Here is a 71,158-nt window from a genome sequence, read left to right as displayed (position 1 = left end):
CACCAAACTGTGGTGATTGGGTTGGTTTTGTGTTTACCTCTCTATGATCATATTATTGTGACTACTGTACTTCGTAGAAATCATTTGGCTGATCAGGGCTCGGCTTTGACCTGTTGCATTTCTCTTCAGTAGGTCAGTGTCCCCTCACTACCTAACTTCAGTCCTTCAGCAGAATCACGGCCGATCTCTCAAAGGTAAACATTTCATTTTCATTTGCTTTGCTCCCCTGGCTTTAGTCACAAGTGTGTGCTGAAGCCCAGCTCATGTTGTGTATGGACCTGCTCTGAAGGGTCTGCTAGATTCTAATGTAGTAGAATGCATGCTTCTTATATTAGCCACCTGTGTGTTAAGTTTAAACCCCTAAGATGAATTTCAACATGTAGTAGGAGCTGTCTTATTCTGCCAACAAGGTATTTAGCAGGCCCATCGCTCCCAAATACAACCTGCTTAAAGAATGAATATTTCAGTGGAAAACAAGTCTGAAAGCTACACATCTCTACCTAGTTCTATTGGTTACCAAGAACAAAAAGCAGCAACTTTTAATGTATGAAACTGGTGGGATGTGGCCACAGGAAAGTCCCTTAAAATTGTTTCTTTGATACAACTGGGTGGGAGAGCATGATGGGAATAATGAGTATAGTTCAGATGGGTATTTCACAGCTGTGTGGTCCTTTTCACTCCCTTGCCAAGAAGATGGGCACAAGCTGGTGTCATTGCCAGTGTAACTAAGTAGGAAGACCTGAGTTCTGGATATTAACCCAGATAGCAGAATAGGCTCATGTTGTCTGTTTAGTTGAAGGTGTCACCTTAAAAATTGTAAAATGTTCATTTTAACTCTTGGGAGAGAAGAATAGGATGGGTTTAATATATATATATTCCAAATACAGGTCTTGATACTGTAGGCTGCATGCAGTACTGCCCCTCAACTGAGTTTGTAACGCTCTGTGTTTCCTGTTTTAGTAATGAAGTAGGTGCAGGAGAAACCAAGTCATGTCCACATCCAAAAGCTTTTATGTTATATATATGTTAGTTTAACCGTAGTCACCAAAAATTGGTGGAGAAAGATTGAATCTGACCAAGTCATGCTCAGTATATTACTATGGATGAGTAATCTCTTCTAGCCATGGCAGGAACTCTGTCAGGTTTTAATGAGCATTAGAGTCAAGAACTTGGCCATAGTTTTGGCCTAGGGGTTTCTACTTTTGCTTTTCATGAGGAAAAACAGCCAGCCAGATTCAGATTTAAAAACCAGAAAGTGAATTTAAGATGGAAATCTGTTTTTCATTGGCAGTCAAACGCAAATGGAAGCAGCAACAGCTCTTGGACAGGAAATGGTTACTTCATTTTCCCATATGTACCTTTAAGAAAGCTTTATCTTAGGACGTTTTAGTGGGCTTTGGTACCAGGTACCTATGCTAGTCAGCATGCTGGGAATCACAGCTTTTCTTTTGAAGAAGCCTATTCAGCCCAGGTCTTGTGCCTCGCTAGTAAAGCTTAATACATTGAAAGCTTGTCCTTGTCTAAAATAATACTAAGGTTTTTTTAAAGTGCTGTGAATTGTGCTCAGTTTTTAAAGGGCTGATTCCAAGAAAAAGTGAGCATAAGTTAATTTGTCATAGAGGAGTGTTGTTAAAGCTCTTTCAAAGGGTTAATGAAAGGCCCCTGATGAAGAAGGACTTGGGCAGCATAGCAGACATCCAGCGCTCTGCTTTTGCTAGCACAGTAGGCTAGCAAGGTTGTTTTTAGTTTTTGGCCTCAATCCAGAACCATTGGTTAGGCAGCAAAGCCAAGTATTTTTAGAGACCAAGCAGCTGCCTGGTCCACAGATGATAATTACCATGCATCCAGACAGAGGTTTTATGGTGGTACCCAGGTGGCAAGGAAGCATCCTTGGCTGGCTGGCTTCTGTAGAGCTGCTAGGTCTGGGATTCCCAGGGATTAGAATCACAGAATCATACAATTCCAGGTTGGAAAGAACTTCAAGGAACATCTGGTCCAACCTTTCCAGGCAAAGCATGACCTAGATCAGATGTTCTAGCGCCCTATCCAGCCAAATCTGAGAAGTGTCCAGCGTTGGGAAATTCACCACTTCCCTGGGGAGACCATTGCAATGGCTGATTGGCCATGCACTTCCCTGGGGAGACCATTCCAATGGCTGTGAAAAATTTTCCTGTTGTATTCAATTGGAATCTCCCCAGGAGTAACTTGTGCCCATCCCCTCTGGTTTTTTCTATGTAACTCCTTGCAAAAAGGGAGTCTCCATCTTCTTCGTAGCCAGCCTTTAAATACTGGCACATGGTGATGAGGATTGCCCTGAGCCTTCTCTTGTACAGGCTGAACAAACCCAGCTCTCTCAGCCTGTCCTCACGTGGCTTTCCAGTCCTCTCGTCATCCTTGTGGCCTTTCTCTGGACCCTCTCCAGTCTGTCCACATCTTTTTATATGGTATAGCAGGGACCAAAACTCAACAGTATTCCAGGTGTGGCCTGACAAGCCTGGAGCAGAATGGGATAATGACTTATTAGGGAATACAAGAAATCCCCCTCCTCTTAATGATTTTGCTGGTGTGTCCTCTGACAGGTTTGGAGATTGCCAGTCTGATGCTAACCATTCCAATTTGCTACACTGCAGGTGCCAAAATCATGACATATATCTGCTCTCATTTAACTTCTTCAGCTGGGTGAACCTGTTCAGCATCTCCCTGGCTTTGGAGGCAAGCCATTAATGTTCCTGGGGTCCCATAGGGCTGCTGCTGTGCAAATGAAAGAATTCCTTGGAATAAGGTGGTTCCTCAGCCATTCTGCCGGGGAGACACAAGTTTGGGAAATACTGCTCTGTTGAGAACAGTCAGAAATGCAGCCAAAGCACATTAACAGTGATGCAGAGTACTGCTGAGGAGTCACTGCAGAAGTGTCTTTCCTCATTCTTTGGGGATACTAAAATGCAGAAATGTTCTCTGCAGGTAGTAATTCTGTGTCGCATTAATGCCTCTGGTTGCTTGTTATTTTAACAAGGTGGTGCTTACATACCAACATCAGATGTGAAAACCAAATGTGATAGCAAGTAAGGAATAGGAATATTTCACTTTCCGGTTATGGTAGTGGTGGAGGAAAGTAACTTTTCATGCTTGTGTTTTAATTTCTTTTTGTCAGGAGGATACTTATGAGTTGGAAATACAGGGGCTCTATTGCCAGAAACAGTATTGACAAAACAGGAAAAAACCCAGCCTTGTGAGTGCAATAGGATAGACCTTAAAGTATGCTGGTTTTAAAATGAGAGAGAGTGAAAACAAGGGAGAAATACGCACTTATGTACACCTTGGACATAGTGTTTTGCTCTGAGACACCAAGGCTCTTGTGAGAGCTCACTGTCTCATTGCTCCCCTTTTTCCTGGTTACTGTACCATGTGTATTTCTCCTGGAGGGACACAGACCTGCTCAAGCAAGTCCAGAGGAGCCCACGGAGATGTTCTGAGGGCTGGAGCACCTCTGCTCTGCTTCCAGAGCCTAAAGGGACTGACAAGAAATCTGGAGAGGGGCTTTTGACAAGGGCCTGTAGGGACAGGACAAGGGGGAATGGCTTTAACCTGACAGAGGGGAGATTGAGATGAGACATTAGGAAGAAATTCTTTCCTGTGAGGGTGCTGAGGCGCTGGCACAGGGTGCCCAGAGAAGCTGTGGCTGCCCCATCCCTGGCAGTGTTCAAGGCCAGGTTGGATGGGGCTTGGAGCAAGCTGGTCTAGTGGAAGGTGTCCCTGCCTGTGGCAGGGCACTGGAACTGGATGAGCTTTAAGGTCCTTTCCAACCCAAACCAGTCTGGGATTCTGTGATCCATAGCTGGATGTCAAGGAAGGAAGACCTTGGATTTTTTTTTTTTAAGTGCATGAGTGTGTCCTGAAATGAGAGAGAAAGGTGTGCTTGTTTCTTTTCCTTTTCACCTGATTCTAGTTAGAAATGTCACTCTGTCGTAATATCCTTAAGGTACCCTTTTTGAGATACAAGCAATCTGGGTGGCAAAGGATGGTGTTCCTCAGCAATGCCTGTTACCATAGCTAAAAGTGCTGCAGTTCACCTAAACCTTTTGAAGTGCCTATGTATTATTTAGATCCCCGTGCTTTCTAGATGAAGTAGTTCAGTGCCCCCTTCCTTGCTTGTGCTCTCGATTTCTTCCATCTGACTTGTTAGATGAATGTGTGCTGAATTAGCGTTGCATTAATGGGCACGTTCGTTCTCAGCCTTGCATATTCACATAACCAGGGTAAGAAGCTGCTGAGATGCTTTTCTGTGCCATATGCATAATCTTTCTCTCTCAATCGGTACCAACAAAAAGCCACTTGTTGGTAAGTATAGCAACAGCATCATCATATGAATGCCTAATTAATGATTCTTGGCTTCAGCTTTGGTAAGTGCAGTGTGAGAATTCAGCATTTGAGTATCACAGATAAGATGTGAGGCTGTTCTATAATGGTATTGCACTGTACGAGTGTCATGCTCTGTCTGAATTCGTACGTTCTCCCAGCCCTGCCCTTTATTGTTGGCCAGTATATATAGCTATTTATTCTTTATATGTTCTAGGGGCCTCATTTTGTCAGGCTTACCAAAGATCTAATGTTTTGCTGCTTCTCTTTCACAGAATCTGATATTGATGCTGCTACTGCAATGATGCTGTTAAATACTTCCATTCAACAAGGGATGTTGGACTGTAAGCATAAGCTATTTTACTGTGTTTTTCTTTTATACCCAGAAGCTAAATGTTGCAGGAAACAAGTATGGTCTGTTTGAGAAGCAATTCTGGGTTGATTATTCTTTCTCTTATTAGAGTTTTACAGAACCACCTTCTCTCCCCCTGCATTTCATTTTGGGCTTTTTTTCAGCAAAGTTCTTCTCCTGCCCTCTTTGTGCTAGATGGGAAGCAGTTTCTTAGTTAACTTCTCTGTCTCTCCAGCTCTTAATTGTGATTAGCTGAAGACCGTTGTTCTTCATGGATAACAGTAAATGAGCACAAGATATTATAACTCTTAAATGCTCACATTCAGCTCACATTCAGCCAGCCAGTGTGCTCATAGCAGCCTACCAATATCTGAAGGGGGCTTTCAAGGATGCTGGAGAGGGTCTCTTCATCAGGGACTGTAGCGACAAGACAAGAGGTGATAGGTTTAAACTTTAACAGGGGAGATTTAGGTTAGATATAAGGAAGAAGTTCTTCCCTGTGAGGGTGCTGAGGCGCTGGCACAGGGTGCCCAGAGAAGCTGTGGCTGCCCCATCCCTGGCAATATTCAAGGCCAGGTTGGACAGGGCTTGGAGCAACCTGGTCTAGTGGAAGGTGTCCCTGCCCAAGGCAGGGCATTGGAAAAGAGGAGCTTTAAGGTCCCCTGGAACCCAAACTATTCTACGATTTTGCAGGTGCTCTCAGTGGAGTATTTGCTTACTGATGAGTCTTGTTTTTGACAGGTGAGAAACCTCAGCCTCTGAAGACACCTAAGAAGAGGAGTTACGGCAGCGCGTTCAATGCTCCCAGTTCCATAAATTTGCAGGGAAATGATTCTGCAGCCACCAATATTGATCCAAAAGAGGATCACAACTACAGTGCCAGCAGCATGGGCTCCCAGCGCTGCGCATCTAGGTCCAGCGTGTCTTCCTTGTCCTCCCTTGACGAGGTGTATGAATTTATCTCCGAGACCAGCCATGATGGAAGTGATGGCAGCGAAGGATTTCACAGCGAAGTGGATACAGACGTTGACTATGAAGATGATCCTCTTGGAGACAGTGGCTATGCATCCCAACCTTGTGTAGATACCTCTGAGGAAAGTCAGCCTAGCAACAAAGCACTCAAGGAGTTATGTCAAGAAATTGATGAAGAGTTGAAAGAAGCAGCAGGGTCTCTGCTCCACCTTGCTGGCATCCAAACGTGCTTGAGTTCGTTAATAAGTACTGCAAAGACCCACTGTCACAAGCAAAGGAAGAAATAGTATGTTTGTCAGTGTTGAATATATACATATATTTTTTTTAATTGTGGCAATACTCTTCTACTTTTACCCTTCACAAGGGAGATCAAAGCCATAAGAGGACTCATTGCTTTTTTATTTTTGGCGCTAACTATAATTTAGCCATTTATTTTTAAATCACTGCCTAAAAAGAAAAGTTATTTAATCTTCTCCAAGTAGAAGAGGTGCATGACTTGTGAAAACCTGAAAGCATACTTCTTAATGATCGCTTTTAGTTGGTTTTACTTTCTTTTCCCCAGAGATACGTTTGTTCAGATGCACATTGTGGATCATATTTACAGCTCTGTTGGCCTCATCCACAGAGGGGAGTTTTGCCCTGTCTAAGGGCTCTGACTTCCACGTAAAGGATTAAAAAGGAGGAGAAAAAAGAAAGGGGTTTAAAAAATAGGGGTCCTGGCTCTGGTTGCCTCCTCCCACCCATCCTCTCTTCACTCTTCTGAGACAGGTCCTGGTTGGAATGCTGGTGAAGCAAATCCAAATGGCTGCAATTTTCAGCCCACCTGACACTGGCTGAAAACCTGGAGCACTCCAGGAGCTGCTGTCAGCAGGAGGCAAAGTTACCCCCTGGAAGAGTGTGAGTAAGGGGTAGTGAGGTGGGTACCACCCACAGTTTCCTTCTTTGTCCTCCTTCCCTCAGATCTGCTGTGTGCAGGTCAGATTCCTGAAAGAAAACAGGTTGGGGTTTGTTTGGTTTTTCCGTGTTAAGACAAATTGCCTTTTTGAGGGGTTGCATGTGTCCTTTTCATGCAGATGCATGCATGCATATGCGCACCTTGGATGTAGCCAACAGTGAAAGCTGCCACTTGCCAAGTTTGATGTTGTCCTTGTATGACCACTGCTGTTGGTAACTATGTAGTAGCTGCATAGTCCAGCAACACCTACCCTTCTGCTCCCCTATTTGGATTCATGGGGTAGAGGGGAGAAGGACCCCACAGTTGGTGGTGACAACGTGGACAAGGTGCAGGCTTTAGGGGCTAAGCGGTGAACAGCTGCTTAAAAGGGAATATTTTACCCCTTATCCAAGACAAAATGGAACAGCTTCCTTTTGGATCAGTGACCCATGAATTACTTTTGGGGTTTTTGCCCTTTCCTCCCTCCTCCATTCTTGTTGTTTCTGTCACATGGGCTGTCCATACCTTTTATTTCCTGATCACTGTGCCTTGTGCTGTGTGAACCCCATCAGCCTCCTGCCACATACGGGCATCTAAGAGGCAAGGTTTCATCCTTTGGATGTGCATTGTCGCTCAGGAGGACCTCTCTGTTTTGGGAAGATATTCCTTCACAATTCATTTTTGCAATAAGAGAATCTCTTTAGAGTTCCCAGGCATCCTTCAGCCAAAAATGTTTTAGTTGTCTGGTGGACTTCTTTTTGCTCTTTTTCCAATTTTTAGTGTTCTTTGAAGATCAGTGCTGATTGCGTACAGCTTCCTGTAGATGAGGACTTTCTTCTTTCAATTTTCTGTTCAAAATGGGTAAGCAGTTCTGTTGGAGTGGTTTTAACAGTACTGTGCGTATAAGGATGCCTTAAGTACGTTGCAGAATTGTATACAGCTATCGAGGTCATCTTTCCTGTTCCTGAAAGATAGCATGATGTGCCATCAAGAATATTGATAACATGTGAAGCTATCGCTTGAGCAGATGTTGGGTAAACTGATTGAAAATTAGGAGCAGAGCCACCTAGGAAACCAGTGTTCCACTGTTTTGGTTGTTGAAAACGGTGCTGGATTCAGCCAGCAGCTAACCTTTCCCTAACAGGGTATTTTTCTGGCTATTTGGAGGCCTTTCTTAGACCAGTGTGGTTCTTTTGTGTGTTGGGTTTTGGGTGTTTTCACCTTATTTGTTAGTCTCTTCATGAATACTGCCATAAACTGCGTACTTTAAACATGAACACAGCCATGCTGCTGAAGATCTGTTGCTCTGAGGGCCTTCCAGGGCCTCTTGAAGACAACAGTGGTGCTCCTACTGACTCAGTGGCTGTTGGATCAAGCCTGAAATATTTGAGGTTCTTTGTGTTTTGGAATTTAAAGCCAATGTTATTTTTTCTTTTGAAAGCACAAACACTAGGAAAAAAAAAAAAGTGTTGTTTCGGGTGTTTTTTCCCCAAAATACTTCAGTTTTAAGAATGAGCTCTTGAAAGGGAAGAAAAATACTCTGCTGCATTCCTCTTTGTGTGAACACCCATTAGCTTACAGCTGTGACAGGGCAACGTGTGCAGATGTGTATGTCTTCTGGATATCACAAGTGGTGCATTAGCCAATTAGATCTGATACTGGATGTGTTACTGATGGATAGGAGGAGGAAAACTCGCTATTTAAAGGTAAACTAAGCCCCAGTGCAGTCGTTCTGAGGATTTTGAGATGTGAAGGTATGAACGCTTGGTGGAATTGCTTTTTGCTCATGGATTGCTTTTGTACTTGGATGGAAAACTGCAAAGGGCAGAGTTTGTGTCTATGTGAAAATAAGGATCCAGCTACACAGAAATACTGTTAGCAGGCTGGGATTTTGCTCGGTGCCATGATTTCAGTAGTATGCTGTTGAAAGGGGGTGCTGCCTGGCTCCCACTGAAGGTGATCGCAGCTTTTCTGCAGCTTCCAGTGAAAGCTGGATCAAGGTCCCAGGTACTCTGGAAGTGGTCATGGTCAGCTCTGTGGTTTGGTTCTGAATTGCTTTTTTGCCTCAGACAAAACTTGAGAAGGCTAATACTAGGAGCATGGCTGTGCTGGTGTTAACCCTGACGTTGGTGATAAGAACTTCAGTGTTTCAGTGTTTCTGAAGGGATGGGGTTGGGTGCTAACAATGCATTTAATTACCATATGCAACGAGCAATAAAACCGTACTAATCTGAAGTTAGCAATGAAAGCTGCCTCCGTCCTTACAGCTTTCAGCCTGGGAGAACTGGAATTGTGGAAGGGGGGAAGCAATCACAGCCTTTCCCTGGGGCACAGGAGTGCGGCAGGGCTCATGCTTTGCTATCTTCCCTTTCTCCTCCTGAAGGAGAAGGGAGCCCATAAGTGCCCCTGACCTTGTTCCACACCTCTGCCTGCACATTTTTGGCAGGCAAAGGCCACCTGCTTGGTTGTGGAGCATCCCTCTCGGTAGTGGGAGAACAGCTACCCTTCCTTTTGCTTCCATACCTAGCATTGGGTTTGGGTTTGTTTGCCACCTCAGTTACAGACCCTGGTGTATATAGTATAAATGGAGTATAATTTAAAGCTATTTTGATTGTTGGGTTTGGGTTTTTCTTTTTAGTGACATATGTAAGGTGTTCATGCCAATGGTTGACTCTGATATATTTTGGCAAGCAAAGTATTAACGAACCACGTTCAATTCTTTAAATGCAGTGAAGAAGTGTATGAGACTCATGTACAAGGGAGGCTGCTCTGTTGAGGATGAATCTGATGTGAATACAATATAAACCTGTATCTGCCTTTCAGATTCCCATACTAAATTACTGCTTTTGCAAAAGTCGCATCAAACGTTTTGAAATGCAGCTGTAAAATGGAAGTTGTATGGTTTGCAACTTTTCATCAGCCTGAAAAGTAAGTACAAGCTCTGGCGAAAGCAAAGTACACTCATCCACATTAATAATGGTGTAGTCAAAATATTTATTGAAAAGAAAAGGTAGAGTATTTTAAATGTTGCACCTGCCATTATATCTTAAAGCACATTCTTCACACCTAACTGCCAGTGCCATTATCAAGTCTTGTTTTATAAATGTACATTTCCTCAAACTAAAAGTGCATAATTATAAGTATTATGTTACTGCCATATAGTGATACAAAACATTTTATAATTGCCAAGTCATTGTAACTATTATTTATTTAAGAGTGAATTGTAAGAATGCTTTCTGATCAAAAGAACCAGAGTTGTTTTTAAACTGTTCCTGTTAGCTTGTTTCTAATGTAGCATAAGCAATGTCCTTGGGTTTGTTTAGAATAAATTTGCCAGTATGTGACCAATTCTAACCCTTTTTCCTCCGGTTTAGTCCTTTACCCGTTTTAAAGACGATTTACAGAAGTTTAGTTTTTTGTATGCTAATCTCTGTTAATTCAAATGTTTATAAATTTTATTTTTACCAAAGAGATGCAATTCATTATGACAAAATATTGCAGAATAAACTTTGTTTTATAACATTTGTGACTTTTTCTGCCCACATTTTTCATTCTGATGATCAAAGGGGCTTTTCTAAAATAAACAGCATTGCAAACAGAAAGCGCTGTGTGCTCTCTTTATCTACAGACCCTTGTTCCAAGGGCCCCATCTTCCCATTTAAACCTCATCCATGAGACTGGGCTAGTGTAAAAAGCTAAATATGCAATTCATTGTAGGTTAGTTAAGACAGTTGCATGTGTGTGGAAGTCATCTGTTAAATGCGTTCTCAGTCCACAGCAGGATTTGCTTATAGTCAAGTTCATCCAGGTAATATTTGAAAAGTGTCTTATTAAGGCCAAGATTTTACCCTTTAACCTGGAACTCGAGGAACTAATAGAAGGGCAGCAGAGCTTAAAGCCCCGTCCAGGCTGGCCTTGAACACTTGCACAGTGGGGCAGCTTGTGGAGAGATGCATGGTATCTTCCCTTTACTCGTTTTACTTTCATTAAGGAAACAAACATAAACTATCCATTTATACAGAAGACCTTCCACTGCCTGAGAGGCAGAAGTACCAGAGGGGGACACAAAATGGGACATTATGCTTCTCTCTTTTAAAAGCAGACATGGGTACACCTCTTCTATTCTTATTTTTTAACCTAGTAGTATCACTGAGTTGTTTCCTCTGTAGGATCTGATGGAAATGCATCTGTTCCTTCTGCAATACTTGAAGTGATCCGGTAGGTTTTTAACAAAGACTCTCTTTCATCACCATATAAAAAACAATTTAAATCACAAATTACAGAATATATATGCACTATTAATATCTTTGATTTAGTGTTCATCTTAATAGACTGATAAAAGAACAACTGCTCTAATTAGTTTGGACAAAATCACAGCTATGTATCATATGTTAATGATGTCTAATTGTTATTCACTATATTATGCTAAGAGAGCCTGGAGTTCATTGCTAAATTTCCCAAGAGTGTTTTCCTCTGTTACAACTTTGCTGGAAATTACCCTCTGTATGGAGCCACAACTCTCAGAATAAAGCATTAACTGAGGTAATTACCCACTTATACCAGCTGCATTTTAAGGACGTTTGTGGAGGAAATACTTAATAGATAATTTAGAAACAATGGCTGTCTAAATTTGATACGGAATATGGTTATACTTTCACAGATCTTGAGCTTCCAGATACCTGTAAGTGTTCTTAGTTTGAATAGTCTGAGTAAATACACGTAGCTGTGAACATCTGGTGTGCTTAGAGGTAATCATGTGTGAATATCAGCCCAGCAGTGTTATTGTCAACTTTCCCAGCTTACTTGGACATAGAAACTCTCTTCCCTGTTTTTACCCACAAGGATTGTCCTTGCACCTGACCTGTCAAAGCCCAATCACCTCTGCTCCAATCTTCAGTCTTCAGATCAGCTGGGTATTCTTGTTTTCCCTTTTCTTCCAGAAGGCTCTGCTGAAAGGTACCTGCTCTTACAGTTACAAACTATTTATAGCTAACCTAAGATTATTAACTACCCTCTGCCAGTATTAGTTTAAACAGCTCTTCGTTAAACATCAGAGTGTTTGTTTTCCTATTGCATCAGTACAAAAGCAATTGTTTCCCTTATTAGGCTCTTGACTTATTAAACAAACCAAGATTATTTGGTTTCTGTTTGGAAGACATGATCTTCATTCCTTTGTACATCAATTCTCATTTTAATTCACCCTGCTGGCACGTGCATGAGAAGAGCTATAGACACTCTTCTAGAGTGCTGGTGCTTTTTGTAACCTGGTCTTAGTATTCCCTGGCTTGCAGCACCACTCTGGCCTGCTATGTCCATGGCCTTTACCTGGTCACACGGAGTTGACTAATCCTGTTATCAACTAGTATGTCCATGTCTTTGTTCTCCTCCATCGCTGCCAAATGCTGAGGCTGCAGTTGGCAGAAAAAGCTGGTAGTTTGTGACCTGGAACTTGAAATAATGAGATTTGTCTTGATCCTGATTCTTCGTGATCTCTCCTGGTGACCTTCCTGCTCACCAGGAACTCCTTTTTGGCACAGCCCATCCAACTAAAGGAAGAAGGACAAGATTTGTCAACCATGACATGTATTTCATCAATGCATGTTGCCATTCAGCTCATTTTGCAGTCATCTACAGGGTGGTTTGGGGTTTTTTGCTTGTTTGTTTAAGACAGTGGGGACAGATCAAAGGTGTCTTTGCCCCATGTCTTGGTAGGAGATGCTACATTTGCCATTGTCAAACTTCATTTGAGTCATCAGAATGACTACCCTCAAACACTTACTTGTCTGTGCTTTTTCACTGTTCAGAGAATGACATCCAGTTTCCTAAAACCAGGTACGTGTACTGAGCATTATTTTTATGCTGGTTGCTATAATCTCCGTTTCCATAGTACCTTGACTTTCCAAGCCCTAATAGGCAGCATATAGGATTGGACTGTATACCTATTTCTGTATCCGTTCCAAAGACCCTGGCAGCAGTTAAGCACTTGGGTATTTTCATGTCTAGAAATGCAGGTTGGTCCCTACCAGGCCAACCTTGGAACCGCTTGATGTGTTCATGCGCTTTGCTGTTGGGCAGATGTTCAGAAAAATCTCTGTAGGTGCCTGTATCAACCTTTACACAGCATCACTTTTAAAAATAGATTTTGTGCCTTGAAGGCTTTTTTTTCTTATTTAATTAACTTGGTATCTTAGTTTTCCCAGTTGTTTTAGATGCTAAAATAAACTCAGCAAACTACATTTTCAGTTATTTTCAGTAAGGGTACATTGTATTCTCTCTCATAAGCATGTTTTCTGAGCTGCTTGGTGGAGGTTTCCATGCTCTGAATGCACAGTCACACCTCCACAAATTACAGGCATTCTGATTTGTCTTTTGGCTCTTGTAATTTGGAAAGATTAAAACTCCACCTGTTGAGTTCTGATGATGGTGTGCTGGGCAAAATGACTGCTGCTTCGTGCAGCCTGCGAGCCCTTCCATGGGGCAGGTGAGGTGTAGATAAAGCTCAGTAATTTCAACAGAGAAGATGTGTAGCCACTTGGGGATTTAAGGAGACAATTCTGGGCATTAACTTGAGTGCGATCATATTCTACGCTACCTTAAAAAATGATGCTGCCGTGCTGCATGATGTCACCTTGACCCAATCATAACCCATTTTCTGTGAGCATAATCTTAACTCCCCAGAGAAGCATCTACTGAGCGACAGCAGCATCCCATGCAGCCGTTGCTAAGCGACAAGATTCAGCTTTCAGCAGGATCTAATTTTAAAGTATTTAACCCTAGATCTGTCAAGGCTCATTATTTTCAATGTGGTTGTTAATCCCTACTTGTTGGTGTCCAACTTCACAAATACCCTGGTCCTGGTAGTGTTACTGGTTTATTTATCATGGATAGTAGCTCATAACAAGGAGAAGCATCTCACCTCCTGGTGAGCACCCCAGGTAGATCTTGATACCAGATTTAATTTCAGTTACGACCTACACACAGAAATGTGGGATGCAATTAGAGGTGGAAAATAGTGTCGTTGTCATGTAGCGAATCTTCCTTTCTTTGCTGGCTCACACAACTGGCATGCACCTACTTTCTTTCTAAGGAATGCTGGTTTTCAAGTGAATGAATGCTTACGGATGGAGAGCTGGCAATCACAATGAAGCTTCAATTTTTAGTGATATTATGTGTCCTCTTACTTGTAGCTGAATTTCATCTAGGTTAAGAAGCAAGTCGTCTTACCTAAAACTATTCAAAAAACCCGCTTCATTTTGAAATGTAAGGGGGTTTTCACACTGGAAAATGTTAAGCCTTTTAAATCATTACACAGAATATTCACCAATCATAAGGAAGTTGTTGGGGTTTTTTTGTTTTGTTTTGTTTGTTTTGTTGTTGTTGTTGCTTTTTGTTTGTTTGTTTTAATTGTAAATAGCTTTCTTCATTTTATTTCTGTCTAAAGTGTAGAGGCCTGGATGCCTACTCCCATCTTTTAAATATAATTCCTTCATTATTTACTACACATGTCCCTGTAAGTGCACTCAAGTTCACTGCTAGCTCCTTAAAGGTATGTGGTATGTGCTATTTCACACAGCTGAAATAAAGCTGCTCTTAGTGGTCAGGATCATAACCAGAAAAAAACCAAACCCACTGAGAACTGCACAACAACCCCCTAAAACATAGGTAAAAATAAAACAAAAAACAACCTACCAAAAACCAAAACCAACAAAGAAAAATATTAGGTTATCATAGGTTTTTAAAAATGCTAATATAGTTCATCCCAGCCTCGTAATCCCACCTAAGATTCTTCCTCCTCCCATTGTTAGGATTCAAAATGGACATTGTGTTGCTCCTCATGCTGTTTCTCTTTTCCAGTTCATACTAATCTGCAAAGACAAACCTGTCTTGGCCAAGGCACTTTTTCCAGCAGTCAGCTTGATGGTAATACTCCCCTGCTCTGTTTCCATCCTCCTGAGGCGTCCCCCCTTCCATTACTTCAAGTTCAAGGGCTTGTGATGTACAAATACCTGTATATCACCTTCTCTTTCCGCATGGTGTGTTGCGCCTTGTTCCCGTGTTCTGTCAATGAGGAACCCTGCCCCACATCTCCTCCATCCTGCTTCTTTTTCCACAACATTCTTTACACACCAAAGACCTGGCTTTAGTTCATTCCAAAATCCCAGATTACTTCTGGAGGTGCCACAATCTTTTTAAAAATAACAATGCTCATGAATGGGAATAGTTCTGATGAAAATGTTTCCTAAACTGCTGGAAAATCTTCCAGATCCCTTTTCTTTCTCTGCTCATGCGTCTGTCTCTGGAGAGTTGAGAAAATGAAGACAAACCCATGCCATGTTTGCTGCAGGTAACAGCTCCTCACATGGGTGAGCTGGGACTTCCATCAAAGGCTGTGTCCACACCTGGTGTATGTGAAGGAGCATCCACTTCTCACTGTATGATCTTCATAACACCCCTTCTCAGTTCAGTGTTTTATCTTTCTCTACGCAACCGGACAATATGTCTCTAGGGATTTAATGTGCATTGTTTGTATTTTTCTTTCTCCAGCAAACGTAAAAGACTGTAGAAGCAGAGTGCAGGCAGTCTTAGCTGGGCCAATGTTTCTCAGCAGTGGCCCCTTCAAGGGCGAAAAGAAAAGCAGGAAACGAGGCTGCAGATGTGCAGACCTTCAACAGAAGATGACACAGCTAGGGAAGAGTTTTAATTTTCTTAGAAGAGGGGGAATTCCATATTCAACAAAATGGAAACACCAAACTTTTTCAGCTCTTTCAAAGTTCTGCTGGTTTATGAAGTATCAGTAAGGATTTGCTGTGAAGATACAGAAGCTGCTGCTGTTGCACCAAGGCTGGTATGTGTTGTACTCAAGTGGAACGTGAGCTGCAAAGTCAACTTCGAATTATCACAGGCATCTGCCTCCTCAGGCTTTTTTCATCTTCTTGTTCTCAGCCATTTCTTTTTACACAAAAGCACCACTCCCCCAGCCACGCACACACCCTATAGATGACTCAAGCTATTTATCCTATGGGCTGGGAAGGGATATGTGAGACAGAGACTTGTTTTCATTTCTATTTTTAAATGCTATGGAAACAGTGAAATTATGACAACGAGGACCACAAATAATTAAGAGAAACTTCTGTGAAGTGCCCAGTTGTATGGGCATATACCTTCTTTTGTTGTTTTGTTGGGGTTTTTTGAGTATTTTCCTTTTTTATCAGAACAATCAGAGTTCGAAAGAGGTGAAAGGTTATGAACAACAAACGGTTTGTTACGGAGTCACCATGAGAAATAATGAGCATGTACAGTGAGCACACATCCTGCTGTTCATACTTGCTGTTGCTAAGATAACAGAAACAAATCACCGGTTTAGGGTGTTTGCAGCTTCTGAGGATGTGGTTTATGCACTGCTTGCAATAGCGTTATGACTGAAGATGGCTCCCTTCCAATCATTTATGATTTTTTTTTTGCAGGTCTTAGAAACCTTTTTGTTGTGAATACTTGTAAGCATGTAAGTGATGACAATGAAGTTTATTTTTACTAAGCACAGAAAACATTCTGAATAACTCAAAGGATACTCTCTTATTCTTCATTTCTCTACCCGCACCTATTCACAGTACATGTGATGTAATGGGATAGAGGGGAAGGCACTGTTTGAGCAGGGAAGGGAGGATAAATGAGCTTGGAAATAGAACATATCAAAACAATCACTGTAATTCTTTGATAAATTCTTTTTCTCAAGAAAGCATCAAAACTTCAACACCCATTACACCAGCTGCTGAGCACAGACATAAAAAAAGTATGGCCTCAGTTCCACTGTATATCCCTTGTTTTGCATTCTCCCCCACAAAAGGCAACAAGACAAGCAAAAATGCTCTGACCCTTGGAAGGGATTTCTTTGCTCAAGATGTCATGCTTTAGCTTGCATTGAATTCTGCTGCCACAACGTGCTCTTATATTTGTGTGGGTGTATTTGCAGAAGGTAGTATTTTGTGAGTCCTGTGGCAATGACCCCACACTGGCTGGCATTCCACTCACTTCCATTCTTGCTCTGAACTTCTGATGAGAGGATCAGTCCTTTGCAATTACCTACCGAGTCACTGATGAGGAAGCATGCGACACCACGCTGCAGCAACACACGTTGTGCGCCTCTCCGGTGCAGTGGCTGGACATCCCTGCTCTCGAAAGAGAGATGAGTATTAAGTGACTGTGAGGAAAGGCACAATTAAGACGTTTTTTCCACAGCTGAAAGTAGAGGAGTAGCACTGCAGCTGCAATGACAAATCAAAAGGACGAATCTGAGGATTTCCTAAGAGGAAATAAAAAAGGCAAACAAAACCAAGCCACAGAACTTTTTGTGACCTGTATGTTTGGGGAACTTTCACTCAAGTTGTTCACCAAACACCACCATGGAAAGGTGATAAATTACAAATTGTATGTTCCTAACATAGGGCCTGTAGAATCCATGAGAAACTAGACAGGGCCACTTTGAAATACAAGAGGCTGGCCTGATGCTCCAAATACACTGAAGTAGAGCTATTCCATTGAACTTAAAAATCCCTCAGTCAGCTCTCAGCCTCACAGCCTTTGAGCAGTAAAAGCGCCATCTTTTCATTCACTCCGCTTGCGTTTTAAGAAACTGGCATTCCCTTCTATGATAAATGCCCTATATAATGTACATTTGGATCTTGCTATTCTGGATGGACACAGGCAAATAAATTCTGTGTTCCTCCCCCCTGAACGCTAGCTGCCCAGTCAGAAACACCGTTGTTGTCAGTGTGAAAGCAATTCATTCTGCTACAACTAGGCTCTGTAATTCCCTCAGCTCCCTTTCCCAGCTTTCAGCTGTGAAACCTCTCTGCCAGCATTCACTGCATCAGATACGACCGGAAAATTTTATCACAAAACCATCTTTGAACACAGCACAAACCAGGACTACGGTATTTTGCAAAGTATGCTCAAAGCATTTCAGTCTTAACACATCATAAAAGACATATCCTAGAAAATGCAACCCTAAAAATACAGGTTTCAAATAAATTGTAAAGGTTTGGGGGGTTTTTTTGGGTGTTTTTTTTGTGGTTTTTTTTTTTTTTTTTTTTGGTTTTTTTTTTTTTTTTTAATTTTCTAGTATAAAATTTACTGCACTGACATGTGAGGACATAGTATAAGGTGTGCTGCTGTTAACCCTGGTATGTTAAATGGCAATTGTAAACTCCATTCACTTCGTTAAGAACATCGATAGGGAATACAAAATGGAGTGGAAGGAGTAGTCTACCACGGCCCTAATGTTAAAAACTAGAGCTTCTTTATTTCTTATTCCAGTATTGCTATTTAAGCTTTTGTGGTCATACAGAACAGTGGTAAGATCATTTGGATGAATAGTGACAATACCTGTTTTGCTTTTTCAGCCCTTTTAGACTTCTTAAAAATGTGCAGTCTCTGTTCTTGGCAACATGGATCAGTGACATATCCTCCAACATGAAGACTTATTGTGGAGATACAAACGTATTTACTAATCTGGCCACCGTATCATATTTAGGGCTTGCCGTCTCCACTACCATGATAAGCAAAAGAATAGCACACACCATCAAAGACTCAAGACTAAGGAAAAGGATTAGCTTCCATTACAGGCACCTACTATCTATACCTACTTTAGGGAAACAAAGAGAAAAGGAGGTAGGAAAATGATGATTTAGTGTCTGTGCCCACTACTGAGGAAAGGCTATGAAGACAGCATGCTGAAATCAAGTGGAAAAACCTGATGCCATGGAAACTGAACAAAATTATCTGCTGTTACATCTCTATCCTAGACCAGGAAGCCCTTAACCTGCCGATGCTCAGTAAATACTGGTGAGGTATCATCACACTTCTGCCTTGTTATTCTTTCCCTTTTCCAGTCATTTTCAGAAACAAAATCCTACATTGGTTGGATATCTGGTAGGACCAAACACACCTACTACAGTGTCTTCAGATTCTGCTTAAAGAGGGGTGATGGTACACACACATTTAAATACTTGGCAAATCTGAGGATGAAGAAGAATAAAACCAGGAGAAAAGCAGCACCGCCTAAGCAATGTCTGAAGGAGGATGTCTGAATGGAGAGGCTGAAAGGCGGCTCTGAAACAAAGGGACCGATAGGCTGGAGGCAGCAGAGAAGCCTCCACCCCCCGGGAACCGCGGGAGAGTTACTCGAAATGACCCCCAAGACTAGTTTCTGCAGCTTAACAGCAAGTTACCCGTGTTCCCCTTCATCACGATGCAATGGCAGCGAAGGTTGAGTGCAGTAGGAAGAGCCAAGTGCTGGCACCTACTAATCCCATCCCCGCCATGAGGAATTACTTCACTACCTTTTGTCTCATTTCTTCACGTACGGCTCTGCAAAAAGCGCATCTGCATTGGTGTTACGTGCGCTATGTCAGACACCGCGCTCTGAAGGAGCCCGGCCGCATGCTCCAGGCCTCCTTCCCCGCAGGCAGGCAACAGCCCGCATGCTCCAGGCCTCCTTCCCCGCAGGCAGGCAACAGCCCTCACGCCTGCCCTTCTCCCCCGGCAGCACGCCCCAGGGTCAGCCTCTGCCGGTCGCTGGGAAGCAGGCCCTGGAACACCGGTGGTACGGAGAGACCCTCTGCGGCCCGGGGTGGCTGCCCAACCGCTGCCGCAGGCCCGGGGCTCCCCCTAGCGACACGGCCAGGTGACCGGCCCCGGCACTCTGCCCGCGGAAGGGGACGGCATCGGGGCACCGCCCGCCGCTGCCCCCATCGCGATCCGCCGACATGAGCCCGCGGCCCCCCCTCACCTTTCCCCTTTACCCCAACGCGGCAGGCGCTGAACGCGCGGCCGATGCTTTTTGAGCAGGGTGGGGCCCCGTAGCCTCGAGGGCGCGCAGCGCCCGGCGGCTGTTACTATGGCAACAGAGGCGGCGGTGATAGCGTCACTGGTGTCACGAGGCCCCGCCCTCCTCCGTGCCGCCATCTTGGAAGTTGCGTCAAGATGGTGGCGCCTGCGGCTTAAGCTCCGCCCTGCCCCCCTCCTCTCACCGGCGTGTGGGTGACGTGGTGATGTCATCGCGCTCCCGCCACCTGAACCCGGAAGTACGTCTTCCCTCCGCGGGCGTGCTGGCTTGGCTGCTAGGGTGGCACCGGGCTGAGCCGAGCCGAGCCGGCGGCGGGGAGATGGCGGCGGCCGCGGAGCTGCAGGGGAAGTACCAGAAGCTGGCTCAGGAGTACTCCAAGGTATCAGGCGCCAGAGCCCGTCCCCGATGCTCCGCAAGCGGCGGCCGCCGCCCTCCTGACGGTGCCGCCCCTCTCCAGCCGTTCCCCGCGCGCGGACTGCCGGCCGTTACGTGCCTAACGGCCGCCTCCCTGAGAGGCCAGCGCTCGGCCCGCGGGGCAGCCCGTCCCTGCCTGGGAGCGGGGCTGGTCAGCGCTGAAATGCTGGTGTTCGTGGCAGCGTGAAGTGTTTGGGGCCCGCAGGTGGCTGCTCTTTGAGGATGAGGTGAAGGCACGGGAGGTGCGAATTCGCAGGTGCCGAGGGAATCGATGGTGTTGTCAAGTGCCGGTTGGATAAGCCGGTGTGAGCAGCCAAGTGGCCTGGTCTGCAAAGCATCCATTAGGACAAATAATGGGTTCAGCTGCACCAGGGCAAATCTTTCTCTTGCTTTTCCACTTCTCAGTCAAGCATGAGGCTTAGTTATCTTTTTGAGTGTGAACATCTTTTGAGGTCTTGGTCTTGTGTCTTACCCATAGGCTCTGAGTTTGCTTTGACTCGTTGTTGTGGGAGTTCAGAGGTAGTGGTAGTACTTACAATGGTGTTGCGGTGTCTTGGGAACAAGGGCACTTGATTTCACACTTCCCTGTTCCCATTCTTCTGCATCTGCCTTAGGTAACTTTGTTTCCCGTTTCTGGTGCTGTTTAACAGGGTATTTGCAAAGACTCCTGGCCCATAGCAGATAATACCTTTCCAAGGTACTAACGATGATTTTTTTAAAGGGTGGAGCCTTGCTTAATACTGAACTCTTAATTCTTGTTCCTCCACTAAGAGGAAGAGGAAACCATTGGTCTTGAATGGTTTTAGGAAAGCAAGCCATCACTTTTTGTATAGCCCAGCGTCAGAGGTTTGGCACAAATCACTTGACTGTGTTTGACACCTTTCCCTAGATTACAGAATGATGTATCTTTAAATACTGTTCTCCTTGGAACTGCTAAAAACCACAAACCAACCATCCCCATACAGATGTTTATTAATGCTTCCACAAAATCACTTAAAAAAACTGAAATCACTTTGGGTCTTTGTTGGTCACAGAGTTTTATATTTCTTGTTGCTTTCTGTAGTGGCTCTGCTGTACCTTGGAGATTAAAAACGGCTTGGGATAAGGTAATTGACAGACTTCGGTGCTTGATTCCCAAATGAAACTTTGAAATGTAGACTTTTAACTACAGCTTCTAAAAGTTTCAGGTGCTGGATCCTCTTTCGTTTAGTATCATGGTGTCCAAAAGCTTCATCTTGCAACTTTTGGCCTGTGATGTGTCATTGGTTCTTTGTGGGAACTATTTCTTTGTCTCATCTCACTTCTTGTGCAGTAACTTGAGGGCATTGTGGGATCCCCTTTGCAGATAACTCGCCTTTTTGTGCGAATGATCAGTTGTTCAATTGCTTCTTTATTGTGGTGGCTGTCTACTGTGGGTAGAAACGGTGAGTAGCCTTGGGAAGCGATTTGCTTGTTCACTTACTTGTGTTGTGGAAGCCAAGGAGAGTGGTCGACAAGGGCTAGATAGACTCAAGGAGTGTAAAGGGAAGTACTTGCCAAAGGATTGCTTTCCCTCTCAGTTCACAGAGCAGTCCAGAAGAAGGATATGTTTTCAGAGTTTCTTCCCCTCAAGTTGCAGCTTCTTGGCTCTCTTGTGCAACCCTGATGGAAGTAGGAGTCAGAAAATTCTCTTTCAACTTGTGACAGCTTTTGATGTATCAGTCTTCAGCTTGCATATCTCAGTGCAGCACAGTTGAGCTATTCGTTCACTGTACCTGGCATGTTTCTGCATTTGTAGCTGTGGCAGAAAAATGGTATATAAAAAGTACTGCATTGCTTTTTCTTGCTAGGGGAACCCTGTGCTTGGAAGTCTTTCTGTGGTGCTCTTGGAAGCTTCTCTTGCCTTTGTGATGCCTGAGCAGCACAGTGGGAATACTGCAGGGCAGAAGCCTGTGCTTAGCAATGTCAACTGACTTTTGACCTTTCAAGTTTATTCAGTCATCAGACTGAAAAGATTAGCCGTTGCCGTTTTACATTGAATCTTGCCTTTTATGCATCTGCCAGACGTATTCCCAAACACAATACAAACCCTTCTGATTTATATCTGCAACAGCTGGACTCAAACATGTCAAATGAATACAAACTGCCATTGAAGAAACCAGAATCAAGGAATGGGAAGATGGAACTGTGGGTATCCTCATTGCTGCAGGGTAGAGGTATCTGAACTGACTGGGAAATGGATTACTTGAGTATGACTTCTCACCACAGTGATTTTTAGCTCAGATTTCTGAACTAGATAAGTACAACTTAGAGGGCTTTTTCTTCCATGCTTTTTATGCATTTTCCTAAAGTGTTTGTCTGTTTTCTCTGGATCATCTACTGGTATTAGGTATTTTTGAATTAGAGCATAGTTAAGCTCATCTTGAACTGATATGAATTTTGACTTTGGGAGTCCTGCTTATATTCTAGAACCAGCATGAACAGTTTTGGGGAGAAAAGGTGTGACGCAAAAAATAACACAATATGAGCAAGAAGTTGGTTAGTCAGGAAAGAAGTCACAATTTTTCCATATGTGTTCACCATTCTTCAAACTTTAATTATATTTAAATAATTATTCTTACAATATATTTATTAAGAATTATGTTCTAATTGACCAAAATACTCAGATGGTAAAGTAACTTCCTGTTTCTTAGAAATTCTAAATATGAATTGGATACTTTTTTTTAACCTGATTCTACTTCTGTCTGCCTGAACAGAATATTTTAAAAAGCATGCACAACCTGTGCTCTCAAGAGAGAGAATATGATGCTTCATGCACATTCTAATGAATGGCTTTTATTTATTCTTTTGTCCTGTATAGTTACTGGCATCTCTTATTTTTCAGCTTCGAGCTCAGAACCAAGTACTGAAAAAAGGGGTTGTAGATGAGCAAGCAAATTCTGCCTCTCTGAAGGTAATCTTGAAAAACCACTCATGTCAGATGTACTAAGCTGTAACAGGATAGTTAAATAGGAAGGGTAAATGGGAATACATTTTACTGAAAGTATTGTGATTAAAAGAGTAAGGAAGGAACTTGATATAGTAAAAGAATTTCTGTTCTGCAACTAGTCTTCATTGTTCTCTGAAGATGTGGACTTTGTGAAAGTGGAAGGCTGCTGCTTCATAATTAACTTACAGAATGAGGTACCTACTTGAGTGTGATCTTTGGGCAGCTCGAGAAAGTAAAATCTGGTTTTTAGCTTAGAAGCAATAGTTTTTGCTGCTTCAGTGTTCAAATAGCAGAGAAAGCAAATTTTTAATGTGTTCTTTTTTTAAAATGCAATACTTTGTACTAAAAGCATGCATGAAAGTAAGTGTAAAAGTTTAATTTTAGAGCTTTTTGGTCATTCAGGAGCAACTGAAGATGAAGGATCAATCACTGAGAAAACTGCAACAAGAAATGGATAGCTTGACCTTTCGAAATCAGCAACTTGCTAAGCGGGTGGAGTTACTTCAAGATGAACTTGCATTGAGTGAAGCTAGGGGCAAGAAGAACAAGGTATGTGCTACAGGCAAAAAAACCCATGCTTAGCAGATGTCTGCTCCTCACCTGACCCTGATTTCTATCAGGGGTTGCTTTGTGTCAAGGGTTGAGCTGAATGTTTTTGTCAGAACTTGTGGTATTCACTGATGTTAGTGAAAATACCCACAAAACAGATACTGATACATATAATGTACGCTAAGTAGTTCTGTACTCTTCTTTCTAGTGTGTCAGCTAACTGATACTGAATTACTGTCTCCCTTTCCAGATGTTTAAGCATTCAAACAGCTTGGAGCTCTGTGATTAATCTATTACTATGAGGAAAACTGATCACCCCTCATCTCTTACCTCCTTGCATTGTAATTTTGATGTCAATGGTTAACTCTTCAGACAATGATTGTAGCTTAGGTGAATCTTGTCAAATACTTTGAAATCTAAATTTTTGGCTAGTATTCCCTATGTTTATCTCAAAATGATGGAATAATTTCAGTTTTGCAATCTGTGTCTGTTGAAATGCTTGCTGATTAAATCTGATTATACCATGTTCTGTCTAAGCTCACCCATATCTGCTGTAAGTAACATCAGAATTCCAGGGGTAGTGTGTCTGGACTTTAAGAATTCTCAAGCATCCTTTGCTACCTTCCTCTTACGAAGAAACCCCTCTTAATTGCTGTCATCTTTTCTTTTTGGTTAGCTCCCAAAATGTTGTAGCAATCAATACTGTTATTAAAGAAATTATTCAACTGATTAGTAATACAGTCATCTTCCTTACTTTTTCCCTGAACTCTTGTGCACTTTTATTTTTGCTATCTAGTACCTTGACAAGCATAGTACCTCTGACTTACATTGTTCATGCACCATAGTAGATTGTTCTTCAAAATGCAGTTTGATCCTCCTTTTATCTCATACTAAGTTACTGCTTTGCTAGACAGGCTTCTACATTTTGAAGGACCTCAGCCTGGCTTAAGCAGCTTTGCAAGCCATTGCCACTGACTGACTTTCATGATGATGCAAGCATTTGAAGTTCGGTATTAAGTTTAAATGTAAATAGCCTCCTTTTTGTTTGGTACTTCCTTTGTTCAGCAGTGTGGTTGAGAAAAGTGGTGTGGAATTCGCTGCTGGCCTCTGGGTTTTTTGAATGAAGTGGGTGAAAAATGAGGAAACAGTTGGCAGAGAGATGTCTGTATTATCAGGGTAGATGGTGGACAGTGAAGACCCTGTGTTTGCCAGTGCCACCTTGTGCTACAGCCTGCTGTGGGGTAGTGTGCTTTCAGTGATTATTGCTGGTCCCTTCTGAGATCAGACCAGCTTACATGTGGACACTTCATGTGGGCAGCTGTGCCTTTCACACAGCTATCAAGCCAAATAAGCCTGCGTGTGTACAATTTAGTATTGCTGACTGTGTAGAATCATGGAAGAGTCAAATTATGTCAAATGGACACCTGCCCATACAAGCCATTTCACATATGTGAATGTAATGCCTGAGTAGAGGTTTTCCTGAGTTGTTATTGAGTTAGCATTCTACCACTCCACTATACAGTAACAAAAGTGTGAAGAAAAGGTGCTGGTTTTAGGCTCATCCTTTGTGCAGTATGTGTACCTTTGGACATATTAGTCAATGTATGTAACAGATATATATATATATATATATATATATACACACACTCATGTTGCATCTATTGGGAATTAGCAATGGGAAGTGTTTTCATGTACTTGGGGCTGGGCTTTGAGATACCCCCAGAGACTTGGAGATGATTAATGCATTTTCTTTTTTAGAAAAGTGCAGAATCCTCATCTCAGTTGAGTCAAGAGCAGAAAAGTGTCTTCAATGAAGATCTTCAGAAGAAGATAGAAGAGAATGAACGACTACATATACTTGTGAGTGAAACTGTTTTTAGTCTTTCTTTTTAGTTCAGAAAACTGGTCACACAAAGAAAAATAGAGAAAATGCCATCTGAAAACTGTTGGGTTCAGAAGCTTAGTTGTATGCAAAACAGTGGATTATAGTGGATAGCGTGTTTATAAAGATGTTCACTGTGCAAATGAGAAAGTATTTTGTCTTTGGATTCTTAAGACAGTATGTGTAATAACTCATGTAATACGTGGTTTCTGACTTGGATTTGTGACTTTTGGTGACACTTTGCTACTCTACTGAAAACAGCCATATAGTTGGTACTGGGTGGAAACCTTTTAGTTCACTAACTGTTTCAGGATTGCCTTAAGGCTTAAAATACTTTCTGCAAGCTGCCATAATTGAGTTAGGTTTTTTTTACTGAAATTAATGCATTTCACTTTGGTTTTAGAAACCTTGAGGGAAACTTTATGTCTGAAGTCTAATTTTTCAGGTGTCTGTTATTAATCAGCAATATATTTAAGGAATGCTTGGTAGTACAAAACCTTAGTAAGCACAAAGTGCTTTGTTCCTGAATCTTTTCTCTGTAAATATCATAATAAAGTTTCTATTTGTCTGAGAACTAGTACTTACTATTAACCTGGACTGGCTAATTAAACTAGTGTAACTCATAAGACTAGATTCTGTAGTAATATGGAACTTTCTAAGGACTCTGCTTTTCTTCTTTTAGTTCTTTGAAGCAGATGAGCAGCATAAACGTTTAGAAGCAGAGCTGAGAACTAGACTTGAAGTTTTGGAAACTGATGCTGCCCAACATCAAACTGTGGTGGACAGTTTAACAAGGAAATACACAGATACTATAGAAAAGCTGCAGAATGATAAAACCAAATTAGAAGTAAGGAGTCTTTCCTCTTATTTGCAATTTTTAAAAGTTTTGAAATGAAATGTCTTGCTGTGTCAGTACTTACATTGTAAGATTATCTTCTTGCATAAAGATCAAGTCTCAGACACTAGAAAGAGAAGCTAAGGACTGTAGGCTTCGAACCGAAGAATGGTAAGTGTTTTTATTTAATATAATGAAAAATTGATGTAAAGAAATCACTGTTGTAAAATATTAACTGGATTATTTTTAGAGAATACTGCCTTAAAAATAATAAGGACTTTAACTCAAAATACTGGGCAACAGCACATTAACACCAAGACTGTGCAGGTCAGGTTTCCTTCTGCTGAGTATGTAGCTAGACAATCGATTCCACAGATTCAGCTTTCAGTAAGAGCAGCTTTATTGCCAAGCTATTTTAAGTAGCAGTGAAGTTGATGGAAGCTTGGAGACTTTATTTCTAATGAAAGACTATAAAACGTAGAGAAACTACTGAACTTGTATGAAACCAAAGTGCAGCTGTTTCTAAAAACAAAGCTTGAATAAACTATGCTGAGTCAACCGACTGAAGTGTTTCAAAAGTCTCCCTCCACCTCAAAAGCTTCTTGAACAATTGCTTTTGCTTCAAGTATAACATGCTCAGCTAGAATATTTGGCGGGAGGGGAAATACAAAGAACTCCTTTATCTGAAAGGAGCATGGAGTGAGGAGATTGCTGATCTTTTCTCCTAAGTAACAAGTGTTAGGACACGAGGTAATGGCCTCAAGCTGCACGAGGGGAGATTTGTACTGGATATTAGGAAAACTGTCTTCCCTGAAAGGGCAGTCAGGCATTGGAACAGACTGCCCAGGGCAGTGGTGGAGTCACCGTCCCTGGAAGTGTTCACAAACTGTGTAGATAAGGCCCTTAGTGACATGGCTTAGTGGTGGCCTTGGTAGTGCTGGGCGAACAGTTGGAGTTGATCTTGAAGGTGTATTCCAACCTAGTTGATTCTGTGATTTAATACTTGAAAGCTTTTGTTGAAAGATTGTATTGCTTTTGAAATACCTTCTTTCTTTGGAAGACAAGTTGTAGAAAATGGGAAGAATTTGAGGACTGAGCAAATCAAATTAAGTTCATTGTTGAAGTGTGTTTTTTAAAGATGTATGTGCAGTACAGATATTTAATGTAATGGATAAAAAATTATAGTGAATGATCAGATGAAGATTTCCTTCTTTCAGATGGTAATCTTGAAGTGTGTATTTTGATTATTTTGATAGATGTGGAGATACTTGAATTCCAATAAATCTGCTCTAGTATGGGTCTGGGTTTCACTAAGAATGACTTGCAAAAGAGGGTGAAAGCTGTGTTTTGCTGCTGTTTGCTTTTCTGTGGTGTTTGAAACACAGTGTAGTCTTAATTTGCTACTATTCCATTCAGAGCTTGTCTGTCATGTTCCATGATGACTGGGTAATTAATATAATTGTAAGAAATTGTCTGTACCATTTAAGAAGGGAGGCTTTTAAAAAATTATAAAGCCTGACACTTCTTTATTTTAAACACTGAAATCAGTATCTGATGAGCACAGGACAGAAGATGGCTTTGAGAGTACTGCTCTTCTGTTTTCCCTGCTTGTTTATAGAGTAGGGGATCCATTTGCCTCTGATGCCCATGCTTTATTCAGGAAAGCAGGGGATATGAGACATTCATACCTCTGCAGTTTGAGTTTTCCTATCATGCCCAGTGCTACTGTGGTTCACGCTGTACATTATCTATGCCATTTTGGAGCTGTTGTTCAAGATAAATGTTTGCTAATGTGCACAAGGTACTTTTAGCCTGTTTCTTCATATCTTGCTTGTTTATTTTGGATTCTTTTTACTTGTTAGTCCTGATAAATTTTCACATATCAAATGTGTTTGTAAAAAAGGAGAAACTGTCACTTTGACACCTTCCACCCCACCCTCCACTATATGTGCAGGAGTTCTAGGTGTCAAACGGGAAGCAAAACAGTGAAGAATTTGGGGGCCTAAGTTGGGTAAGGTGTGGAATTCGATATGGATCAATATACAGTAATCTTTGTTGACATATGCATATAATGCTGGGATATGTTACTGTTAATTTCAAGAATCTACATTAATGATATTGGTGATCTTAACTTAGGCTTGCATCTATATACACAATCAAATGCAAGTGAAGTAGATTTAGAGAAAAATCACTTGAGAATGCATCAGAAACATATTTGCCAGGTCTCTCTGGTAGTGGGCCATATCATACTAGTATTTAAATACTGGGCCTTTAAAAGCTTGTGAGGTACTTCTAGTAGTGATGTGACATAGTTAAATGAATTATCGACAGCTCGCATATTGGAATACCACATTGCATATATAGTAACTAATTTAAAGATCCTTTTGCATTCCCATTCAAATTCCAGTAGAAAAGAATATCTTCATATAGCTCATACGATAATAGCAGAATTGGAGTATAATGTAAAGGTTGACTCTGAAGTAAGTTGTGCTTCTGAAGGATGGGCCTTGTGATTTACAGCAATTTATTGCATCTTTTACAGCATATGTTAGGGATTAAAATACATTAAATATGACATAAAGGAAGAAAAACCATTCCTACTGTCTTATTTCTATTTAACTTCTAGAAAGAGACAGGTACCTGTTCAAGGAATGCTTAGGGTGAGCTGTGATGTTGGTGATACAGATTAAATTTTGAAGGATTACAATGTGTGTGTGTGTGTGTGTGGTTTTTTGTTTGTCTTTTTGTTATTTAGCCAGCAACAGTTAAAGAATCTTCAAGCAGCTTTGGGCAGTAGACTGGAAGAATCTCTATGCATAATCAATGAAAAAGTCCCTTTTAATGACACAAGTACGTATTGCTTTGATCTGGGTTACTTGTTTAATTTTGGGTATCCATCTGGAGGGAGGTGCTCCTTATGAATTAAAACGTAATAGCTGTAAGAAGTGTTGGATATCTGAACAGACGCTTGGAGGTAATTGTAATAAGTATTCATAATGCCTAATCTTGTTTAATAATCTTAAAATAACAAGGTTTTATATTTTTATATATATACCTAATGAAAATCAAAACTTCTGAAGGCTTTTGTGTAATTTGCTACTTGTCTTGATTAGTGTTGACAGAATATTGTAAAAGATGAAGGAACACTGTCAATTTACTTGTTTCTCCACGAAGATTTCTTCAGTTACTCATCTCAAAGAGTATTATTTTTGGCAAGGTATATTCAAGAGTTAGAGTAAATTAAAGTGGGGATAATGGCTGCAGAGACGTTGACTTTAATTAATTAATTAATGGGACACTGCACCAATAATGCTCTATACTTAGTACTAGTGGGAAGTCTGTCAACATGTCTCATCTTTGATCAGAGAGCACCCACACTAGTTCCTGTCCATGGTTTGTCTGGGACTTGTTTATCTTTTCAGAAGAAAAAACACTCTTTGAATTTGGGGACTTACACCAGAAGCAGCATTCTTTTCTGCTTCCCTTACAACCTAGGCTACTGAGGCAGACTGAAGTGCAGCAGATACCATGGAGTTTAGAGAGCTCAGCCTTTGCACTGCTTTGGTACAAGAATTGATTATTATGTGCTAGATCAGTGCTGTGTAGTGGGTGCTTTTGTAAATAGCTTGAACACGAGGTTTTAGATGAGCCCTCAGCAATCTGTACTCTTTGGCAGTGAGACTAGGAAGAGCTGGAATAGTGAAAAAGCTCAAAGTAGTGGAGAAGAAGCAGAGAAGTGAAAATAGGCTGCTGAATTTCTAGTAGATTTTATTGGTAGCTTTTGCATTTTACATTCAGTTTAAAACTTGCTGACAATGTTTTGAATAGCCTTAGGTTCTCTAAAAGCTGATCTGGCAGGTGCTGCAGGAGTGAGGCTTCCAAGTTCTCCACTGGGTTGGCAGTTGAGTGAGTCTTGGCTTAGAAACACCAGATCATCTTCTCTTTAAGAAATGTTGACCCTCATATAGCGTATTATGCTTAGGTGTTGATGCCTTCAGTTGATACCCTTTTCACTTCTTTCCTCTCATAAAGATCACTTTGTCTGGCATCTGCTGCCTATTTCTACTTCTCTGGCTTCTTTAGCTGTTTGGTTTTTGGGATTTTTTTACAGGTGGTTATCATTGTAGCAAGAATTTTGATGCAAATAATTTATCTGCTCAACAGCATAATGTTTTTGCTTGTGTAGAAAACGCTGGAAATAGTGGAGAGATCATTAGTGGTGGAAGAGTGAAAGAAAGTCAGGAAATGTTTGTCTGCTATGGATTTCAACTTTCTTGTAGGCTCTGTAGTTGGCTTTAAGTGTAACTGGGAGCTGGCTTCAGTTTAGTAACAATCAAATGACTTGCTGAATGCTAAGCATGATCTCGAGAGTAGAAACATGACAAGAAAGATGGTCTAAAGTGTTTTACTTAGGAGTAGGATTTGGTAAATTTGGACAGTCACTTGTTCTCAATACAACTACTTCCGATGTGTTAACTGCCAAATGTGAATGATACAAAAGGAATGAGATTTCCTTTGCATGCAGACTTTAGACTGTAGTGGTTATTATTCCATTTAATTGAGGATGGATGTGATTGCTTTAAATCTGTTAGACTTTCTAAGCTGTTCTCTAGGTACAAATATCCTTCTACATCTTTAAAAATTGTGCCCCCCTGTAACTGAATAATTCTAGTTGCTCTAACTGGAACAGAATGCCAAAACGTGGAGAGTACATCTTATTCTTAATTATGAACAAATCAACTATATGCAGGAGCTTTGTTTTTTAAATGTACAAACCACGAAAAACATACATCCGGATTGTCTGACGGTACCTGGGATGTGAATGAAATTTGAAGATCATCTTGAATTCCTTAAAGGTTTTTAGAAACTAACTTTTCACTCTTGTTAATGATCAATACTGTTCTTTTGGGCACGAGGATTCTGCTCTCAAATTCAGGGTGTTCAGATGGTTAAATAAGGCTTGTAATTGGAGACAAGTATGGAAGTGCCGTCTCTCCACCTAGTCACATAACAGCGCTTAAGGATGTTTATGCCTAATTTATTGAAGCCAATTGTTTGTATCTTTTTAGTTCATGTTACTTACATGAACTGTAATACTACTGCAATGAAACTTCATTAAAAAAAAAAACCCAACCACTATTTACCAATAGTTGTCCCTTAAAATACCATGATGTAATAAGTGCATATTTTTGTCTTGTAGGATCTAGCCGATACAATGCTCTGAATGTACCGTTACACAACAGAAGATACCAGGTAAGCACTTTCTGTGGCTTTGTATGTGATAACTCAGCTTTCTACACAGATGCTGAATAAAACCAGCCATTTTAGTGACATGAAATTGGCACAGATAGGCTACCTTCCTACTGTCATGATATTCCAAGGGAATTTCTGTCCACAGAGCCTCTGCGCTTTTCAGAATGTAATCTATACTGCTTTTGTGTTGGAGTCAAGTTGTCTGCTTACCTTGCTTCACTAGAGCTAATCTATTGACTTCTGGCTAATGATTACTGTAAGTATTAACTTGGGCATGCCTTCCTAAAAAGAACGGCATAAAGGTTTAGTATTTGTCTCTTGGTAAAGTTATATGAAGAATTCTTTTACTATGCCAGCTTGCAGTAAGTTAGGACTCAAACATTTCATTTTTAAAATTGGTTAAAACTATGTTAGTTTAAAGTTTTTTGTGGAAAAGAAGGGAGTTTGGATATCTTAAATTACATTTTCCACAAACTGAGCTTCTTTAGTCACATCACTTGAGCCCCAGAGAATGTTTGTATTTGTAAACTGTACATTGGTGTGTATGCTGTAATACCATGTTAGTTAATGTTACTTGCCACTAGTCATAATCCTTTTAAGGAATAAATTATGTATCTTTGAGAACTCTTAATGGTTTGTTTACATTTTATAGGATATTTCTTGCCACTTGCAGCCAAATCACCCTTATTAATGTAAATGTTGTTTTAAACAAAGACAGTTTCTGTTTGTTTCTGTAACTTAGATTTCCTTGGGAGTGTGGTTTGCTCAGTATTCAAAAATGAGGATTAGTTTCCTGTGAGTAGCTATATATATTAAAGCTTTTTTACAGTAGTGAATCAGATGCCTTGATGCAATCAAAATTTTCCTGTTTTGCTGCCACTGAGGATGGGCTCTGCAGAACTGTTTTTTTCTCTTTTCCTGTATGATATGCCTCGAACCTTCAAGCTAGTGCATTGACACGCCACTGTAGAAAGACTTCTGGTAGCTGCTTTCTCCTTTCTTTAGAAGTGCCTACAAAGAGACCTTGTTCCTAATATATCTGCTGTGGGAACAGGTGGCCTGATGAGCAGTTTTGTGATGGAAGTGGCCTTAAATTAACCTGCTGCTGAGTTCTAAGAAAAATCTGAATAACTGCATGAAGAGTTTCTCATTTTACTATTTTCTGCTAGCACTATGTCAGCCAGCCTCATGCTTCAGGATCTACAATCTTGAAAATGCTCCGGGACAGATTTTTATGACTGACTTTGCCAGCAGAGGCAAAATGCTAGTACATTAGCACAGGCTGCAGCGTAAAGGGTAGCAAATCAGTAATGTTGTCTGTTTTCCTTCCTTGCATAGTTAATTAACATACACAAACTGAGTATAATGGCTGCATTAATTACTTACCAACATTCCTGATCCATAATCAAGATTCACTTGATTTAACACTTCATTAAAGTATTAGGAATACATCTTTGAAGGATAAGTCATTCTTGGCTGAAATGTCACTTTAACCTTATTCTCTCCTCTGTAAATCACAAGAGCGTGGTTTTCTTCTTTGACTTTGCTTTTTCAGACTGTTCTATTTTGGATTCATTTCTTGAATACTTTCTTACTGCACTAAAGCCACAGAACAGCCTTATTCATAAGCAGCAGCTCAGTTGTGTCCAGGACAGAATAAGAACTAAGTGTTAGTAGTTAGAAGCAGACACCTTTTTATTCTGACTGAAAACCTCATTGGTTTTTACTAATTAAAAGTTAGGTTTCCTAACCACCAAGTGTTACAAATTTCTTAACTATCACCACACTGAAAGAACTGAGCTGCTGTCAGCAATTAGTCTGCTTTAGAAATCTTAATTTCAAGAATGGTTTCTGTAGTTGTACTAACCTCTAAGTGTTCTTGTGACTTGTACTTTGAGAAATGCAGCAGAAGGAAAGCATACCCTTCTGTGTGGCACTGTAGTTTATTCATAAGCTTTAAAAGTGAAGTTGAAGATAATTGCAACTATATATTTTAGGCTGAACTAGTAACAGGAAAGAAATCATTAACAGATTTACACTTTTTTCATTTTTAGACAGGTACATGTAAAGTATAATCATCTTATAACTCTCTTTACAGCTTAAGTTGCGAGACCTTGCTGGCCAGGCACTAGCTTTTGTTCAAGAACTTGTAACAGCTCTCCTGAACTTCCATACGTACACTGAACAGAAGGTCCAGATCTTTCCCATTGATTCTGCAACAGACACTATATCACCGTTAAATCAGAAGGTAAAGCTTACAGATTTCAGCTACAAGTTTATCAATTATGTGCACTTTCATGTGTGAATGAGCTTAGTCATGCAACTTTCTACCACCTCTACTGGAGTGCTGCGAGTGTGTTCCTATGGGGCAGCCTCTCCTGCATGAGGAGTCTTTTTCTATTGAGTGAATTCTCTGAATGCAGGCGAAGGTGTAGCTGCAGAGAATCCTTTTCCCCAGTGCCTCTGCTACAAGAGCAATATGATAGTCAAATCAAAGCTTTGCTTTTTAAGTGCTAAAAAGTTCAGGTGATTTATTTAAAAATACACAAATATTGCACTGCTAAATAGATGCTTGTCTTAGTTAATGTACTGGGGCTTGGCAGGTGTTGGCATAGGAGGTCTTGTGTAAAGTGAAGTAAACTGGATGTATGGTAGGCTTATGAAGGAGAGAACTTGGACTCTGTTCCCTTGTCAAAACCAACTTTATAATCTGATTTGGGGCTATTTGTAAGACCTTTCCTGTAAATGTTCTGAAGCTTCAAGTCTCTAAAGTATGTTGAAATTATTAGGAGAAACCTGACCTATCTCTTCCTGTGCAACTCCGTGGGAAGACTTTTCTGAGAGTATCATTCAGAACTGTTAAGCTGAATCTATTGCCTTTCTATTCCTTGAAGCATGGAAAAGAACTTTTTGTACAAAATTGCTTTAACATCAGAGTTGTTGACTTCATAGTGCAAGTAGACCTATGTGCATGTAAGTTGCTGGATGACAGTATTTTCTAATTCAGACTATGATTTTAATGCAGTTTTTTTGTAGGGCTCAGACTTAAGAGACCAAGATGAATGTGACTTGCATTCATCAAATGGCTGCAATGCGTGTACTGACAATGTTAACTATCATTAAACTTTCCTGTTCTTAGGAATCCCTCCTTTAATCTCTTTGCAGATGAAAAATACGCTTGCAAAGGTGTTTATCCACTAGAGAAATCATACTCTATTTGTCTTCTCAGTTGTTTATACTATTTGAATCAAGAGTCTGCTTTCACAGAGATTCAACAGATCTTAGTTTAAGAACATCGTTTTCTTGCTTCCGCCACCAAACATAGTCAAACTGGCAAATCTTCCTTGTGAAAAGTATGCAGCTTTGTCATCTTCCAAATTCTTTGCGGCACGATCTGTGTCTTGCTTATGTAACCCACTGTGGTGACTGAATTCTGCAGACACTACAGCGGTTTACACTAAGGGAATAAAATCAGGTTTCTTAGACATCGCTTCTTACACAATTTTTCTTAATGTCTTAGTTAACATTTCTTTGTTGCTTTTCAGCAGAGAACTGATTCCACACAGCTGAAACACGCAACTCTGTCAGAACTGTAATTTGATTCTCCTTTTCTGATAATGGACTTTGATTCAGTAGTTCAGGCTTTGTTTGTGTTCATAATTATATATCTTCTAGTCTGCCCCACAGTGTACTCATGGCCTAATTGCTCCAGTGCATGCTACCTCTCGGGCCTTTTGCTGTGACTTCCCAGCAGTGAAATACCTTTTATTGCTCACTGAAGCTGCTGTTGCCCCAGTATTTTTGATTAATTTATCTATTTGCTTGGCAAGTGATCTTAGTGTGATCTTGGCTCCTCCACCAAGTGGTTCAAAAACTCTGCCTTAATGTGGTAGAGAAAATGAGACAAGTGTCAGGTAGTGGCTTAGCAGAATTGCACTGATTTATTTTTCCCCAACTCCAGGTCTTGTCTGGTGCTTTCAAGCTATTTTCCCCACCAAACACTCAAAGTAGATGTGGACAATTCCCTTCCAGGTTCAAGTATTCCTTTTCTCTTTAAGTATTGGATTGCTGGGTTCTGCTGGGTCTTCAGCATTGTGCCAGATAACTCCAGTTTTCCCTCTTGCAACAGAAGTCAGGAGCACTCTGCATGTGTTATTTCTTCCTCCTTAGATTTAGGAATTTGCCCTAATTCCATCCAGATTTGTGCATGCCTAAATGAGAGCTTGGCATCATTCTTTCTCGTTAACACTGTGTTACTACACTGTAATAATAGAAGGAATTAAATTTTCTCATACCCTGTTTGCCTGGGATCTTTAGCTGTTATTGTGGTTTAAATAATCAAAGGTGAAGGTATCTTTCTGTGGGGTGAAATAAAAACCAAGATCACTTTTGACTATGCTGATCTGTGGAACAAACTTTTTGTAATCCTGTGGTATCACAATTGAAAGCTGATGGTACTGTTAAGTTTTTTATGTAAGAGTAAATGCTGTTGTTCTCCGGTATACTTTTTTGAAGGTGAAATTAGCCACAGAATTTACTTAAGCAGTTTTTAGCCAACTCAGGTAGTTCTGTGAGGCTGAAATTTCACAATAGCCCAAACCTGTCACAGTTCTTGAAAGTAAAAATTTTCCCTTTGATTAGTTACTGCTCCATCATTTGCATTGGCATAACCATGTTTTGACCCATGTTGAAGACTGGATACAGATAAAGATTAAAATTAATCTCTTGCTCTCAGTTTTAACTTTTAGTGCTTCAATACTTTCCACAGCATAGCTGTGCAAATCAAATATTTGTGCTGATATACAGGGCAAGGGCAGAAAGACAAACAACAGCTGGGAGAAAGATAGGATAGTTTATTCTGGAGTCTTAATGGTGCATGGATTTAGCCTTAATTTCATGGGGTTGAGGAAGGAATGCAAGAATGTTTAAACTTAAAAAGGAACAGTTTGGTGTGCTCTGCATGACAGTTAAAATGAGAGAGGGTGCTGTGACAGAGCCCTAGGTGGGGTTTTGCCTGGACTTCCATTGCAGTCTTCACTGTTTCTCACTGTCCCTCAAGGTTTGTGTTTGTGTGTCCTGTAGAAGAGGTTGCTGTACATCACTTGACTATTATGTCTTATTATTGACATCCTGGGGGGTCACTTAAAATGCAGGGGCTTTGCTAAAGCGAACCGCTCACTTGTTAACTTGAAACAGTTTGCAAGAGCCTTCAGCAAGCACCATTTAAAAATCTCTCTGTACTCAGTTCTCACAGTATCTTCATGAAAATGCTTCCTATGTTCGCCCTCTGGAGGAAGGAATGCACCACTTGTTTGAGAGCATTACAGAAGATACCGTAACGGTCCTGGTAAGATTTCTTGGGTTTACTATTGAAAAAAGATTTTTACAGAGCAAAAATATTTATGTGTTTGTTCTTCCTTTCAGGAAACAGCTGTGAAATTGAAGGCCTTCTCAGAACACTTAGCTTCCTACCTAGGCTTTTTAAGGAAGATTCTTCCCTATCAATTGAAAAGGTACTTTTGATTTGATAGATTAAATTAAAGGGACATTAAGTGTCAGGCATGCAGCATTATTGACATGTACAACTCAAATATCAAGTCAACCTTTAAAGCACATTGTCTTAAAAGGCAGAATCTTTAATTTTTTATTTCCTTCTGGTTTTTGAGGCTTTAGGTTATGCATGTTTGTTCACTGGGCATTAAAGCTAAAGACATGTATTTTAAAGCCCTTTTTCCCCCTCTCACAGATGAGACTTTAATGAAAGCTGAACAGATTTTAATGATTCTTGCTGTTATTCAATAGCATCGATCCTATTCAGGGATGATACACTGAAACTACTCATTTCTTCAGCCTGTCTGAAGATTAATTATCATGCAGTAAATATAGCAGTGTGGTAAAACTTGGCCAGATGCACATCCCTTCTGCTGTGAAAATCTTTGTTCTGGAGTGGGTCAAAAGGAAGAGAATTACCAGTTCAAAGGGCTACTTAAAAAGAGGTTTTGGATTAAGGAAGGAGAAAAAGCTTGTTTTATGCCTCCTTTGTACCTGTTCTCCTTCTCCTTAGGAAGCAAAAGGTAAATTATATGTAGTAGAGGAAAAAGCCTTTAAACTGATGCAATCAATTCCTTGCTGTGAGTGTAAACCATTCCTTAGGCCCGAAGGCCCTAAGACGGGGCGTAGTACACACACAGAGTAATTTTCATGCATTGCTAGGTTACTTCAATATGTTAACCTTTCTAAAATAAATTCCTAATCCATTGTTGCTTAGGAGTAGGGATGTAGATGACCCTGGTAATCTACTTCAAAAGGCATGAACTTGATTTTTTTTGTTTTTTAAGATAATTTCTCACTTCTTAAAAAAAATAAATTCATATGTTCCTAGTTTGGAAGAAGAGTGTGAGTCTTCTCTTTGCACAGCTGCTTTAAGAGCCAGAAATATGGAGCTACACAGAGACATGAAAAAGTTGACTGCAGTCTTTGAGAAGCTACATACATACGTTAGTCTTCTTGTGTTACCAAGTAAGTGCCAGTTTTGGCTCAGTTGGTTACACTGATGCTGGAAGGTACTAGCTTTTCCTTTTGGACTAATACTGAGGTTCTTGGGGGTTTGTTTGGGTGTTTGTTTTGGGGATTTTTTTTTTTTTTTTGTATGTGTGTGTGTTTTGGTTTTTTTTAAACCACACACACAAAACCCCACTTCTATGATAGAGGCAAAAATGATTACTGCTACTCTTTAGGTACAGTCTAAACTATGAGGCAAGTGAGTTCAGCCTCACAGCTGAACTTTGTGGCTTGGAGCCTGAGTGTGCTCTGGAGTGGTTCTTTAATGCTCCACACTCTTCCTTCTGGCTAGACACGAGCATGGTGCAGGCCTGGAAATTAGCAAGCAGTCACATGTACCACATTTTAGATAGTCATAGTTAACTGTAGAGGAGAAGTAATGACTGGGATTTTTATAGTATGATTGACAGTGTGTCTTTTGTCATCCTTTAATCGTGTAGTTAGTAAACTACACTTTATTACTAATTGCACTTCCAGCTCCTTCTGTTCATAAGATTATTAAACTACAGCTCTCATGGGAATTACTAAAATTGGATAAAACCTTTGTGTGTATGTATGTGAGGAAACTACCTCCAAATGCGTACTGTAAAGAATAAGGAAACAGTTACTATGTATCTTCAGGTTATTTCAGTCTTCACTCTTTAGAAGGACCCAGATGGTCCTTCCTACAGCAGTGAACATGTAAATCTTTCTGCATGTGTACTTGTTTTTTGAGACCAAAACAGATGATATTTGTAAAATCTGAATGAAATTGGGGAAACTTGGAAGTCTTTTACCTGCCTACTCTGGCAAAAACTCGTATATCTACTTTTGAGATTGAAGTAAATGAATCTCTTATGGTTCTCATACCCCATGCAAATGTTTCTAGTAGATGGAAATTAGATTACTTTCAAAGCTAACTCTTCATTCATGGTCAAATCTTAGTAGTGTTTTTCCTTCCTACGTTGTACCCTTAGGTACAAAACCAGAAGGACTTCTTAGGACAAATTACAACTTGGTGTTTACAAACATTGCTGCAAGCCTTCATGGATTTCATGACATTTTAAAAGGTGAGAGTACAGGAGTACTGTTATGTTTCAGCTCTATTTCTTTCTGTTTAACATAGCACGCATGTATTCTGTCTGTAACAATGTTGAATGTATAATATGTGATAAAACTGGTTTGTTTTGCCTTTGCAAACTAACATAAGAAACCAAACCCACTAACTACTTGTTTTGGACACACACGCAGGTTTTTCACTCCTGTTCTGTTAGATTTGCTCTTCTGAGTTGCTAGAATGCTTAATTGTGGTGCTCTAGATCTTCCTGAGCAGTATCACTTTACTTTCTGAACTTCATTGATCTAGTGGAAATAGCATATGTGTACATATTTTCCCCTGCTTGCATACTCTTGACAGCACCTGCCTTCAAAGTGGAATTTTAGCTTACTGTTCATAGGTTTGTTACTATTTTTAACATGAATATATAACCAAAGCTTACAAAGAAGGCTGTGTTCTTTTTGAAACGTAAGTTCTTCCTTGAAAATGGCTTATCTTCCTTTTATCAAGGGGTTTTACAGAAAATGTGTTATGTGCTAGAATTTCTGTACCATATAGCACTTCCCAGGGAGAAAATAATCCCTATAGGTGCATTGTTTTATTACTAGTCAGCTGTTTAAACAGTAAGCTTTTATAATTTTAAGCTAAATTGAGAGATTTTTTTGTTTATAACATCAATAGCATAGCTCCATTTTGAAGAATCCGTTTTAAAAAAAGATTAGAGATTGTCCCTCTAACAAAATGAGACACTAAACCCAGAGTTTTGTAGCATAGATAAGTTGATTGAAAAATATCTTGTACCTTTTAACCTAGTTAGTATAATGTAAAATCAGCCCAGCTTATACTTTACTTTGCTTTTATTTCCTTTGTAAAAGCACTGAGGAAAACTCATTAGAATTTATTAGCTAGCAACAGAAATGTTGTACTCAACATCTCACAATCCCATACTCCAGAATACTTGATTTGGCCCTACTCTCCTTCTTTCCCAACCCAAACTAATTTCAAGCTGCTGAAGCTTGCCTCAAATTGTAATTTTTGGTGGTAGTGACCTGGGATTTCTCCATTCTGTAGCAATAGTACTTTATTGTCAAATAAAGTTGAAATTAATTAGTGTATTTAAGATATCTTTTCTTTTTCTAGATATTTCCAAGCACTACAGTCAGAAAGCTACTTTAGAACAAGATGTTCCAACTGCCACGCAGAAACTCATAACTACAAATGACTGTATTTTATCTTCTGTTGCTGCTTTAACAAATGGAGCAGGCAAGGTAATGGATTTTTTTGTTTCAATAAAATGCCCTACCTTGTGCAGGTTAAGAAAAATCCCCACAACTTAAGTGAATGATTTGGAAAATCTATGTATGCCTCTGATACTAATAATTTATAAGGTGTGTTCTGAGGTATTTTCAGGCTACAAGTTAAAAACAACTGAATGGGTGATAAAAGTAGGAACTGTGGAGGGGATGCTTTACATTAGAAAGGTCTAAGTTATGTGGAAGAGTCTGTAGCCTGCTTTAAATTCTTGTTGTGAAGTCCTGTTTCACTCAATACTTGTTTTTCTCTTGAAAGAGTGATTGCCTTGATGAATTGTTCTGGCCAACTTAATTCAAAAAGTGACTTTTCCTGATCTGTCTAGATTGCCTCGTTCTTCAGCAACAACTTGGATCATTTCACTGCTTCACTGAGCTATGGCCCTAAAGGAGGAACAGAGTTCATCAGCCCTCTTTCAGCTGAGTGTATGCTGCAGTACAAGAAAAAGGCGGTTGCTTACATGAAGTCTTTGAAGAAGGTTTGTTCAGCTGTCATGCTTGCACGGAAAGGAAACAATTCTGTTGATAATTGGTTTTGCTAAAGAGAATACAAACTAAGGATTTTCAGTGTTTGGAATGGATGAGATTCTTTGAATGAGAATCTTTGGCTGAGCAATAATGCTACTGAAAATTTTAGAGAACATAGTTCTCTGAGAGTATGTGCCAATTCTGCCATTACCCATTTCCAGTAATTATTTCTTTGCCAAGGCTCCAAGGAGAAAGAGGGTAACTGCTTAGTTAAATTTCCTCTCATATTCACCAGGAATGTAGGGTGAATGACATCATATTCTTACACTTGCATTCACTGGAAGGCAGTGGAGAGCAGCAGGAAAAACAAAAAGACAGCTGAAAAGGAGGTGTGCTGGAGAAAATGTGCTGACCCGAAGGACTGGACAGTCCCATGTCTCCCTGTTGTCTCCATCAAAATTAACAATTTTGTGATGGTGTGCTAACAGTTGTTGTTAAATCACTTTGCTGCAGTACCTGTAAAGTAGGCCTTAGGATGCATTTGATCAGTTTTTTATCAGATGTGTATATTGGGGTGGTGTTCTTTTGTGAACTCAGACTATCCTTTTTTTTTTTTCTACTGACTGGTAAACACTTGGAAGGTGGGGTGTTTTTTCCCTTTATTAAAGTAAGGAGGGCAATAAGAAGATAAGTGTAGAATACGTAATCTGATCTACTGAGAAACATGTTTTGAGGTTTCTTTTATCGTTGTGCAGCCTTGTGCAGCTTCAGTGCCTTATGAAGAGGCTTTAGCCAATCGTAGAGTTCTTCTGAGTTCTACAGAAAGCAGAGAAGGTCTTGCACAACAGGTATTCTGGTATAAATTTTACTAACATGTATGATAGTGTATTTTATAAAGGTAAAGTAGTATCAAATAGTCTCCACATTTATGCATGTGGTTGTTTGTACGTATGTATGCATATATGTAAGCTTAAAGTTAGACTGTAGATGTCCTGTAGAGTTTTGAAAGTAAAATTTATCCTTGTCAGGCTGGGTTATCAAAGACTTGTTCTGCACCTGCAGAATGTACATGTAGTTATAAAAGACAGGATAATGCCATTGTTGTCTTTGTTTATAAATACAATAAGTCAGGCAATCTTTAGTAATTCAAATAAATGCAAAGTAAAGAATAAGATCTACTGAAGTATTCATTTCTAGTGTTATGTATTGCTGCGAGTGCTTATTTGGACTATGCAGGTTTTATTAGCACTGGTAAAGAACAAAGATTTTCCTTTTCAGTTAGTCTTTAATAGATTACAGTTTATCATTCTTGCAGTGTGTATAGATATATAATTTTTGCCCATCATCTCATGTGAATGAGACTAACTGATCAACGCTAAAACATCTTTTATTAGCTTGAATGCTCAGACTATGCTTGAGTCACCATCATAGAACTTCCATGAAGAAAAAGAACATTATTGGTGTGGGCCTCTTTTGTAGTGGCCAGTATTCAAAGTGTATTAGTAGGGGTGAGATTAATTTCAGCAGAAATGTGTGGAGTGATGCGATGTGTACTCTTTCATAGTTGATTTTTTAATCTGGACAAGTGGGTTCTCATCAGAATAAGAGTAAGGTGGGACTAATGGGAGGGGAGAGGTTGTTTCTTTTTCTAGAGCAGAACAAGACAATGCTGGTACCAGGCACACATCTTTCAGGTTTTCATCAGATTCTTCCCTGCTTTGGTTTTTCACCTAATTATGTTGCCAGTTCTATGAGCTGTAAATTTGTGATGCATGTTTCATACAAATTAAATAACATGGTCATTTATGAGAGGTGACCACAGTTAAAAGTGCAGCTGAAATCAGTAGTTACCTGCTGCATTATTCATTAGCTCACTTACGTAATGGTTAAAATAATACAGTCTCAAACATTTCCGGTGTGGCTTTTTTTCCCCTGGTGTTCAATAACCTGGTCTGTAAACTTTCCCTCCTAAAGGTCCAGCAGAGTTTGGAGAAAATTGCAAGACTTGAACAAGAAAAAGAACACTGGATGTTAGAGGCCCAGCTAGCTAAAATAAAGCTAGAGAAAGAAAACCAAAAACTGAAGAACTCTCTTAGTGGACATTTAACTGAAACTATACAAGAGCATTCTGTTTTGCCCAATGTAGCTGAACAAAAGAAGGAAACCACAGAAAAGAGTCTGAGGGAACCTATTAGGAGTACTAGTCTGGTAAGTGCCCCTTTTTCTTCAATAGAGAAAAAACCTCTTTCTTTAGTAGTAGTACTGTTTGATCAGTGGAACAGTAATAGTGAAAGCTTTTTTGCATGTGTTGAAATGCATTCACACTTGGGCTCTCTGTATTTGCAAAGCTGCTTGCTAATGCTTTCTGCAGAGTTTGGAACTTACTGGATTTTTGAGACTTTGTTCACTGTCTTTAGTATCATGGAGATATTTTTGTAGCTCGATACCTGTGTGACTTAGGGAGAAATAGTAGGCACTTAACTCCTGAATTTTTCTTATTTCTTAATTAGGAAGCCTTGCAAGTAATATATATCTTGGGTCTGTTCTGAGTTTCCAACACTTGCTCATGTCTAGGTATGTTTTAAGCAAACAGAAGTAGGTAATCAGCATTTTTAAATGAGTTAAGACTTAGGTCAGTTTACTGTAGCTTAATTTTAACTTGAAGCTATTCAAGCTTTCAGTGTTCTCTGGAGCATTAATTTTTACATAACCTTCATAGCTGCATACAACTTGGGTTCAAGAGCTGCCTTTGAATATGGCATGCGATGTGTATGTTGGTAAATGGCTTTTTCCTGTTTATTACTAGAATTTAAAAGGGGTTGGCCTTTCCTCTGAATTACCACTTCTGAAGTGGTATTAACAGGGATGTCATCTGTAAGAAATAATCACTACTCAGCACTCAATAGAATTTCCTCCTCCTTCCCACACACTCTTTCCTTTCCAGATCCAGGATAAAAATGACCAATGGATTGTTCTGAAATCCCTGATCTTGAAGTGAACTGGCATCTTAAGTTTTTGATCCTCTATTTTATCTGTTAGGAATTTGAAGAAAATGGCTTTTTCTAGTTAAAATGTTTAATGCAACTCACAGGTCAACATATTGTGTGTAAATATTTTGCATATATCTAAATATCCATTTGTGTTGAGATCAGAAAAACCCCTCTCAATTCTCTATGAAGATACTCTTCCATTAAGCTAGTTATTGGCGTACACCCACCTGCTAGACTTCTGTCAGTGCTTTATAGAGAGCTGGCCATGTAATTCACTAGTCAAAGTGGAAAGAAGGGAATTCGGGAGGTACTAAAGAAATCCAAGTCGTATTTCCTTGTTGTAAGGTATGCAAAGTAATGTTTGAATATACTACCATGCCTTTGAATTAGTTTAATCAAGCAGTTGCATAATCGTACAAAACTAGCAGCATCCTGTTGTTTTTATTGTTTTTTCCCTGTGTGCATCATAAGGAAAAGGATATATTTGGAGGGTTGGTGTCAGCTTTAATTCTGTTCAAGGCATTCATGTTATTGTCACCCATGTTTGTTACAGGTAGAAGTACTTAAATCTGATTTTGGTTTTAATTGTGAGAGTTTTTTTAATTTAAAGTCCTTCTATGACTGAAGCTGAAATGACTTGGAGTTATGGTACCTATTTTTGTAGTTCTCACTTAAGTGTATTTTCTTCCTTGTTCTAGATTGGAATGTTGACTATAACTACTGATAATGAAAAGGTAATCTGTTTTAAACATTATCAGTGTACATCTGGTAAATACTTCAATTCTGATTGTGTTAAACTTATTTCAAAGGTCTAATTACAAAGAATGATGATGTATAATGGCATGAATCATCCGTGTAGTCTGTATACTGTATGTTCGGGTTTCTGAAATCCATGCATTCATTTTCTTCTGTTTAGTGAACTGTTATCTCTTATTCATGTAAGCAGTTTGGAGCAGTGTGAGCTATGATCCAGGTCTTATCTGTGACTTGAGGAGAGCATTCCTCTGTTTGTACTTCAGTAACCCTAACTGCATTCCAAACCTCAATTCCTAACCCTTGGGGAAGAGCTTAAGCTGCAAATAAGTCACTGCTATAGTGCCTGGTGTTTAACACTTAAGTACAGGCTATCCCAGACTAGAGGTCACACCAAAAGAAACATAGACTCAGCTGTCAGACTAAATGTTAGCTCTTTATTTAGCACTGCGATAGTGTAATGCTTGCCCCAGTAGGAACTTAGCAGCATAAGATTCAGTACCTTCTGCTAATAATTCAGGGAACTGATGTGTATCTTAGTTTATTCCTCCGTTTTTTCTGAAGGTGTGATTATAAGGGGTGGGGGGCAGATAATGACTGACACAAATGCTTAAAAGCTCTTGTGTCAGTTATTATCTGACCTTGAAGGTAATGACAAGTTATGTGAAAGCCGCTTTTAGTGGGCTACTCTGTAACTTACAGCGAACTGGCAAGTTGTCTTGGTGTGTGTGTTTGTTTTTAAAGTTCAAATGTCTAGAGAAACTTCTGGAACATGCAACATTAGAAATAGTTCTGACTATTGTGAGCTTCTGAAATTCAGTTCTGTGAAGGAATTCTTCTGTGGGAAGAGCCACTTCTGTGGGAAGTTTTGATGGGGGTGAAAGCAGTTCACTTCTGCATTGGATTTTCATCTTCATCAGAGACTTGATATGTTGAATCAAGCTAACTTCTTACCTCTCTGTCAGTTTTGTCCGTTCACATCAAGAGTCACCATCAGAGTGACAAGTTGTGGAGTGACCTGCTATAACTTCTATTGTGCTTGGAGAATGTAATGTTTTTGGATAGAGCAACCAGGCCTCAGGAGGGAAGAAAAGTTAGTATAGAGGGCAATGTTGTGATGTAAGTATTCAGTCTGAGAACCATAAATGTCTGTCTGCTTAAATTTTGGTTTGCCAGACTCCAGATGTTGAGTCTCGTGAAGATCTGATAAAAAACCACTATATGGCAAGGATAGCAGAACTTACATCTCATCTGCAGCTTGCTGACAGCAAATCGGTACACTTTCATGCTGAGGTGAGCATATGTCTATACTGAAAACAATAAATCCCTTTTGAATTTTCCACAGGCAAGTGTTATGATAATGACTTTAAATATATGGAACATAATCTTTCATAAAAATCTGTTCCTGGCATGTTTTTTGCCTCTTCTATAGTACGCATGAAAATGGATACTGTAGAAAGACATATTTAAATAAATCCTTTGGTAGCCTTGTCTTGAGCGTATTAAGGAGTACGTGTGTCATGTATAGGCGTGTTCATAGAAGCTGAAGCAGCTGACTTTAGTTACCAGGCTGGTTTTGACTTAGTAATGCTGATGTCATTCAAAAATTTGAGTGTATCTTGAAGTGATGAGGCAGTTCTCTGAGAAATTGGTTCTTAGACATAAGTTCTAATTAACTTCAGGCATTAACAAAATGATTTGTCATATCTGTGGCTTCCTGTTTTCATTGCAAACCATGAGGTATTTTTTCTTGACAGTAGTGGCCATTTCAGTTTGTAATTAACTGATGTGGAATATAGCATAGCCTCCAGGTTAACAGAGCAAATTATACTAAATATCTTTTAAAGGTAGATGACATAGTGTGAAGAAACCATGTTTTTCTGATACTGTTGCCATGTATGAAGTGAGTTGTTTGTGTTGCTTTTTACTGAGGACATATTTCCTAGTAATTATGTGCTAAATAAGATATATTTAGAGGATTGGCAAGATGGTAATTCTGTAAAATGAAACAAAAGTATAATGTTAACTATTGCATTACCTTTGCATTTAAAAAATATGAGAGCACAAGCTCTGACTAAATTTCTTGAAATATAAGGATTACAGAAAGATGGGAACATCCAAGGCAATCGGTTAAAGATGGCGTAAAGTAATACTCTGGAACTAACTTTCCTCCCTTCTACCTTCCCTATCCCGCTCTGATTGACAGTGTCGAGCACTTGCCAAAAGATTGTCTTTAGCAGAGAAGTCCAAGGAGTCGCTCATGGAAGAATTGAAGCTAGCTAGTCAAAACATCAGTAGGTTACAGGTAAGTAAAAAGTTGTATAATGTAATGGAGGCATTTTGTAGGCGTGTGTAAGGGGAAGTTGGAGGAGAAAAATTGGAGCCATCAAGTGTGGGCATGCCTTTATTAGGTCCTTATATGATGTAGAAAATCTAATGGTTGCTAGAGAAGAGACTTAAATGAGATACTTCAAATCCCAGGTTTAAAGTTGAAGTGGAACATGTCTGCAAGGAGAAAGTTACAGTAGCCAGGCCTGTGTTTTAGCACACTTGAGTCAAGGCTTTTTATGAAAATGGCTTTTTTAATGTCAAAAGGTGTCGTATGGCTGATTTCAGATGATACAATTAACTCATTATCCTTTCTAGCATCTGGGACTGAAGGTCTTAAAAAATGCCAGGGTGTTATTTTAGACATGGATAGCTTAATATTAAGCAAACGTAACTTCAGGGTAATCTTTAAGAAGCCCGTCTTAACAATAGATAATAACCTCTTAAGCCAAACATCCTATAAATGTCCTGTCCCTTTGTCCTGCCCCTCCACACAGCTGAGAAAGGGGCCAGTAGTAAAGTATATATAAATATTCAATTCATAAATGCCTTTGTGTTTTCTTTATGTTCAGTTCATATCTTTATTGCTCATCTGTGATGGTGAGTACCTAAAATGCTCCATACAGGCAGTTAATATAATGATCTAAAGAATTGTTAAACGTAGCGTTCTTTTGATTTTAATTTAACAAATTCCACAGTGAGTATCCAACTTGGCAGCATGAGATGTTCATCTCCAATTACATATTAACATCCTAAGAAAAGATAGCAGGTTTACCATTTGTATGTTTAGTAGTCTGCATAATACCGAATCATGGAATAGATTGGAAGTAATCTGAAGGTAATCTGGTCCCCTCCTATGGTCAGAGCAGGGAGAGTTCAGATCAAGTCATCCTGACCTTCTGCCACAACTGCTCCACTTCCTAAGCATTGTACTGTTCTTTGCTTTGTTCTTGATCATTCAGCTTTCCTGGGCCCCTTTAACTTCCAGAGCAGTTTTACCTGGGATCTTGCCAAGCAGACCTTGTAATAAGCCAAAATCTGCTCTTCTTAAATCTAGGATTGCTGTAATTCTACTATTCATCTTGCTTCCCTCAGAGTCTTAAATTCCCCTAACTCATGGTTGCTGCAGCCAAGGCTACCATTGGCTTTCACATCCCTGACCAGCTTTTCCTTATTTGTGAGCAGGAGGTCCCCAGAGAGCATCTCCTAGGCTGATTGGTTGCTGCTATCAGGAAGTTCTTTACTACACTAAAGAGAACCCCTGAATTGCTTGTGTTACACCTTGTTGCCCTTCCAGGAGATCTCAGAATAGTTAAAATTCCTCATGAGGATCATGATCTTGGGGTTGGGAGATTATTATCTGCTTGTAACAGATACCTGCCATACCAACCTTATTTTCTCCTCTGATCCCTATCTGTAAGATTTTGTCTTTAAAACATTCCTTCATGTAAAGCATGATTTCTCCCCTTTTATCCTGTCCTTCCTAAAGTGTCTGTATCTCTTCATTGCTGAGTTCTAGTCATTCATGTAGTCACTCATAGATGTGCACTATCCCATCATGTGTCTCTAATCCCAGAGAGGTCATTGCTTCGCAACTGCATGTGGCTTGCTGATTCCTTCAGCTTTGTATGCCATGTACATTCATGTACAGGCTGTGCTCTAACCCTAGAAACTCTACTTGTTTGTTGGCTGGAAGCAGTGTTGGAAAACTTAGCTGTGTTAGTCTTTTATGTAAGCCATAAAAAGTAGGGAGGGGTGTGGAAATTAAGAAGGAAGCAGAGCAAAAATAAAAGAGTACAGACCATGCATGAGACTTAAAAGAAAAATAGCTATTGATTTTCTTCCATAAAGTATTTTTTTTCCAATGATTTAGTTTAATTGCACACATTCAGCATAAAAGTGTAGCTTACTAAGTGGAGGCAGAAGTCAGGTGCTTTGCCACTTTTCACTAATATTGAGCAAAGGCTTGTAGTTATTTTTTTTTTCCCCTTAGGATGAATTGATGACAACAAAGAGAAGCTATGAGGATCAGTTAAGTATGATGAGTGACCATCTCTGCAGTATGAATGAAACCTTAACTAAACAAAGGGAAGAGATTGATACACTAAAGATGACTAGTAAGGTAAGTTGCGAGGTGGCAATTTGGCTGAAGTCTGGAGTTCTGTGGGTGGCATTTGGTATTCCTGCAGTACTAACCTCTAACAAACCAATTCACAAGTTGTAGTTCTTATTCACAGCCAATTGGAAAGAAAACTCCAAACCTGTGAACTTAAATGCACACTAAAGTTCTTTTCGAAGCACGGAGTCTACCCATTTATCAGAAGCAAGTTTTTGACTTACCTTAGTGTTAATGATGAAAAACACAGAAGTCTGCTGTTTTGAGCAGTCAGTGATTAATCCCTGTTATCTTTATTCTGACAGTTCTAGGGAGATGTCTAGGCAGATGTTGTGAAGGCCTCTATCCTTCACTCATCTGGCTGTGAAACTAATAAACTAGCATTATTCTCCTTAACTGTGGAATGTATGGGAGCAGGTTTTGCTGAAGGGTTAAAAATAATTTAAAAATCCAGATTTTGATTAAAGGTCCCGTGATGGGGATTTTAATTTTTTTAGGGTAAACCCTTCCCCCCATTTATAAAACTGTTTTCCTTCAGATATCTGAGTGGCTTGATTTGGCATCGTAATCTTTAAAGCTACTTTTTGTCCAAGCTCTTTGTCCAAGCTCTTGTGTTTTTAGAGAGGAGCTCTTGGCTGCATACTGACCATAGCACTTCATGTTTTTATAAGATGTTTTCTGGAATTTTCCACTTGTCATACTTTTCAGACTTGAAGTGGTCCTCTGTCTGTAAGGAGGGAGTTCAGAATCTCACAACAGTACATTCAGGTTTTCACATGCAGAAGGCGATTGGGTTGAAATCAAAACGATGCAGTTCAAGCCATTATCACTTGGAGAGGGTTGCTGCTCAGTTTAAAAACAAATGTTATCTTCAGGAAATAGGAAGACAGAGAATTGCCAGCAAATAACTGTTGTACAAAAGTTTATTTTAAGCTATGCATTTGCTTTGTGGAATTGTTGCGAGTCAAATGTGAGTTGGTTAGTTGTAGAACAAATTCTTTTCTGAAGTAGGAATAGTTTGTATAGGCCAAGTTAAATTTGTTTTGGAACAAAAGGATAGGGTGGAGGATTAATTTTAATTTGAGGCAATTATCCTGAGAGGTTTATATTTGACATAGCACTTACGTGAATTACGATTTAACTTACCTTCACTGCTCTTGCAGTATTAGTGCTTTTGATACAATTCAGTGTCTTGGGATGTAACTCAGATGTCTTCTTTTCTACAGATTTCAGTTAAAGTAAGGTACTGTTGTGCTTATTTGAACTATCTGGTACTTTCCTGTCATGCCTATAAAGATAAGAGGGATTTTCAGAGCAAGCAGTTACAAGCTTCCATTATTAAAAGCCAATGGACTGTTTGAGTTTGACTGTACTTCTTTGCTGTAGACATAAATTATCAGACATAAGGATGTATATTATCTGTCTAGACTTTCTTATCTGAATTATATGTTCTGTTCCCTTGTTTCTTGTTGCAGGGAAATTCTAAAAAGAACAAAAATCGATAGCTTGCAGCTAATCAACTATCTTTGGAAGCTGCTGCACAGGATGCAGATAGTGAATGCTCATTGTCCAATTCCTGTTTGTTCCAGGAAGCCGAGCGTCATACTGGGTCTAGTAAAAACTCATTTGGTGCTGTAAATGGCTTTAAAATATTTAGAACTTGTAACAAATCAAACAGAACTTAATGTTGGCTCTAAACCAGGAAATAGACACTCTGTGGATAATTTATATCGTAATTACCTTCAGTTTTTACTGTGCACTTTTTAAAACCAGGTTTTAATTTCATGTAATAACTTCAGATTTTGTATATTTTCAAGTATGATTATGCATTAACAAATTTGGATCAGTGCAGTAGTTGTCTATTTTTGAGTTATATGTTAAATTGTCAACGTGTACATTCCTTGTTAATAACAGTTTAAAAATTAGTTTGGAGACTTTTGGCCATGCACGCTGTGCAGTTACTGTAAATGTATTACTCCTGTTCTCAGCCCTTTTGAATTAATTGGAATTGTGGCTTTAAATGTTTTCTGTCAACTCACACAAATAAATGGGATCAGTATTTCATTTTAGACTCCAATAGTGGAAACTTTTGCTGCTTGTATTTGGCACTTTGGATTTTGAAGTAAAGAGCACAAATAACTGAATTGGGATACTTCTATGAAATTGCTTGACACCCTTATTTTAGGCATTTTGTTTACATGTGTATGTATATATATATTGGTTGAACTAGCTGTTTAAAACTAGAGGAAATTGTGATTGTAATTTGCCCCAAAAGAGTGGAACAATGTGTGTGTAGAATAGATCAGCGTACTGTACTCGCTCTTACAGTAAAGAAGAATGTGAAATACGTAGAAGATTAAAACACTGAATTTGCAAAAAGCCTTCATGGAATTAAGTCCTTATGGATTCACTGGGGGGATGCACATGGCTTTTCCTGTGTTTTGAGAAGTTTGTGAACTTTAGGCCTCTCCTAAGATTATTATTTCCTTTTTTTAAGGGAATTCTAATACCACAAGTTTTCACAGCACTGATTTTTTTTTTTTTTTGTGTATAATTATTATTATTATTTTAATCAGGTGCTGTGCTGCTCCACACTTTACACTGATCTTCTCTTCTGTAATTTGCATTACAGCACTTGTACCCATAAGGGTTTACTCTGATATCAGGTGTGTCAATATGTATTATTAGTATGTAAAAATAAAATCAGCTACATGAAACCAGCTGCACTGCTTTCTTAATTCTGGTTATACCCAGGTTGCACATTGTGATAATGTGGTGAGATGTTAACATCTATTCCCAGTGAGGTAAGCTTAAGTAATTATACCAGTCTAGTTACTCCTGGTAGTGCTTCTCTTTGAGCCAGGCTGCATTTCTGTATCTAATGCTGCAGTGTGCAAATACATCGTGTCCAAGTTAGCATTTTTCACCTTCTTGTGTGCTCAAAGACAAACAGGCATCCAGCTTACATTGATTCAGCTGTGGAGCTGTTCTGATACAGTTTTTCCTTTTAATGACAGAATGGATGTGGTTGTGAAACTGGGAAGGAGATGGGGAGAGCCTGCATGGTTTCTTACTAGCATCATGTTGAATTGAAAACTACATGGTGGTGCTAATGAGGTTTGGGAAGTGTTTACTTTCTAGCCATTTTATTGAAGCAGATAGAGCTTCAACTGTTTCATTTAGGGTTGGAAGCTAATTGCTTTCTTCCAATTCTTTTGAAACTGCCTTTTCTGAGGACTTGCAATGAAGGTATTAATTTGGTTGTTAATTTAATTCTCTGAATCAAATTGCTGAACTTGTTACTGATGCTGCTTCTCATAGGTGGCTGCATTGAGAAAAAGGTTTTGTTTATGCCATTTTTTTCAGGCTTAACTAAAAATATGCTTTGAAGACTGAGAGTTTAAAAACGTGCATAAAAGCGTTAAATGTAGCTTACCTCAAAGTGTGTTTACAACAGAGTATACCCCCCAATATCAAAACATGAATTAGTATAGAATTTGTAGGCATTTAGGTACAATTGCAATGTACATTCGTTTATCAGCATTTTCTTCTTGCAGTATCTCTTTGGAAATGTACGGGGGTGTCCCTTTCATCAATCAGCAGTAAACATGCTCAAGAAGAGGCAATTTTGATCACTTGAGCTGCCTTCAGTTTTTCAGGGAACTGTTTTCAAGTTAAGTTCCAGACTACCATAAACTATCAATATACAAAAATAGAATCTTGGAAAAAATAAGTAAACCAGTATTTTGGGTACTGTTGTATTAATGCTGTGGAGGGACATAGTATATTACATGTAACTCGGTGGCATTAGAAACTGGAACAAGTGGAAATGCCCAACTAGCTTGTGCTCATCAGCTCACCAGGTGGTTCTGCATCAGTCTCTGAATACCTCAAATGCTCTTAAATACCTAAATTGTTACAGAACAATGCTGTGTTATTGAAAAGCTGAAGGCTATCTTCAGCATTGCAGTGAAGAATTCATCTCTGAGACAAAGTTATCCAGAAACAGGCATTGGAATGGTCTGTGCATGTTATTATGGAATACACAAAATTTGGGCAAAGAAGTTGTGCTAACACTGGAATTAGTGTTCAAAACTTTGACTTCCTACCTGGTTAATCAGGGACCTAATGACAAACTGCTATAAGGCAGGAAAATTTTTAGAACCATACAGTGTAAAACCAGTGTTAAAGAAAAATCCCAATGCTAGGTAGTTTTTGTAATGGACAGCTGATTGCAACACAGGTTCTGAAAGCATTTTTAGAGTGCTTATTCATTTCTCTATAACGTTGGGCACCTCATGAATAACCTTTATACTCATGAATAAATAACCAATTCAGGAAAACAGCACTATTTCCTATTAATGGTTTTGATAACTGGATTCTCAAAAATTCTTTCAGGACTTTGTTTCAAACCTATGCTAACACCTTCAAAGCTTTCAAAATGTTTAGCTATCCTAGATTTCTGAAAGTACACCCCTAGTAACTATTCTGTGTGTTCAAAATCAGTATTTGCTATAACCAAGAATGAGTTTAACTTCTAGATTGCCCTTTTAAGAGCTACTGCTTCATGAGTTTTGAAAGTACCCAAGAAGCACCAAATCATTGGCTATTTTAAAAGGCCTTAACCTCTTGCAGGTCAGGAGTTTCCCTGCCTGAAAGATTAACTTCTAAAACAGGAGTCTTAGGCTGACATCTTCATAAGCTGCATAAGAGTGTCATCTCATTGCTGTTTAAATAATGATGTGATTATTGTAAGTTGTTACATCTGTAAGTATACATGTGTGATTTAAGTACTGATCATCTTTAGTGATGATTTTTAAAATGGTGGTGTTTGTAATGTCTCTTGCTAATTCCTTCAGATTCCTTCTTACCCAGCTCAACATTTCAGTAATAGCGGTGTCAGCTTCACACTAGGTATGATCTAGTTGCACTCCATGCAGCATCAGTATCAAGACTGGAACACTTTGCTTTCCCATCTTTGTTGAAATGCATTTGCTACTTGTACAAGGTATTTTCCCTTTTTACCAAGCCAGCTTCATTTCTGATTTATACTTGTAATCCTCATGCTCTTTCTGCTCCAACTTCCCTTGCTGACAGATGAGTTGAAGTTTTGGTGGGGAAAAGCTGTTCCGTCTAATGTGTTTCCTTGATGCTGACTTTGTGCACAGCAGGGGCCCATCACCGTTTAGCAGTGCTCACTACAGCTCCAAAGAACAGATTTGCTCAGACATCCAAGGCATCAGTTGCAAACAGGAAAGGAAATAAAGTTTCTGTCCACATATCACCTTCATGAGACTGGAGAGGTTATTTACTGGCTTGGTTGAGCAACGTGAACTCTCTTTTGGTTTTTTAATGGTATAAATCCAATGATATATTAAACTGTGGAGAACCATCTGGCTCTGTAAGTTGGGCAAACCTGTTCTTTAATATAGTATGTATGTAAGGTAATTTGAGAGCACTATCTTAGCAACAGCAGGGTCATAATAAAAATAAAGCTTAGTGCAGTAAAAAATTGTAATTGGTACCAGAGGTCTGATTACTTCCTCCCACAAAGGTTAGATGCTGCTCTATTAAGAATGCTTGCTCTGTCTTATTCTGCCTTTCCTGCCTCTGTTACTACTTGCAGAATTACTCAGCGGTGAATTAAAAGCATGTTTGTTTAGAATCAGCTGTGTTTGCCCTCATTCCTGAATATTTATTTTAATCAGAGTGTTAGAAACTTACTTTAACTATGCTTGTGTCTGCAGACCTGCTGGCTCAGTCACAGATGGGGACAGAGAAGAGCTTTTGAGGACCTTTATAAACCAAGGCCTGAGTGGGGCTATGGAATCCACCACATGGAAACTTGCCTGGGGCAGATCTCATTGTTTGCCTCTGCTGTGTGTGTAGGCAGCTTTAGACATGTCAATGCTAATTTAGAATCACTTGGCTTCTTACAGAAGCTTTGAGTGCAAATACTGTAATACTGGGGCTAGGCGCCTGAGCTGTAATACAAGAAGCGGTTGATTCTGGTTGGGTTTCATTTGCATGGCAAGCTACCATGCTAACAGCCCTTTTCAGTTTACACTTTTTATATGTGAAAGATAACAGGGGAGATCATGCTTTATCTGTACTAGTTTTAATTCTAATTCACCCTGTAAGTCCAAAGCTTTATAAACTGATGAGGTCTTCGCTTGTGATGTAGCCTTTGAAATGCAGGCCTGGGGTCAAAATTGTGTATATAAACAACACAGCTTGGTCTTGAGAAGAGTTAAACCCACGAAACTAAAGAGTCCAGGTAATTTCCAGACATTTTAAGCACTATGCATTCTTTCATGATTTGACTAAGATGCTACTCTGTGGTGGTATGTAGCTTCTTGCAAACTTTCTCCATATAAAGCTCATTGCCTCTGAAATTAGTATGGGGACACATTAATTCTCCCCACACACCCCCTTTCTGCCACAGAGACTTCATCCTTGTCTGGATGCTTCGACTAAAGCTTTAAGTTTCCTTCCTCTCTGACTTTGAAGGCTTCAATTTGTGCTCAAATAGGAAAGGCAGAACACTTTATTTGGGAAAGATTATTTTTAATGAAGTTATGAGCTTAAAGTCTGAACGGAGAACTTGGGTGCAGTTTCATTAATGGCAGTCTTTGGCATGAGGCACAGCTGGAATTATTACTGGTGGACCTATTACTAGTGACCTAGTAGTAGGAAGTATTACTGCTAACCCCGCTGCCGGTGGGATTATTACAGCTTGAACTATCACTACTGGAACTGGTGCTGCACCCCTTACATGCCTTCTACTTGGTGACTTTCAAATTGCTTTTAGAGAACTAGATGACCTTAAGGTCCTTTCCAACCCTAACTATTCTATGATTCTATGAATATGCAGCTTTGGTCATGGCCAATATTCGCCTTGGGATGGAGGGAGTCAAATTTACCTGAAGTTTCTTTTGACATCTGGAAAGGTGGGTTTATTTTCCATCCAGAGAAGTAGACAAGAACAAGTTTCTCTTGGATTATCAGTCTAGCCCCAGAGGTCAGGAACATTTGAAACCAACCAGCACTCAAACCACAAAAATAATGTGAGTATGCTGAATTTTATAAACCATTTATACGTAGCGAACATAAAGTACTTAACCGGTGAATATACTAAACTTGGGAGGGTTTTTTGATAGCAATAGCACTAAGAAAAATGAATGTATTAAATGAGAGGGAGAAAAGAATTTGACTCTTTTGCATTTTGGTTTGAATGCTCCGTTACAGTGGACTTTGTTGGTAAAATAAAAAGCAAAGTGGTAGAGCAGAGAGTTAAAATAAGTCTTGACACAAGTGCTTCTCTGTCTCCAGTTAACAATATTTGGTTCTAGCCAGATAGGAACTAACGGCTTTTGACAAAACAGTCATAAACAGTAAACAGCTGATAACATGATTCTTTTTTTACTCTTTTGAGGATCAACATATAGTCATCACTATAAATTCACTTCATTAGCAGTATCGAATGTTGAAGGAGTTCTGTATCACTACAGGCAGTTATTAAATACTGGAGCCTTTGTCCTTGTTAGAGGTGTAAGGCTCCTCCAGAGGAAGCTCTCCTGGAGGAGAAACTCAGCTTAGGAAGAAGTGAATTTAAGCTCTTACCAGGAAGTGTTGTCCTTTGAGCTCCGTCCTTTGGACCATCAAAGACACTATTGCATGGTCCATCTTCATTTCCTCTCCTCTTGGCTGGTTGAAAGATGAATTCTGCCCTTCCGTGACTTTGCAAAGGCAGGACAGGCCAGTGATGCCCTACGGACATAGTTATGATCAAACATAAAACCAGAGTCACCCTAACTATTCTTATTAGTACAAAACTTCCTCTGCTGCTGCCACCCAAATGAAATAATGTTGTCATCAGACATTTTCTTCCCTGCTTTCTGCATTCCATAGCTTGGATAACTTCCTTACCTCTTATTTACATGAAGATTAAATTAATGCCCTCAAAGCACTCAGTGCTGGTGTAAAGTGAGACTGTGCAGCGGTCCAAAAGGACTCAGGGGTATTTACTGCATATATCAGGGTTTGTATGTATGTCACTAGCAGAAGTTGGTGAAAACCAGCCCTGGAGCTGCTATATTGTATTATAAGAATTATCACATTTGAGGAAAATGGGCAGGAATATTACTGTGTTCCAGCAACAGCACTAGAAAGAAATTTTCTATTTGAAAGTAATATAAATGATGTACACTAGAATAAACACTTGTTAAAAGGGAGGCCCCTGTCCTTGGAAGAAACTGGTTATATGCTGGTGAGTTAGAATAGAACCGTAACTTCAAAAAGGACTTGTTTATCACAGAACCACAGACCGGTTTGGATTGGAAGGGACCTTAGAGTTCCAACCCCCTGCCATGGGCAGGGACACCTTCCACCAGACCAGGTTGCTCCAAGCCCCGTCCAACCTGGCCTTGAACACTGCCAGGGATGGGGCAGCCACAGCTTCTGTGGGCACCCTGTGCCAGCGCCTCAGCACCCTCACAGGGAAGAATTTCTTCTTAATTTCTCATCTCAATCCCCTCTCTGTCAGTTTAAAACCATTCCCCCGTGTCCTGTCCCTAAATGAGGGATTTTTTCCTCTTGCTCCACTCTGGTAAGTCGTGTCCCTCCCCCCACCCCCATTCCTGTGCCCAGCTCTGGGATCCCCAACACAAGAGGGATGTGGACCTGTTGGAGCCAGTCCAGAGGCGGCCATGGAGATGCTCCAAGCACTGAAGCCCCTCTGCTGTGGAGCCAGGCTGAGAGAGCTGGGCTGGTTCAGCCTGGAGAAGAGAAGGCTCCTTAAGGGGAGACCTTAGAGCAGCTTCCAGTGCCTAAAGGGGCTGACAAGAAACCTGGAGAGGGGCTTTTGACAAGGGCCTGTAGGGACAGGACAAGGGTTACAGCTTCCGCTCCGGCCGGGGTATGCCGACCCGATGCTTCCCCCGGGGGCTGGCCGGGCGGGGAGGGAGGGGCGGCGGGGCGGGGTTTATCCGCTGCCCCCCCTCCGCTGCCGGCCGGTGCGGTCTGCGGGCGGTCCCGTGTGTCGCGGGTAAGGAACGGGCGGAGGTCGGGAGCGGCCCGGCCGCGGGGGGCGTGGGGGCTCCGTCCGCAGTGGAATGTTCGCGGTAGTTGGGGTGCAGCTGAGCAGTCCCGGCTGGGAACGGGCCGGTGGATGGGGCGGCTTTGTTTTGTTTTGAGAACAGGACTGAAAACGTATGTACTTGGCTCGGGCTCTGTTTGGTTGGTTGGGGCTGTTGTTCCCCCCTCCCCCGCCTTTCCGCTTTTCTGCTTTTTCTCTCTTTTCTTTTTCCTTTTTTTTTTTTTTTCTTTTTTGCTTTTTTCTTCCTTTTTCTCTTTTGCTTTTTTCGTCCTTTTTCTTCCTTTTTCTTTCCCCTTCCTTCCTTTCTCCCCTTCTTTCTTTCCTTTTTCTTTCTTTCCTTTTTTCCTTATTTCTCCTTGTTTTTTTTCCCCCTCTTCATTTGTCTTTGGTTTTATTTTAATTTTTCTTCCTTTTTTTAAAAAATTTTTTATTTTTGTCTTTTCCGGTTATATTTTAAAGCAGAAGTGCTGAAAACGGGATGGCTTCTCCTGGGGTATCCAGAGCTTTGAACCGCTGCAGAAGTCAGCGGGGTTTGAGTGATGGATATCCTGCAGGATCGAGTCCCCGTGACTTTTGCTTCGTTAGGGAGGAGACTGGTGCGATGGAGAAGTTTTTCAGTTTAATACTTGAAGTGAAATGAATTCCTGGAGCCTTCCTCATGTTTTCTAGTGGCTCAGCTGATGACGTTACGCTATGGATGTAGGCTCATGGTGCTTGAAATCATTGCTGCAGAAATCTCTGCTGTACGTACAGCAGGGCTCAGGACTTGGGAAAACAACTGGAGCGGATGCAGGAGGATGTGCTGCGCGGGGCTGAAGTGATGTGACTGCGCTCACCATAGGCACCCCTGGAGCAAACTCCACAGGTGGTATTTCGAGCACAGAGTAGCTGAGGAGTATGGGAGGTTTTCACTTTCTGGCTTTAAATAAGTACTTGCTGAAGGGGGACTTCTCAGTTTGTTTCTTGTTAAAGTCATGGGTGTTCTGATACTTGTGGCAAATAAAAGCCCTTCTGAAATGTGCTGGGAAAAATGCTCACTAAGGCATTTTATGGGAACCCAGGGACAGGTCAGTTACAGAAGTCTCCACTCGCCTTCCCCAGTGTTTTTTGTGTCTGAGGTGGCCGCACTGGAAACCCTGAGTGATTCCTCTGCAAACAGGACTTGGATACTTTTGGGAGAGCGGTAATGACTGTCTGGGGAGGAGGGAACTGACCTTTTGAAGCCTGAGGCTTTTAAATACGAACCGCTCATTTTGCTGTTAACTCCTTTTCCCTATCTGGAGGCTGAGCCTTTTCTGTGTCTGTAAGAGAAGAAGGAAAAGAGGTAGCTGAAGACAAAACATGGAGGTGCCTGGTTTAGTGTGATGAAAGCACACCTACAGTGAGAGAGTGTTGTGAGGAAAGATTTGCTGCTCTCTTGACTGAGTGTATGAGTAGAGAGCTTAGCACTGCACTCTGAACTGGTTGTAGCTGTGCACAGTAGTTTGTACAACAGGGAGCATGGCCAGAGACTCAACATATCTCTGTTGGAATTGTAAATCACACCACTGGGAAAACCTGCCCGAAGGCAGGTCCAGTGCCCTTGTTTCGTGCTCAGGTTTGGTTATTTCCCTTCTCTCTAGCTCCTTTTGCTCATATAATGAATGCTGCTTTCTATCGCTTTAAACTTATTGGCTTTTATAAGCTTAATGGCCCAGCTTGTTGATGCTTCTGCCCAGATCCAGATCTCTAAATAGAAATGAATGTAAGCTTTTAAGTTAATCTGTGTCCAGTTGTTAACTCCAACATGAAATACCCAATTACATGACTAGAGATGCGCTATCACGGACTGCGTTTTACTTCATGTTTTGGTAAACAAGATTCCTTTAGCCCACCACTCATTTCCTTATGGTTTTGATTGGTATAAATAGGAGCTGAAGTCTTCTGCTTAAAAAGCTTTTGGAGAGGAACCCAGTGAGGCTTTGTTTGGATGGCTGCATTATGAATTACACTTTCTGACGTGACTGTCATCAGTTGCTATTACAAATACCTCTATCCAAATTAACAAAGAAGGATTCAACTGTGACACTTCTCCTTGCCAGGGCTAGTATTATGGCACTGTATTATACTATAAGGCTTTAAGGCAGGGAGAATGGCAGTAACGCCTGTCAGAAGTCTGGCTGACTTGTCACGTTCAGAAGACCTCTGTGTATCTTACACCATGGGTTAGTCTCTGCAAAGGCACTAGCACTTGTTTATTGGGCACTAAAGCATCAGGCAGTTTTGTATCCTTCATAGCATTTCATCCACTGCTTCTCCTGGATGCTGCAAACACTAGCAGAGGACCAGGTCGAAATTCACTTCTGACCGTGACCAGTTTAATATGTTGATACATGATCTGTGTGCCAAAAAATTCAGGCCTTCCTATTGTTTTTACTTGTTTCATGCAGAGGGCCTAAAGAAACGAGGCTGTGGATTTTACAGATTGGGACAGCCACCCATAACTGCATTTGTGCTGCTTGGTAGCATGTCATAAATCTCTGCCTCTGCTCAGGGGGAGGGGAGAGGGAAGGGTTTGGGATGTGCAGCTACTTGCCAAGAGCCCTGTGTAGTGCTGCTGTGACCAGGGCACTTTTGTGGGATGTTTGTATGTTTCTAATAATAACAGTGTGTTTCCTAAACACAGTTAGAAATTGCCTCAGTGGATGCAGAAACATTCCATGAACTTTGTGACCTGCAGAAGTACTGTGAATAAAAATAGATCCATTTTCCTGTCTCTTCCAGGCCAGAGCACTGTGTGGAGGGCTTGTTGGGTTGTTTTGCTTTGGTTTTAAATCAACCCCCCCCAATCCTTCTGTACAGTAAGACATCAGCTAGTGACAATAAACAGTTTACATGAGACTCTTCTGATGCTGTCCATTGGCTTTCCAAACTCTGCCTATGGCGTGTAAGTTGTGCAGTCACTGTGGAGATGCTGAAGGGGAGTGTGTTCAGAGAGGATAGAGCAGGACTGGCTGAGTGAACTGAATGGGAGCAGGAACAGAAGCACCTTTCAGGGAGGTACCCGCGCTGCTCCCTGTAGCTTGACAGCACAGTGGCCTCCGCCTCTTCCCTATCCTTCTAATGGGGGGGTTCATTTGTAGGAAGGGAAAAGGCCCTGGAGAGAGGTGTGTTGCATACACAAGAGAAACGTGCATATGCCCAGTGAAGTGAATTAGAAGTGATTTACGTATCTTGTCTAACCAGATAGTAGGAAGAAATGAAGTGCAACAGCACGGAGCAGTTCATCAAAAGCCAATCTCCAGCTACAAAACATTTAAGGATCACAGGCTTGCAATGAGCACTCTCTAACATTAAAAAAACCAACCAAACCCCCATGTTTTTCAACCCACCTTTTTGTCGCCTATTTGGTTTTGAGAAGATGTGATTGCATCTTGTATGACAGCTGGCAATCATGTCTTGCACCCAAGTGATGTGTCTTATAAGGCACTGTGATATCCAGGAAGGAAGAGGAGATAAATACTGAGCAGTTAATATGGATTTGATCAGGCTTTTTATCATTTCTTCTAGGAAGAAGGAGTTTTCTTCTGTTCAAGGTGTTCAGTACAACAAAGATAACCATTTTGTGGTTCTTACAGTTTAATCCTATCCTCATTCACATCAGTAAAAATGCTCCAGCTCGCTGATGGAGAAACTCATGAGCGACTTCCAAGAGTTGCTTCAGGTGCCTGTTCAGGCATCCTTCCCAATGACACGTAAATCAGATCTCTATTTTAGTTTACTGACTTATTTTTAGTTTATTCTATTTAGTTTATTTTATCCCATGCCGAAAGTTACGTTTGTGATAATAAACTCTGCAAAAAAACCCCCAAAACCAGCCTTTGGAGGAATAGTGGTGCAGATCCCAGGTGTCTGGGTTGTAGCAATGTATGAAAATCTCTCATTTCCTGTAGAAAGCATCTTTGTCATATCCCCATAAAATCCTATGGGCACTTCCAGTCAAGCATTGTCTCTGAGCTTTCCTGCCTTGATTTCTATGCCCAGCTGAGAAAATACTGAAGGACAAAGCTGGTCTGACTCACCCGTGATGGAATGACTAATGGAGGGGGGTGAGGAAGGGTGTGGGAATCAGGGCTTACAGTGTGTGGGTGATGGGTTGAAGCTGATGGTGTTGCACACAAGACCGGTCATGCGTAATGTTTTGTTGTGTTTTTGAGGAGGCTTTGAAATGGCTTCAAGTCTGAGTGTTAGGGAAAGGCCTCCTAGAATGGAAGTAGACATGAAAGGAGTTTATTTACAGTGACCAGCAGCTGAGGTCTGGGTGATTATTTCATGGCAAAGATGGGAATTGTTTTGAATAGCTACACTAAACTTTCATATAAACTGGATGGTCCTCACCATCTAACCTCCTCCTGTTGTGAGCAAGAAGAGGAGATGCTTCTTTGGGGAAGACCTGCTTCAGCCACAGGCTACAACAGTTGGCAGAGATGTGCATCTGGCAGCACTGCTGCTTCTCTTTCATTTTTCACAGAATCCCAGACTGGTTTGGGTTGGAAAGGACCTTAAAGCTCATTCAGTTCCAACCCCCTGCCATGGGCAGGGACACCTTCCACTAGAGCAGGTTGCTCCAAGCCCCATCCAACCTTTAGGTATTGGAAGAAATTTGAGAGCTTCCCATAGGTTTTCCCTCCTGTGTGAGTCTCATACCTGCTTACAGCCTTTAGAGCATGAGATGTGACTCTGAGGGGCAGAAGAGCCAACGTTTCTTCAGGTCTCCTTCGTCCAGTACCTCTATGTAGCATCCCTCCTGAGCGCTGGATGCTCTCCCTTGTGTACAGAGAGCATCAGTGCCATTGCTGTCAGTGTTTCCCCTTTTGGTGGGGAGTCCTCCACATCCCAAACTGTGCAACACCATCCTCAGTAGACTGTTTCAGCCCTAAAATTGTTAATTTTCCCCTGCTTGCACGCACAAATATCAACCCCTTGTAAACTCCCCTTTGACTGAAGGCAGAAACGAGTAATAGCGAGGAGTGTGTGCATGAGTTCTGCCTGCCTTTGCTCTGGGGACGTGTGTGCTGTCAAAAGCTGAAAGCTTTAATTCCTCCGGCTCTTGAGGCCAAGAGTAAGGAATTCCAAATTAAACAGATTAGCTGTGAGCTCTGAACCTCTCCCAGCCGTACCTATGCCCCAGCGAGTGAGCAATGTAAATATAAGTTCACATTACACTTTGAAGTCAGAGTGTATTTTTGACTATTACACCAGTTCCTTATTTTCTAGGAGTAATGACACAAGTAATGCAGTGGGAGACTTAATCCATGTGTATATCCCAACTACAAGCGAAAGCCAAGAAATTCCTGTTTCCTTTCAGTTGTGCCTTTTGCTTACGTTTATTTCAGATGTATGGCTTTGAGAACTAGGAGAGGTAGAGCAGAGTTAAGTAAAAGTGCAGCCATCTGCGGTCTCAAAGCAAAATTGGAGGCAAATCAACATAAATCAAGCTATATTTTACGTGGAAGGTGTGCTTCAAGGGGGGTTTTTTGCATGGTTAAGTAATAAATGAAACAGTGATGCAAAGAATAGGGCTGTAAAACACAGAGATAAATCTGCCCTATTTTACTTGGATATCAGAAGGGCTTACAGACGTTTAGGGTATTTTATATACCACATGTGCTTTATTGCTTAAACTGCAGAGAATTTGTACTTTCTTGCGAGACTATTGCACTTTATGGCAAAATGCCTGAAGAATTGTGTACATATTTGTACAAGAGAAGGTAACAGCTCATATGGTGTTGTTAGGGGATGGCTTCAGAACAGCATGCACAGTATGCAGAGTTTTGTGTTAAATGTCTCTATATGCAGTGAACAACATTGTTCCTGGCAATGTAACTGACATGTAGTAGATGCATAGGGTCCATAGTTGTTCTGTAAGGGTGGGAAGATAATGAGCAGGCAGTGACCACAAACAGAGCAGCTCGTGCGAAGAGCGCAGCTTATTCTGAAGGGGTTATTTAACCCTTCTGTCAGTCTGGGTGGGGGTAAATCTGAACCAATTTGTGAGGTTGGTATTTGCCTGGTAAGACTCCACCATACAAGAGGCATGCGTAAGGACGTAGCAGCCTTCAATATCTGAAGGGGGCCTACAAGGATGCTGGAGAGGAACTCTTCATCAGGGACTGTAGCGACAGGACAAGGGGTAATGGGATCAAACTTAAACAGGCGAGACTTAGGTTGGATATAAGGAAGAAGTTCTTCCCTGTGAGGGTGCTGAGGCCCTGGCCCAGGTTGCCCAGAGGTGCTGTGGCTGCCCCATTCTTGGCAATGTCCAAGGCCAGGTTGGACGGGGCTTGGAGCAACCTGGTCTAGTGGAAGGTGTGTCTGCCCGTGGCACGCTGGAACTGGATGAGCTTAAGGTCTTTTCCAACCCAAACCAGTCTGTGATTCTGTAATGTATAGCTTAACAGTTTTGAAGCCACAGTGGCCTCTGGAGCAAGAGAGGCAATAAGGAATGTATTTATGAAATTATGCCCTTCTGTGTGTTTTGGAATGTGAGTAATGTCTGTTGTACTTACTTGCTTTATGCTTTGCAGAAGGGAGGTTGTTTCCCTGCCATTCCCCATTAGCTGATCCCATGCTCCTCCAATGCTTAAAAAAATGACCTTTGTGTTTTAATCCAGAGGGAACTGCTGGAGGGTTCTAACTGGTGCCAGATGTTAGGGAAGACCCTGGGAGTGAAGTGCTCAGGGAATTCAGCTGTGGGCTGTGCTGCTTCAGATGCTGCCGCTTCCCTGCCATGGAGGCAGTGATGGAATGCCGTGGAATCAGGGTGGCGGTGGTAGGGGAACGTTGCTGGATGACAAGTCAGCGCCCTCAGCTAGCTGAGGACCCGGCCGTATCTGGATTTGAAGTACCAAAATCAGTACCTTGAACTGCACCTTGGAGCCAGTAGGAAGTTGTTATTACTGTTTCATTGTGGGAAGAGATAACTGTATCCCCCAGCAGGACACAGAAGCTGAGCACTGTTTTCGCTGCAGATTTGATCTGGGATTTTTGAAGCAACAAAGGACTCGGTAATAGCTGCAGCCCATAAAAGTCTCTCAACAATAGGGTAGGATTTCTCTTCCTTGCCTCCTCGAGGTATTAAAAGGAAAAAAATTAAGCCTCAACTACTGTTCATTAACTGCTGAGGGACTGAGTTAATCTGATAAATGGGGAGATTGTTTTCAGGCAGAGGAGGATGAATTGAGATGAGTTGCGGCTTGTGGGTTCACTGGAATGGACGCATTTAGGATGAACTGTTATTCCAGCCAGCCTTTTTGTTTGCAGTCTCAGTATTCTAAAAACAGTGTTTCCTGTCGCATATCTGAATGAGATACCACACGTGCTTGTAATTTAAATGTTATGGGCTGCGTAACATGTGGTAGTGGAGATCAATGGCATCTTGTATCGTTTTCCTCTTACCCAAACTGTTTGGGTTATGTTAGCATGGGTCCCATGGGACCCTGTTGGAGGCAGAGCACTTCTGTCCTGAAGCCTGAGTTTATTGCAGTTCTGGGGGAGAACATCCTAAGTCTTGAGAAGGAATTTGGAGTGCTTTTTAAAACAAAGGAGAAAGGATTGCTTCATTGTGGTGTGCAGATGGAAAAGCTTTTAAAGATCCACTTGGATTTTCTTCTTCCTCCATTCCTAGTAGTCAGCTTAGGGGAGCAGTGAGCAATAGTAGGGGACCCACTGCCTACTTCCACACTCGTTTCTTGCACGTGTGATTTTGTTAACACCCGTATTTTCACTTTTCTTTTTAAAAACACATGCCTAGAACAGTAATGAAAGGTGAAAGCTGCCGCCCGTGATGCTGAGGGTGTCGTAGCTGCAGATGAGAGCTCAGTCTGTGAAAGTGGGTTTCCTTGTAGAGTTTTATGGACTGAAGTGAAATGTTTGGCAGGTGAATTTCAAACACCTCTTTGTTTTGTAACGGGGAAAAAACCTACCCAATAAGCTGTAACATCACATTTAAACAAGTGAACAGTAACAGACCTTGGGGAGGGCGGGAATCAGCATCTGGAAAGAATAAAGGATGCTGAAAAACTTCATTTCTAACAAGAAAGGGAAAGAGGCTGCAGAATGTGTTATTTGCTGTAAACTACATTTGTATGTATTTACATGCCCATTTTATGTTATCCTTTTTGCTCGAGCGTCCTTGTGTTTGGTGATTTCCCTTCCATGTGGCTGTGGTCACAAGGAATAGCTGCCCCTTCCGCAGTACCCCTGGTCATCCCAGAGCCCCTCTGGAGAGAAAAGATGTCTCTCTCTCCCCTCACTCAGTGTGGTTTTTTCCTCTCTTTTTCTCGAAGCAGTTGCTTATCTCTTGCGAATGCCAGAGCAGTTTTTAATGGCTGCATTCAGGCTGCTTCCCAATGCTCTATTTACCTGCGTGCCTCATGGTCCTGGGTATTAGGGAAAAGAGTTATGTGCCGAGTTAGCATCACATCATAACACAGGAGGAACATGGACCTGCTCAAGGGAATCCAGAGGAGGCCATGGAGATGCTGTGAGGGCTGGAGCAGCTCTGCTCTGGAGCCAGGCTGAGAGAGCTGGGCTTGTTCAGCCTGGAGAAGAGAAGGCTTCTTAAGGGGAGACCTTAGAGCAGCTCCAGTGCCTAAAGGGGCTACAGGAAACCTGGAGAGGGGCTTTTGACAAGGGCCTGTAGGGACAGGACAAGGGGGAATGGCTTTAACCTGACAGAGGGGAGATTGAGATGAGACATTAGGAAGAAATTCTTCCCTGTGAGGGTGCTGAGGCCCTGGCACAGGGTGCCCAGAGAAGCTGTGGCTGCCCCATCCCTGGCAGTGTTCAAGGCCAGGCTGGACAGGGCTTGGAGCAACCTGGTCTAGTGGAAGGAGTTCCTGTCCATGGCAGGGGTTGGAACTGGATGAGCTTTAAGGTCCTTTCCAACCCAAACCAGCCTGGGATTCTGTGATAAGCTGTTGTTAACAAATGAAGCTTGTTAAGATGAAGCAAAGGCTGAAAACTTTAATATTTCTCTATGTAAATATAACCAATATATACTGCTGAAGGAGCAGTGCTGGCAACCAGAGGGAAAGGAGGAGAAGGGTGTGGAATGGGAGGAAGAAATGACGACCAAGTCAGAGACCAAATAGCTGTGATTTTTGTTTCCATTGCTGCACATTATTTTGATGCAGTGACTGTGTGGGTGAAGGGTACACTGGTAGCTGTGTGTGTCTGAGCTATGGCAGTCATTTGTAAGTTGTTTGCTCCTTTTCTCTCTGTGTAAGCGGAGGGGAGAGTGCTTATAAAATAACTAGCATAGTGCAAATAGTTTTACTGAACAAAAAGGGCGAGAGTTCAAAAAATAATGAAGGACCAGAGTCCTTCTCCATTGCAAGGTCTTGTTTGCTCGGCTGCAGAATGAGCAGGTGAGCAGGTTGTGTCACAGTTTATGGTGCTTTCTTAACAGCTATAAACTGGCCGAAACACATGGGAAAAAGGTAAAAATAATGACTTGTAGCTTAAGATTTCACTTGGGTGAACTTTGGCATCTCTAGAAACAAACTGTTCTCTAAGTGCTACAGATAAATAGAATCCCAGGCTTGTTTGGGTCAGAAGGGGCCTTAAAGCTCACCCAGTTCCAAGCCCCTGCCACGGGCAGGGACACCTTCCACCAGACCAGGTTGCTCCAAGCCCCGTCCAACCTGGCCTTGAACACTGCCAGGGATGGGGCAGCCACAGCTTCTCTGGGCACCCTGTGCCAGGGCCTCAGCACCCTCACAGGGAAGAATTTCTTCCTAATGTCTCATCTCCGTCTCCCCTGTCAGGTTAAAGCCATTCCCCCTTGTCCTGTCCCTGCACACCCTTGTCATGGCTTTTGTGGTTACATGATGATATACTGTAGCACTGGGCAATTAATAATGGCTCTTCACGAAAGGGAATAGCTTTAAGTCATCATTACCTAACCTTGATTAACAGAGTAATATACGTGCAGGTGGTTTTGTGTGTCTGAACTCTGCCTTCCTTGTGCTTTCACGCAAACATGTTCTGACTTAACAAGAATAGCTTTTTTATCAAATGAATGATGTTTCTATGTGCCCTGTGGTCCTTCATTGTACTTGATTCCTCCTCAGGCATTAGAAATGTATTGCTTGCTTCTTCATCAGTCAGGAACAGTGGGGAGGAAAATCTTTGGGAGAACATACCCTGCATAAGGACACAGTAAGCATGATTTAAAACCATGAAGGCAAGTCTAATTATTTGCTGTTTGCAGTCCTGCTCTGAGGACATCCAGCCAAGCCCTTTACCAAAGATACTTCATTTGATGAAGTGTAGTTTATTAATTGCTTTAAACACCTGTACTTTTTCCAGGCTACCAGCTAATGCAGTGCTGAGTAGGTGTGTATGTTGTTACTTGGCCTTGACTTGTGTTTCAGCAGTGTTTTATCTCCGGTGGATGCTTGTAGTCTACCCTTCAACAGAAATGCTGTTTTGTTTAATAGGGGGAAAGAAGGGAAACCCCACCTGGAGCAGACGCGCAGTGTGGAAAATCTCTGTCCTCACTCCAAGCTATACATAAGCTGTGTAGCAGAAAGTGTTACTGAAGCAGTCCTGTTCCACTGTGAGACCTCCTGCTCTCTCTGACCTAGAGGCTGCACACATCAGATGCTCTGAACAGCCCATAAAGCTTCGATCTCACTTCAGTCCCCAACCTGGGAAAGCAGTGGGGATTTATGGGCAGTTTCTCTGTTCCCAGAGAGCTATCTCAGATTATGCTTGTAAAACACAAGGTACACTGGACTTGTGAACTGCATGCAAGTTTTGAGCTTTGTGAGGCTTGAATTCTATAAGGGTTGGGTTTGTTTTGTCTTTCAAGAGAATTCTATGCATTTATTTGTGCTCACATCTGTTGTTTTCTTTGTAGATGTTTTGCGGGTGATACGTGTGCAAGTGTCTCGAGTTTCTTCTACAAGATGTGTTCCACAAATCCAGCAAATTGGGTCACCTTTGATGACGAGCCACTCTTTCAGTCTCCTCAGAAATCGGTGGATAATCAAAGTAGTTGTAAAGCAAATGGCCTTAAACTCAATCTGTCTAGCATGCATGAGTCTTCAAGTAGGTCATCTTCTACAAGCAGCACTCCACTCTCATCTCCTGTAGTTGATTTCTACCTAAGTCCTGGACCCCCCAGCAACTCTCCACTTACCACACCTACCAGAGAATACCCAGGAAGTTCGTGCATCCCAAAGTCTGGGATTCACATCCTTTATCCCATCCCCGAATGGCCATCAAACGTTAACCTTCCTCCATCACCGGGGATTTGCTCATCCCTAACCTTGCAGAAACCAAGCAGCCTTCCTTTGAACACCTCACCTAGCGACCATCCAGTGAAGACTTCAGTCTCCAATACAACAGATGAAGGAAGCCCGAAGCTGCCAGGAAGCTGTGAGGAGTTAGGGGAGTTGTCATCGGCACCGGGGCACTTCCCGTACTTCCAGAGTGACTGCGCTTTTTCCAGTCCTTTTTGGAAGGAAGGATGCCCGCTCAGCACATCACCAGCTACTGTTAGCACACACAGGAAGGACAAAGCACTTGACAGGAGCATCTGTCATCCTAAAGACAAGGAAACTTGCCACGACCAGAAAAGCCTTAACCAGGGCTCCTTCAGCTACATCTGTGAGAGGCTTGAACACCTGCAAGCTGATAGCTGTGATGCTGCAGGAAACCTGCCTATATCCAGCACTCAGGCATGGCATAAGCATTCCCCCTCCATCCTACGCAGCCTCTTCAGGAGCCAGAAAGCAGATGGGTGGCCATTCATGCTGAGGATTCCTGAAAAGAAGAACATGATGTCGTCTCGGCAATGGGGCCCTATCTACCTTACTGTCCTATCCGGAGGTATATTACAGATGTATTATGAGAAGGGCCTGGAGAAACCTTTCAAGGAATTCCAGCTGCAGCCGCACTGTAAGCTGTCCGAACCCAAATTAGAGAGCTATAATGTCTCAGGAAAAATCCACACGGTAAAGATTGAGTGCGTATCTTACACAGAGAAGAGGAGGTATCATCCCAAAGTAGAGGTGATCCATGAGCCGGAGGTTGAGCAGATGTTGAAGCTGGGCACCACAGATTATAACGACCTTACCGATTTCCTCGTAACGGTGGAGGAAGAGCTTATGAAACTTCCTACCATTTCCAGGCAAAGGAGGAATTATGAAGAGCAAGAAATTACTCTGGAAATAGTGGATAACTTCTGGGGGAAGGTCACTAAGGCAGAAGGAAAACTCACAGAAAGTGCCGTCATCACGCACATCTACTGCCTGTGTTTTGTAAATGGAAGTGCTGACTGCTTCCTAACCCTGAATGACCTGGAGCTCCAGAAGAGGGACGAGCGTTACTTTGAGAAGGAGAAGAAATGGATTGATATTCTTGATTGTCATTTCCATAACTGTGTTAAAACGCAGGAATTTGAGCAATCACGAATTATTAAGTTTTCTCCCCCAGATGCCTGTAGGCTGGAACTGATGCGTTTCAGGACACGGTATAATGGGCAAGACCTTCCCTTTTCTGTGAAGGCTGCAGTAGTGGTTCAAGGGGCATACGTTGAACTTCAGGCTTTTATAAACATGTCTTCAACTGCTCCAGTCCTAACACGTTTACCCGCTGTGAAATACTGTGAAAACGTTATGATACGCTTTCCTGTTCCCACACAGTGGGTCAAAGCACTTTGGACCATGAACCTCCAAAGGCAGAAGTCTCTAAAAGCAAAAATGAATAGGAGAGCGTGCCTTGGTGCTTTACATGAGGTTGAATCTGATCCTGTAATACAAGTCTCAGTTGGAACAGCAAAATACGAGAGTGCCTACAGGGCGGTTGTGTGGAAGATAGACAGGCTTCCAGATAAAAACTCAAGTAAATAATTTGGGCTATCAAATGATGGGTTTGGGTGCACCTCTTCGCCTTCCATCACCCTCCATAGTGTAGGTTGGTTGTTATCTGTGTGGTGGTGTTGTTAGAAGAAGAGTAATCTTTTAGGACAAAGAGAATATAACCTTATTTATTTTTTTCTAACTTATTTGATGGAAGCAGATATATTATTGTCAGTAATTATAAGCATGCAGTATCAGGGAAGTGGATCTGATCATTCTGAGTGAGCCT

At 41.0% G+C, this 71,158-nt stretch overlaps 3 protein-coding genes across 10 annotated transcripts in view; all 3 read left to right on the top strand.

Moving 5' to 3' along the window:
* Positions 1-5,914, top strand: part of FOXN2 (forkhead box N2) — a gene marked incomplete at both ends in the record, with an annotated part of 16,035 nt that extends 10,121 nt beyond the window's left edge. The window contains 4 exon segments of the mRNA XM_080615352.1: positions 130-194; positions 4,632-4,700; positions 5,450-5,879; positions 5,881-5,914. Coding sequence (XP_080471478.1) covers positions 130-194; positions 4,632-4,700; positions 5,450-5,879; positions 5,881-5,914 — 598 coding nt within the window.
* A 13,812-nt stretch (positions 5,915-19,726) lies between these two features.
* On the top strand, positions 19,727-51,908 carry PPP1R21 (protein phosphatase 1 regulatory subunit 21). Of its 8 annotated transcripts, none has more exons than XM_080615111.1 (23): positions 19,749-19,837; positions 21,965-22,038; positions 22,736-22,804; positions 23,243-23,389; positions 25,148-25,249; positions 25,954-26,118; positions 26,219-26,277; positions 28,862-28,956; positions 31,307-31,359; positions 33,458-33,607; positions 36,605-36,706; positions 36,784-36,872; positions 37,742-37,878; positions 38,877-38,969; positions 40,097-40,224; positions 40,593-40,745; positions 41,490-41,582; positions 42,709-42,942; positions 44,423-44,458; positions 45,654-45,770; positions 46,684-46,782; positions 48,799-48,927; positions 50,397-51,908. In XM_080615111.1, exons 4-23 carry the CDS (start codon positions 23,255-23,257, stop codon positions 50,424-50,426), a joined length of 2,199 nt encoding a protein of 732 aa, XP_080471237.1. In that variant the 5' UTR covers positions 19,749-19,837; positions 21,965-22,038; positions 22,736-22,804; positions 23,243-23,254; the 3' UTR covers positions 50,427-51,908. The 8 variants fall into 8 exon arrangements, with proteins under 8 accessions (XP_080471238.1, XP_080471231.1, XP_080471235.1 ...); XM_080615106.1 differs by having other exon boundaries at positions 19,810-19,837; positions 21,916-22,067; XM_080615112.1 differs by lacking the exon at positions 21,965-22,038 and having other exon boundaries at positions 19,727-20,114.
* A 17,065-nt stretch (positions 51,909-68,973) lies between these two features.
* Positions 68,974-71,158, top strand: part of STON1 (stonin 1) — a gene marked incomplete at both ends in the record, with an annotated part of 11,380 nt that continues 9,195 nt past the window's right edge. Inside the window, one exon of the mRNA XM_080615996.1 lies at positions 68,974-70,912. Coding sequence (XP_080472122.1) covers positions 68,974-70,912 — 1,939 coding nt within the window. The remainder of the gene's footprint in view (positions 70,913-71,158) is intronic.

The sequence above is a fragment of the Psittacula echo genome (genome assembly GCF_963264785.1).
Source record: "Psittacula echo genome assembly, chromosome: 4".
Taxonomy (NCBI): Eukaryota; Metazoa; Chordata; class Aves; order Psittaciformes; family Psittacidae; genus Psittacula; species Psittacula echo.
Note: the sequence above shows the minus strand (reverse complement) of the source record. Positions and strands in the feature narration are given on the sequence as shown.

Excerpts from the sequence above, each read along its gene's own strand:
- PPP1R21 (XM_080615105.1), top strand. The coding sequence starts at position 19,778 with ATGGCGGCGGCCGCGGAGCTGCAGGGGAAGTACCAGAAGCTGGCTCAG. Across the intron at positions 28,957-31,306 it reads AGTCCCTTTTAATGACACAA|GATCTAGCCGATACAATGCT; the intron begins GTACGTATTGCT and ends TTTGTCTTGTAG. Across the intron at positions 44,459-45,653 it reads TAACTACTGATAATGAAAAG|ACTCCAGATGTTGAGTCTCG; the intron begins GTAATCTGTTTT and ends TTGGTTTGCCAG.